Source organism: Silurus aristotelis (genome assembly GCF_946808225.1).
Source record: "Silurus aristotelis genome assembly, chromosome: 22".
Lineage (NCBI taxonomy): Eukaryota > Metazoa > Chordata > Actinopteri > Siluriformes > Siluridae > Silurus > Silurus aristotelis.
Window position 1 is genome coordinate 13,481,328 of NC_139595.1, and position 51,757 is coordinate 13,533,084.

Consider the following 51,757-nt stretch of genomic DNA (forward strand, 5'->3'; position numbering starts at 1 on the left):
TATCCATATCGACTTTCATTTATCTCAGGCATACAGATATAGGGTTAAGGGTCTTGCTCAGTGGCCCAGGAGTTTTCAGCTGGGTGTGGTTGGGATTTGAACTCACAACGTTCAGTTACAAAGTCTATTTCTATAACTACTAAGCTACCATCTCATCATATGATGCTCTCTCTTTTATTGTCCTCCAAATCCCTTCATTAGTGTCATATTTAAGTAAACAACACTGACCTCAAGTGTTGTAGTTTTTTAATGCATTTCCCAAAAATATGAATTCTTCAAAAAGCCATGCAGTGGTCCTGGGCTTAATAATCCCACTCACTGAATCCAACTGAAAAATGCAGTGTAATTGAGCAATTGTAACTCAACCCTATATGTGTAACTCATCCCTGCATGTGTATCTTCTGAATAGTTCTTAAGTCCTGAGGACTGAATACTGAAATTAACGTCTCACTTTGGCTTTAGTAAGCTCAGTGTTTCAAGAACAATACATTTTAACAAAAATGTAAAGCTATATAGCACAAACCATTTGCTGCTTTCTAGTGAAAAAGCTAAGAACATATAGAACCATAAACAGAAAAAAATACAAACTTTTTTTCCAGAACTACTGTAGGACATCAGAAAGTAAATCCTCCACAGTCAAAAGCATCGAAGTCTGAGTCGCCCTCAAAGTCAAAGCTGTTATAATGAGGCGAGTCGACGGTCTCGGTGCAGACGTGGTGGTAGGATGCCTCTCCTCCAACCTCTGGGAAACCAATTGAATGGGTGATCTCAGGTGCTTGAGCAGGAACATTTGAGGAGCCAGAACAGGAACTTAGGTAACCCAATGCTGATGAGGCAGCAGCCCCGCCCATCAGTAAACAGACTGCCCTGACAGCACGCACATCACTGCTGTTACCATGGCGCAGGCAGTTGTTGGAGTGATAGCGCAGAGACTGGGGGCTTTGGTCTTGGCGTTCACATATACTACCTTAAATATACAAGATGCAATTCTAAATGGTGTAAAATATAGAGCTGATGAAAGACAATACACAGTTATTTTTATAACTGGAACCCTACAAAAGAATTGTAACAAAAAATGTATATTCATAAGAGCATTTCTCTTTCTTAACACCATGTAATATGTGAAAATATAATTAACATTCAAAATAAAAAAATGACACTAAATACACAATAATTATTATTTTACTAATATTTTATTTGTTTTTCATTTAATGATACATTATTGAAACCCACCTCTGCTTCTGAAGGAGCTCTCTCTTGATTGGGTACGTGGAGAATTGATGGGTTTGTCGCTGAATGTGGGGGACTGAAGCTCTTTCTCGGTGGGGGTGTCTGGCAGAGAACCTCTGTCTGTGATACAGTGGGAGATGCTTTGTTGCCGCTTTAGCAATGATGATGATGCACTCTAAAACAGAAACAGGCACTGATTATGCTTCAATTACACAAAATACTGGTGGTCTATTGATTAAGATGCGGCGCTCTCACCGCTGCGGCCCGGGTTCGATCCCCGGTCAGGGAACCAACCCCAGCCTTTAGGGTTGCACAAGCCAGTGCACTCTTAGTGCCAATCCCAAGCCCGCATAAATGGGGAGGGTTGCGTGAGGAAGGGTATCCAGCGTAAAAACGTGCCAAATCAAACATGCGATCATGAATACGGATTATCCGCTGTGGCGACCCCTAATGGGAGAAGCCGAAATAAATTTTTACTGAACTTAAAAAGATGAGTTTTCTACTGTAAAGTTAGAGTCCCTCAATTGTAAGCCTTCCATACCAGATATTACATTTACACTGACACGGTGTACAGTAGGTGTAAAGATAAGTTGATGTTTCTAAACCAACAGTTACATTGAGGTGTGTGAAAACCTACATTTGCATGTGAAAGCTGACTTAACTGTAGTTCTAATAAACTTAACAAAAGACGGGCTGCAAGTAACAATAATTACAAAGTACACCTGTATGGCATCTCCTAAATTGAGCAGAAAATGTATGCACAAGGACAATTTACCTAATAAAATGACCACTGACAATCATTCAAATCAGTTTTTATTAATTAAAAGTACAATTACATTTTGTATTTTGTTGATTATATCTACTGTTACAAGTCACAAGTTTGTATTAAATTTAAAATTATATTACTCATTCACACATATCTAAATACAATGTTATTGTTATAGTGCTTTTAACAATGAACCAATGTCCTAAAGCAACTTTACAGAAATCAAATATAAATTTTCAATGTATAAATTAGTCTCAAATTGTATCCATAAGCTTTTCCCTAATGAGCAAGCCAGTGGTGGCAATGCCATGGAAAAAACTCTCTGAGATGGTATAAGGAAGAACCAGTGAGAGAAACCAAACTCAAAAAGGAGACATATCCTCATCTGGGTGTCACCGAACATCCATTCATCATAGTTCCATCATTGTTAAGGTTATTAACTGTTCACTGATGGAGACTCGAGTTTGAAACTGTTCATTGTGATTGTAGTCCTGAATCAGATTATTGTGCTACAATGCTTTAGATAAATATAATACTATAAATAAAAAACATCAGGTCAGAGGATTTGTGATTTGTTGCTTCTCTGCAGCAAACTGTGCAAGAAAATGTGAGAGTATTGATGTTTATAATTGATATAAATGCACATTATATAGACTTTACCCAAATTTATAGATATTTATTTCCATATATATTTGTGAGCATGAAAGATTTTGTATAAAAAGTAAATTTTTTATAATTATATCCAGATTGAAAGTCCTGGTCTGATATTGATCTTAAAAAATGGATTTGATTCACATAATAATGAAGATGTTTACAAACTGGAGGAGAATAGAGGTTTTTAAATGATTATAGAATTAAAGACTCACCTCTTTAACCTTCTTCATTAACTTCAGCCATTGGCTGTGGGAAAAAAATCAATAAATAATCAATCAAACGAGGCAGCTGATCAGATTGCAACACATTTTCTATAGTTTGGTTGAATGTAAATTTCTTAGACAATTTCTTATGCATTTTACTTGTGGAAATAAACATTAATAATCTTATCCAAGTCAGAATTAATTATATTTATTACTCATTAAAAAAAATTTCATATATAATTGTATAATTTTATAAACACACAATAAATAGTCTATTTTTATATTTTTGTTTCTGCTGAATACAATATTTAGCATTTAAGATCAGATTTTACAGTGAATATTACATACATTTATTATTATTTTTTTTTGCCTCATTTAGTTTTAAGGTTTTGTGCAACTTTATTTCCATACACAGTGTTAAAGTTTTTACAAAGAAACAATTTAAAAAAATCATTTTACATGCTCAGACTGACCTGCAGTCTTCAGGGTTATCAGAGAGCAGCAATATAAATTTGTTTTGGGGCAGGATGAGAGCAAAACAGCAGTCCCTACGCCCTCCTGGAGGCAAACGGGGCAGGTCCAAGATCTCTTTGCCTTCTACAATGGACTGACAGTTGCTCTGTAGCACCACCACCTGCTCTGGTGGAGAATCTGCATCTTTGCACAGCATCAGCCTGCCTTCTGCAGTCAACACCACATACTTCTCTTTCCACTGCTTGAACATGAAGCCACCTGGAATAAATATATGTTTATAAATACAGTATGTACATATGGGTATGAGAGATAATAAAATTCAATAGAGCTTGCTCTTATAGGAAAATAATCAAGGCAAAAATAACTCTTTCACCATGTAATACTGTCAACACACTAAAATCATTTTTATTGTTATGAAATCTCCATTCTCTTGAAATTAAAACAAATATTATAAAGAAACTAGAAATCCCTAAAAAAACACTCCCCCCTATTGAAAAAATTTATGATCTGATCATATTGATGATTATACACTTTATTCAATCAAAGTTATACAATACATGTGGCTGGAAATTGTTACTATACAAATGTTAACATATTAGTACACGCCTACTTATATAACACTTTCTGATGATCCAAATTGAGAATACAACATTTTTGTGGTATAAACTGGGATATTCTTTTTAAAATATTTCTACCCCCCTTTGGGATAAGCAGTGAAACAACTGCTGGGTGAGATAACCAACCATGTCAGTCAGGTTGCTCTTAGATAGGAGCTAGCCAAACTTCTAGCTAAAACACTTTCAAAGATATAGATTAACAGCAAAATGTTGATAGGTGAGAGTCTGCTCTGTTTTTTTAGGGATTATTGAGGTCCCAGCCAGGATTAGATATAGTCGAGGAGCCTACGTGACCTATGATTTATTACGACTTGAAAACACAACAAAAAAGATCCGTTAAGAAACGGATCACAACCTAAAAGGTTAAAAGTGTGAAACAAGAATAGTGGAAATGTGTTAAAGACATTTAATAGTTTATTATTAGCTGGAAAATGATTAGATTTGACTGAAATGACTGAAAAATGGTTTCAAACTATTTAAATTATATATAGGTGTGTTTTTAATTAAATATATGGATATATTGTAGATTTAAATATCAGAATTCGTCTTGAGAATTTTGTGTACATTTGTCTACTATTGCTGTTAGAGTACAAAAGAATTATTTGAAATGTTTAATACATCTTAGTGTCAAAGGATAAAGTGTCAGCTTACCATATTTCTTCAGGAAGCCTCGTTGCACTCCAGCTGTGGTCATATCTACACCCAGTCAATGATTTGCAATACAAACAGCCAAAATGTCTGGATTTTCTATCAAATTGTATGCGAGAGAGAGAGAGAGAGAGAGAGAGAGAGAGAGAGAGAGAGAGAGAGAGAGAGAGAGAGAGAGAGAGAGAGAGAGAGAGAGAAATAATCCCCACACATTTAGGGCAATCCAGAAATCAGTAAGCAATCCATGAAGCATGATGGGATTGCTGACCTCGCTTCTGAGAGCAGAGAAAAGCATTATTTATATAGTCTATAAAAATGATGATTATAATCATTACCCAGAGTGATTTCATCACACTTGCAGTAAGTAAACTCAACCAAATGTAAATTAATTTTCCATCTCTTTTCTCCATCTCTAATCAGCCCATCCAGGAACATGCTGACAGTGCCCAATGTCCACAAACTTTGCTTATATAAAAAAAAATGTACCTGTAATCTAATGATTATACACAGCATGAAGTTAAAATGTTAAAATGTGTCCTCTGTCAGTTTAAGATTACAGTGCTTGGGATTGATTTTCTGCTACTTTCATGAATTTGACTAGGTTCTGCTTATCAGAACCTAAAAGGGCGTACGTTATCCATTACTCCATAATATTAATTGTTTCATTGTCAAATGTCAGACAGAGACTGGCTTGGTGTAAAGGATTACTGCTTAATCAGTCTGCCTCCTAGTGCTGTTACATAACTCCTAATCTGGATGTCCACAAAGAGCTGGTGAGTTCTTCTGGAAAGATCTTTTATGGGAGCAACAGGTGTTTATTAAAATCAATGGGAAAACAGAGGATTTGTTGTAGAAACTAATATCTTAAGGATTTCTGTGCCTTAAGGATTTACTTTTTCACATCTATTCATTCATATACAAATCCACCTTTTCAAACATGTATCTACTGATCTACATACACATACACCACTCCAAACATCTATCCATCGGTCAATCTGTCCTTCTGTCCATCCATCCATCCATCCATCCATCCATCCATAGGTATGATTGTCAGGGTTTGCATGTACTGCTCATCTATCAATAGAAGCTTCCAGAACGTATACAACAAAATCTACTGCAGACCTATTTATCAAGTGTTCTTCCATGATTATATTGACAGTCCTTTATTGTGTACATGCAATACCCTGATGCAACAACTGATATTCATTGGCCATATTAGAAAAGGAAGCCATTTGTTGAGATCTTGTCAGTTTAAACAATTTAAAACAGTGCTCACCAACATCATCCTCAAAACACAACATGACATAAAAAAATACGAGTGTACATTATCTTGTCTTAATGAATACAGAACTTCCCCACTTCCTAAATCCTACATCTATCATTAACCTAAAGACCTTTATGTAAATGTAATGCACTGACAAACACTGTTGTGTAAAACCATTGCATTTCTTTTTGCAAGGATTTTTTGTTCAACATTATTAATTATTTAGCTAAAAAAGTGTTTTTCCATTTAAAAAAAATATGAACAGGGTGTATATGCTGTATATCTTTTATACAAGTACAACATATAATGCATAAAAAAAGAAACGCACAGCACACTGGGTGGCAAGCACATGACAAGAGCACTGTATGAAAATGTAAATGATCTGAAGAAGGTGATAATGGTTTAGAGGGGGAAGAGGGGACTATTTGACCACCTGGGGAATGAACCTGTGAGTGTCTGGTCTCAATGGCTGTACTTTTTGTGTTGTGCCAGACAGGAGCCCACATGAGGGGCAAAATGGGTTAACAATGATTGTGGCCTTATTATCTGTAATAGTCAGCCATTACTGAACCATTACTGAACCTAACCGGAGCCCATTTTCAGCTGTAGTTTTTGTTTTCTACCACAAGTGGGCAGTTGTTTGAACCAACAAGGGTGTCAGATTACCCATGACTCTTTCTGCTGCCTGCCTTTGTGTGTTTCACTATTAGTGTATTAAACTCTCTCACACACACACACACACACACACACACACACACATACACACACACACACACACACACACACACACACACACACACACACACACACACACACACACAGAGTCATGAATATGGAAGCTAAATTACTAAGTGACAGTGTGCAGGCATCAGCACTTCATCTAGTAAAATAATACACTATTAGACTTAAAGCTGCAACTGCAAACTAAAATAATCCAACTTTCACTATTTTTACAAGGAAAAATTATTGTAAATTATTATTTTACTCTATTAAATGGAAAAGCACAATGCAAATTGAACATACATTTGGAAAAAAGACCAGTAAAATTGTGTTTTTCTGTAATATTGTAATATGTATATGATTCAAAGTTCATCAATATTATAGGTGAATTCGCAAGCACTCATTTCAGGCCTCTTCTTAACACCTTTCCAGTGAATTTAGAATAACATGTCTGTGTCATTGCCAGTGGTGCGATCGAGGCCTGTTTAACCTGTTTTAGCTCTTTTATTTTTTCACGATCAACTCCCACGTCAGCGTTCTGCCTTCAAAAAAAAATGTCTCACATTCTCCTAATTGTATTTCTTTTCTCTTTCTGGGGACCCTCTCAGTTGTGCTCCCCCCTCATCTCTCTGTCTCTGCATGTATCTATGGTGGTGTCTGAGCTCGATTCCTTGAGCCCTATTGAAAACAACGGCACACAATGGGTTCTTTCTCAAATGGGATCTGTCTCCATTAAAGACCCTGGGAACACACTGCTGTCCCCCTACAACCTCCACTTAAATCGCTGGTATGCTGTACAACCAGGCAACCTATACCAACAGCGAACAATTTCCAGGAAATAAGCAAATCTTCAGCAAAATAAAATGAAATGCACGAAGGGCCCATGAAGTCATCCTCCAAACATCTGCCATAGCAGGCAACCCTCATTTACATCACCTGATCTCTTGCTCCTTTGCTCTGGTCTAAACAACGTCTGAATCAGCTGTACTTAGACATAGCAATGAGAAAACATCAAAACAATGCATGGCGAGGTCCACGTGTAAATACCAGCATCACAAGCATGGATATTATGTTTCTGTGTTTAAATGTACTACTGTCTCTTCATTTGTACTTCTGTGTATGATTGTCTGGCTGACTGACTTTAGTGGAATTTTAAAAAGAAATCAAGAAAATTGTTTAGATATTATATATTCGCATATAAAACCTAGAGGCTTTTGGAAGGTTTGGCTTCACTGACACAAATGTGGGTTTGTCTGTGTGGATGTTTTTCTGGTGGTTACTTAGAAATGTTTAAGATTGCAATCACTTTTGTTTTGTTCTGACACCTTTTTATTTAGCAATTTGTATTACAGTAACTCTTCTGTGGGATTGGACCAGACAGGCTAGCCTTTTGTTCTTATGGGGATCTCAATCTTGGACATCCATGATCATGATCAAAAGTTGTCTTTTCTTGGGTGATTTTTGGTAGGAACTAACCACTGCATTCTGGGAACAGCCCACAAACCTGCCTTTTTGTAAATGCACTGACCCAGTCTTTTACCTTTAATAAAAGTCCCTCAGATCCTTACACTACATCTTCAGCTTCTAACACGTCTACTACAAGAAATGAATGTTTACTTGCTGTCTAGTATATCCAGGTGAAACTGTAATGAATTTTAATAATCACGGTTATATTCAGAGATATTTATGTAATGGCTGATCAGTTTAATCAATAATAATTTATAATATTTTAGGATATAAAAGTAGTTTTAAGGTGGAGTAATGTGTTTTAAGAGTGCCACAGTGTCACACAAAGCATTGTTGCTGCCTTACTTCTTTAGGTGATGTGATCCTGAATTTTGCATATTCTCCTCATGACTGCATGACTTTCTTCTATGTTCCTTTCTCCCAACTTGCCAATAAAATGTCACACAAAACTGGTTATTATCAGAGGAATTGTTTCACGTGTTTGTAGATTCTGTATATGTATAAAATATGGAGGACGTGTCCATATATGCTTATATACATTTTAACTGGATGGTGGTTGAAGTGGTTATGTTTCAAATAAAGACATGTGTGTTTACCTGTGTTTTTCTTAGTAGTGATCTGGTGTTGAATTTTATTTAGAATTTTGGTATTGGGTTTGAGATTGGTTTTGAATGCTCTTGGCCACTTTTTGTGCATACTTGGCCACCCTGGTTGCAACTCATACATTTTGTTATAACTAACTGTGATCTACAAGATTTTGACATTAAAGTGTCTCTAAATAATTATTATTAGAGGAATTAGTTTGTGTTAGAGGATCCTGGGTATACACAAGATATATGATGGATATAAATGATTAATTATATTATTTTTGACATTAAAGTTCAATTAAAACTGGTTATTATAAGAGGAACTGATTCATGTATTGGAAGATCCCGGATCTCCATGGGATATAGGTATGTATATGCTCATATACATTTTAACCCGATGTTTCAGCTGTAATGTCTAACTTTTGGACAAGGAATCAAATATCGATGTGTTTTTAAATGGGTCTTTAAATCCAAGCTCACTAATGAAAGTGTTCAATTAGGCATTCTTTCTCAATTCAGTTCTTAATATTTCACTACCTATTATATTATCAGCAAATATAAACTCAGAAATATTATTTTATTCAGGGGTCTGGTGGTTTTTTGTGTATTTTGATATTGGGTTTGAGGTTGGTTTTGAATGCTCTTGCCTACTTTTCGTGTCTGCTTACACCCTGGTTGCGACTCATACAATTTTTTTACAGCTAAATGTAAATTACAATATATTTGACACTTCTTCTTCTTCTTCTTCTTCTTCTTCTTCTTCTTCTTTTTCCTTGCCACAGTCGCTCGCTCATCAGGGACAAACTTACACTTATAAAGAACATTTTTTTATCACCACATTATCTGTATGAAGCTGCTTTGAGTTAAAAGCACAATACAAATAAAAATGAATTGAATTGAATTAAATTAGGGGTCGCCACAGCGGATCATCCTTCTCAATTACCCCCCCCCCTACCTTTTCCTCAATATATACAATATATTTTACAAGTGTCAAAAAATGGTTATATTTAGAGGGATGTTCACCTGTGAGAAGTTTCAGGATGTAGATATGTATAGTTCAGTAGGAATCTTATGAATAAGGGATCAAATATAGATATGTGTTTCCATATGTTTTTCTTTCTGTTTTTCTGCTATCCAGGAGGAGAGTCAGAAATCAGATTGTGTTCGTCATGTTTTCCATGAATCATTTCGTGTTTTAAAAATAGCAGAGCTGTGATTTAATGCAGACTCGATGGGAACAAATCAGTAATTAAATAGCATGAGTGCGCATTGTGTCCCGGTAAATGAAGGATGAAGGATGAAGGAGGCCCCTCGGCTTTCTGCGTCCACTGTGGGAAAAGACTCGGTGACTCGGAGGGGAGGGATGAGAAGAAGAGAAAGAGAGGAGGAGGAGGACGGAAGGAGGAGTAGGGGGAGAAACAGAATGGAAAAAAGTTGTGTTGAGAAGTTTGGAGTTTTGTGCGCAGTGAAAGGATTTGGTGCTCTGATGGGAGTGTAGCTGGAGCCGGGAGTCTGGAGGAAAAAAAGAGAAAGAAATGTTTACTTTTTTTTTTCCTCCGAAAGTAAACTAAAATAAACTTTGCAAGAATTCTGATTGGATATTGCAAACTTGCAAATCTTAAACTCTTCGCTGTGATTTGAAGTCCTGATTTTTCATGGACACATGCAAAAGTTGTCCCACTTTCTTGTTTGTTGAAGTATTTTTTTTTGTTTTGTTTTTGTTTACGGATTTGATCGCAGACTGAATTGCTGACGCTGCTGCTGCACCGCATTTCGGAGGTTTTTGGGAAGCATTTTTTCCCCTTTTCGAAACCAGAAACGAAAACTTACAAGAGGAAAAACTGATCTAAATAAGAAAGCGGATTCAATCCAAGTAAAACACAGCGGGTCTCAGGTACATGTGTTTATGTTTTCACTGGACATGCGCGTGAAGATGCGCTGACTCTCATACAGAGACCCTGAACTGGACAAACAAACGAATCGAGTCGGAGGAAACAATGGATTTCTTTAAAATAAATCAGATTTTTTTACTTTTTGTGTCAGTTCTACACAGCCAACCTGGATCAGGTAAGCAAGAAATATCATTACCGGACAAACAAACAAACAAACAAATCGAATTTCTTGTTTGAACGCACCTGGTTTGGAATCGAAATGATAAAAATGATTTCTAAAAAATAACAAAAACCTTACAATTTCATCAAATGAAGGATGTGTATTAGTTGAAACAAGGTAAATATAAAACTATAGAAAGTTGTTTAAAAAGATAGATGAATCTGTCATTCGAGAAGTAAAGGATGTGAAAAGCTTGAATTTGATTGGTTGATTTATCTTTTATTCCTGGGAAGTTTATGTTACAGATAAGTGCCCATGGAAGTCCAACAGGTTTTACCTGCACAAGGTTTTAAGAGGTTTTAAACGTACACTACAGGTAAAAGATTCACACTACAGGTACGAAGAATATGCACTTGAGGATACCACCCCAATGACAACATCCGAAACACAAGCATTCAACCAAAACCAGTCAGCACCCTGGGGTACTCGAGTGCCTAATGGATAACGCTGGAGTAGACCGCAACGGGCTACAAGCCAATCCCTCTGAAGTTATGGCAAGATATCAGAGTTTGAAGTATTTCAAATCCAGTCTGATGCACAAATTACACAGAGTATCAGGTTCATGTCAGTATGATGTTGATACTCCGATGTTTGGGAATAGAGTGGATGAGTGTGGGAGTGGAGCACAGTGATCAAGCTGTTTGTCAGGACCCCCTGTTGATGCAACCTAATAAAAGATACATTGAGCTAGAAAGAAACGAAGAATGTGGAAGGCTTTAATAGAAATAATAGAAAGGCCAGTCACAAAGTGAGGAGAAAGGTAGAAATGAGGAGAGGGAATTCTACACTCTGTTGTCCTTGGCGCTCCACATTTCACTTTTATCAACAGAAGGGAGTGGAGATGACAGGAAAAAACAAATGAGGAGAGAAAGAGTGGGAAAGAGTGATGAGGCATGGTTATCGAGTGTATGTGTGAAGATCAAGCAGCATACCAGACTATGATATAGAAATGATCTGATATGTTTCTGCACTTAATTGTTGTTTGAACCGTAAGAAATCTCAGACATGTATAGCATATTTTGTTATGACACATATGTGGTTTGTTACAAGATGTTGAAAGCCTACTCTTTATTGAAGTGAAACTCAAGATTTTTTTTTTTATATGATTTACTCATTTAGCAGACTGGTTTAAAGTTTCTAATCCTTATGGCTAAATAGTGTAAAATACCAAAGATGGTTTGTTTAGTTTAAGGGTAAGTGTTTCTCAGAAATCAGAAAGACATAAAAGGAGAAGTACCAGAGGAGACCAGGCTTTTAGACAGTAATGGTCACACTAAAGCAGAGAGAACCCAGCTATAGCAGCAAAGTTTTGTGGGCCTCATACATTTCATCTTGGGAGTCATGTGTCTTGTTACCTACTGTAGATTTTCACTTTAGTCAAGTTTGGGCATAGTTAGTTTGGCTCTGACCTCTTTATGTGCTTAGTGATGATATCTCTTTTCACAGAGTTGTTAGGTGGGTTGGTGGTAGATGTCTCTGAACTTTTAGTTCTTCACATGAGCAAGGTCCCAGTTAAATACTGGGCAGAAACAAGCCTTGACTGGAAGCTAAGGGAGGTTTCTCATGCATTATTGCTGGGAGGGATGTCGATTGTCTCTCGACTGTCAATCACAGCTACACTAGCTAATTGTTTGGGTGTGTGAGCTCACGTATGCGGAAAATATTCTGAGTGTATCACATTTTCCAAAAGCAAGAAAAACACTTAAGGTGGCACCAAACAATCCATAGTTAATTAGTTTGCCCTCTTTGTTTACTCTGCTTGTTTTTAATTTTACAGCAATTAGATGTTATTTTTAAAGGTCTTCCCTATATGTATCTGTCTCTATTATGTTTCAGGTCTGCTTCTTAAATACTTTTGACAAGAGTCATCAATAACAAATGTTTACATGAATGTCGCCATTAACGTCATGAACACAGCGACCCTGGGGGACAAATGATCTATGGGAAAGAGGGCCAGAGTTCTTCACTCTAATGTCAAAGATTAAACTGTGTGACTAGCTTGAGGGGAGTGTTTAAATTTACCAATTCATCAAGACAGGTCAAATGTCTTTGGATTGAGCTCGAGATTAGTTCAATTGGAATGCAAATGAACTGGCATGCTGAATTAGACATGCACATGGTATCTTTCCGATTCAGTAACTGGGTGTTATCAGGTCCATGCCAGCAGAGGAATGTGAAACAGTCCTATGAGGAGACAGAAGACAAGGAGGAATCCAGTGATTCATGTTTGCTGTGATAGTGGTCTTCCAAACGTTTGATAGTGTGCAGCTTGCCAGGCCTCAGTCTGTTCAGCATCATATAAACCCATACTAGAATGGTTAAGGGATATTTTTGTAGATATGTTACCCTCGTATGGTTGTGTTTATATGCAGAGATTCTTGACACTCCTAACAAATTTATTGTTAGTTACAGATTCTAAAATGAACTCACTAACCAGGTGAAGATTTTATTTGATCATACTCTAATATCTCATATACATTCATGCCATATAAGAAGGAGCATTTAGTCCCACCAGGAAACTAATGCCAACAAATCACATTTCATTAATATAGTTTTACTGTTTCTTTTGGTTTGAGTGGATGAAAGTAATTGGGCAAATTTGAAGGAAAAAATTTTGAAGGCAAAAACCTTCTCAATGATCACCAATCCAATAATCATCCTTGTACAGGTTCTCTCAGGTTCTCTGTGGTCACTTGAGGATATGTAAATCCCACTGTTGACAGTACTTCAGAGCTGACATTTTTCTCCATGTTTCTTCTTAAGGTTTGCACTTCAAGCAAAGCCCAGGGGATATAATTTCATCACTGGGGAAGCCGGTGGAAATGCAGTGTGCCTTGCTGATGGATGCAAGCGGTAAAAGTGATGAGTCCCCTCCAGACATTCTGTGGTACAAAGAAGGGCAGCAGCTTGAGTACTCTAACACCAACCAAATTCAGATGCTCCCAGACGATTACACGTGGCTCGTCATCAGTACACTTCGGTACATTTAATGAAATGTGCATCGTGTATATTATATGTAATCCGTTATGTTTGGTGGTTAACATTTATGTCTATGATTATTTTTTTTCGTCAATTGAACATGTGTCAAAGGCACAGTCTGTATTTACATCAGTATCACCTTCTTAGTTGTTAGCTGCATTACATTTTAGCTCTTCTGTAGCCTTACAGAAGCAAATATTGGATATCAAACATTTTTTGACAAATTTTGCAATACAGTTGCAATATTACATTGTTTAATCAATTCTTTTACTTCTCATTTTATTGTTCACATCTTAACATTGGTTTTGAACCTTGTTCAATGCCGCTGACTGATTCACTGTCATGTAAAGATTATTTTCTGCAAAATCTTAGCCTGTTCTAATAATATGATCAATATTAGCTGTATTTAGCAAGTCACATGTAATTAGGTATCCATAGTCCAGTTATAAAATCATATTTACTTTTGTTCAACTCAAGCAGAAAATACAATATAATCTAAATAAAAGTTTTATTTGTGCACAGGATTGCAAATGTTAAGCTGTCAGACATGGGAGCCTACCGCTGTGCGGTGATGACTGGGAATAATGAGACAGTATCTTCTGAAGGACACCTGCAACTAGAAGGTAGATCTCAGTTCGTTGTACATGTGGTCAACTTGTGCGGTCTAAATAAGGGGAAGGAATGCAATCTATGAGCGTGGCATCAAATCTGACTCACTGACCCCATTGTTATTGTTAAGCAACAGTTTCACAAAGTAACCGGTTGAGTCAGATGCTTTAAAATGTGACATAATGCCAAATGCGTGAATGCATCCAATCAGAATTGTAAAGGTTTTCACTGAATAAGTGCAATGTGTGGGCTTTTGTCCACCCAGGAACCAGTTCTCATTTGAAAATAAGACATATCCTTTTATTATATCAATACTTAACATCCACAAGTGTGTAATTTAGCTTGGCAAAGAGAAATATTTACTGTTAATATAGACACCATCTAGACATCTTTAAGCTCTTGTATGTGGAACAGGGTAGATTTCCTCCACAGTGTATCTATAAAAATTATTTGATTTTGCACGTAATATGTTTAACCCTGTAGCCAGTTTCTGTTCCTGAAACATTTTTTATTATTTTTAATATAATCTGTGGCATAGAGTTTATCTTTGTGTAAAGGATAAAAACTAATCTCCCTACTTCTAATTTGTCATTTGTCAATATTAAGGTTAAAAATGACCTAAATGCATTGCATTAAATATATTAACTACATCTTTAATTTTCTTGTTTCTTTTCTAGGACTGCCACATTTCTCTGTTGAACCCCACCACATATCCATAGTGGCGAATGTGAGCCTGAGTCTGCAGTGTGTTGCTCATGGGCCCCCTGAACCCGTCCATATCATTTGGCTCCAGGATGGAATTCCTCTTAATACGCTAGATGATCTTATTGCACTGTCTCCATCCAACCTCAACCTCACAGGTACTTCTATTTTTGATATACATAAAATACTCTGTCACTCTAATAGGAACTCCGATACACCTGCTAATTTAGGCTGTTTCCCTTTAATTTATTAATTTATAATACTCATTAAACTGGACGGTTGAAAAATTCTTGTTCTTTTGCCAGTTTTTAACTGTCTAGTTTTAAGTCTGTGCTCCAGATTCTTGTTTTTGAACCATGAAAATCAATAATTATCAGAAAAATAAGGCATACAGCCATTCTGTCCTACCCACATAAGATTAAATCAGATGTGATTTAATAAAACAATCTACACAAGCCCTAAAATATTGAATAATTTTTATTTTTTAAGGAAATATGGGAAATAAAACGCCAGGAAATAATATGTTCCAGATTTTGCAGCCTGTCATGTTTGGAAATTCAGTTGACACTAATATAGCATTCAAAATGTATATTATATTTCATGTTTTTTCTTTGCATACTTTATTTTGATAATAAAAAATTAAAAAGTATATTAGAAAGTATGGAACGTTTCATTATTTTAAAATTCATGTGGAAGTCTTGAGTAACTTTTGGATTTCAGGGATCCTGATCTCTGTAAGAGAATTTAGATCTGGTTACTTAGATTATACTCTCCAAAGAAGGATAGTCCAGTGTTATATATTTGTAGAGATTTCTTTATTCAATTTTTTTTCAATGTTATTGTAGAATTGTACTGTAGAATCTTTGCTGTTTTTACCATGATTGCTGTTAATATAAGTAGGTATGTAATGTAAGTTAGTCCGTTTGTAAGTGAGTAAGTTAAAGAGTTAATCGTTCTATTCTTTTGGCCTAATTTGGGAGTTTCCTTAAAATGTTTTCTTGCAAAAAGGAACTCTGTAATTGTTTTTTCATTCTGCTGAATAGAAACAAACACTGACCATAATAGTTGAGAAATGACCCTAAAAAAAAAGTCACAACCAATTCCTTACATAACATTTAATTCAACAAACCTCTGTAGCTCTTTTGTAGCAAAACTCAGAAAGATTAGTTGTCTTTGTGAACAGGAACAAGAAACAGGGTGGTATAGAAATATATCTCTTGGGACACCAAGGTGGGTTATGTTTAGGAAAAAAGAAGAATTACCTATACTCATGTATCTGCATCAGAATTGGGCAACATACGTTATGGTTAATATGTAACTTTATTTTTATATAGTATTTGAAGTCTTTAAGGAATCAATAACTGGTTTCCTAAACACAACACAATAACCAACCAATGCAATTTCACAACCAACAACCCTCTCTCATGCCATACAAACATCCTTTTTACCTATTCATTCTTCTACCTAATCAATCACACACCTGACCTTTTGGCAAACACTTTGTCACTACAACTTCAGAAGAGTAGATTTTTCACACACAAAGATAGCAAAGAGAGACAGTAGTGTGCTAGTGTGAAGCTTAAATGGGTTTCTTCATGTTTGTCCTATATAATAGTATTCATTGTATGGGTTGGGAGAAGTACAAAGTGTATTAAAATGAAGAAATGCTGCGAATGTGAAACTTCACACTACTGTGTGAGCCTATTTTGCAGTGTGCTCAAGTACTGAGAACTAACCAACCGCAGATATATCTTGTCAGCAGATCAAGCACTTGATTTCATTCCATTTATTGACCAGTCTGTTACCATTTCTTGAGAATATGCGTCATTATGTAAGAAAGCAACAAGAGTAACAAGTCTCCAATGAATGTAACTTTTACTAGGTGTCTCACTGTTTTGGAACTTGACTCATAATATAATAGGAGGTAACTAGACAAGAGCTGTAGCGTTTAGAGTGGAGACAAGCATTAAGATTTAGGCATTTTTCTTTTGTTTATTACTGGTATGTTTGAGTGCCTTTTTTGCATGAAACACCAGAACACAGGAAAACGTGTAAATGTTCAACATCGAAAGTGGGAATATTATTGCCAGTCAATGCATTCTATACATGCACACGGACATGCGCACACACATTTCTGTTTTGGCTGCATGCCAGCCTGAATTCACTCAATAAGAATCTGCCTTTCGGTGGCTGCTCAAAAAGCCGCAGTGTGGCAAGAGATAAGAGGAAAGTTTGTCGGGGAAGAAAGAGAAGGAGAAAACGAGGGAATGCGCATTAAACAGTTGCTATGCCAGAATGACCGATGCGGCGTCTGTTGTAGTTCCAGCTTTACAGACTTGCAGCTCTAAGCACTGACTCACAAAGGCGAGAGAGGGAGATAGACAGACTGGCGGACAGAAATAGAGGGCTGCTGAAGGGGCTAGTGGCTCTGAATCATCATGAATGGTTGACCAGTGGTTACACTCACATCATTGGAATGGGGCGACTCATGCCAGCCACCACACACAAACACTCAAACAAACACATCTGTTGGCTTTTTACACAGACCACTGGCTCCTGGCACAAAACTTAACAGCTCTGTGTTTTACTATAAATGTAAAACAGGTATTTGCTGAAAATCAATGATACCATAAGTAACGAATAAACCTCTTTGGTATGTGCTGTTATATGAATGTAATTATTGAGGGTAATGTGAGGTGTTTTTAAATTTTCCTTATTCTACATAACAATCGATGAATGGCTCATAATTATTTTTTTTTTTATCAGTTAATACTTAGTGTTATTGTGAAATAAGTCATAATGTAGCTATGAATAATTGTTGCATCACCAGTTTTGTACTGGGAAACCTTCTGAGCCTTTCACGTCTTTCTATAACTGCCAAATCACATATTATTAAAAAGCGCACCTGATTGAGCATATGACAATTACGTCATTAAAGTTAAATAAATGATTAAAACCAGCATATTAATATAAACCATGCAGCCTGTAGTGTCCAAGCTGCTGTGATAGAGACTTGACTATCAAGAATTAAGAATACATCACTGTGGTATAAAACATAAAACTGGACTTGCATAAAGTAATAAAACCTTTTTGTTATTATTTCTTAATTACTTCTATATTCATATACATTTGTATATTTTTATGTATTAAGAGAGGCCAATACTTATACATTATGACATTATAACATTATGATAGGTGAAGTGAATAACACTGATTATCTCTTCAGCATGACACTTGTTAGTGGGTGGAATATATTAGGCAGCAAGTTAATATTTTGTCCTCAAAGATGACGTGTTAGAAGCAGGAAAAATGGGCAAGCATAAGGATTTGAACGAGTATGATAAGGGCCAAATTGTGATGAATAGAGGACTAGGTCAGAGCATCTCCAAAATTGCAGCTCTTTTGGGATGTTCCTGGTCTGCAGTGGTCAGTATCTATCAAAAGGCTTCTAAAAAACGAACAGCAGTGAACAGGCGACAGGGTCATGGAAGGCCAAGGCTTATTGTTGCACATGGGGAGCGAAAGCTGGCCTTTATGGTCCGATACAACAGACGAGCTACTGTAGATCAAATTGCTGAGGAAGTTAATCATGTTAATGCTCGACGGGTCAGGACTGTTTTGGCAGTAAAAGGGGGACCAACACAATATTTTTTAAACTCTTGCACAACTTGTAATCTGTCTTCTAGTTTGTCCTGTAGTGTCATATTTATTTGCTTTTAAAAATGACACATTTCAAATTGAAATGAATATAACAAAGTCTTGTCAAGGTTTTTTTTCTTGTTAGTCTTCCAGTTGTCCAAATACCACAATATCTTTTAGGAACCTTCAGTGCTCTTTAAGGCTACTGCAATAAGAACGTGTTAAATAATGTGTGAAAGTTTATGGAAAATGTCAAAGGACACTCACCTTGTTTATTACAGTAAACAAATCAACTGTTGAGGAAATGAGTTCACAGTGTTCCTGTAAACGACATTAAGTGAGATCTTAAACCTAATGAGCAATGAGCGAGTTTTGGGGATCGAACACAGAGTACACAAACTTACATGTACACACACATGTGCACATACATGTCAGGCAATATTCATCGAATCTTGTGACCCTCTGTCCCCCTGTTTGGCCCCAACACAATGGATGCACAGTGTTTCTTAATGACCCCTTAAACATCCGTTTCAAAGAATGTGCCAAGATTTCAGTGTATGTGTGTATATAAGTATGTGTATACGTGTATATGTGTATAATAGTCACCCTCTAAGACCGCCATTGTTTCACTGGATTTTGTGAATGTCAGCATGTGTTTGAGTGCATATCCTTGCATTTCTCAATAAGCGAGAAGCAGAAGTGACACATTCATGCTCAGCTCTTTTTTAAACCCTTGCATTTGATCATAAACCACTATTCTTTCTTCTTACACAGTGAATCACTCAACAACAATCTGTCATCAGGCCAGACTGAATAACAAGTCACCTGTTTGGTCATTCCGAATGGTCAAACAATAAGATAGATTACATTTTGAAATTATTATTTTTTAAATATTTTTTCTTTTTATATTTTACAGGACTGAACAAAACAAGCTCGTTCTCCTGCGAAGCTCATAATCGCAAAGGTGTAGCATCATCCAGCTCTGGAGTTATAACGGGTAAGTGTATGTTTTTCACCATGTGGTGACTGTGGAACTGAGCTCATCCTCTTTCACATCCTTCTTTAATTCTTTTTTTTGTAAACTTCTCCTCACTTTAGAAGTTCAGTTACAATGACCAGTAGTTACATCATTCATTTTTTTGTCTTTCCTCTTTCCCTATTTCTCTGTACAGTCCTCCCTGCCCCACCACACAATATTAAAGCTGTGGAGATCACTAATTCCAGCATTCGTCTGTCCTGGTCCCCGGGCTTTGGAGGAATGTACACCATTAATCTCTGCACAGTGCAGGTAAAAGGCATACATGTAGTTCTTTTTATAAAAAAAAAGCAAAACAATGATGCATTCTGCATGCACATGCAAGATTGTATGGAAGAAACACTTATTCCTCTGTAGAAAAGATAGAAAAGCAATGGTCTATAAATATGTCCGTTTTATATATACATTCTAAGTTTGAAAGTTCTGTATGAGTCCCATCTTGTTTTTTTGGATCAGGTTTCACTCTTCAAGGGGGCCCCTCTCTGTCCTGGTGGAACTCTTTCCATGTATGTGTGAATGAATATATGTGGGTCTACGTATCTAGATTCTCTGCAGTCCAGCACCACCCCAAAACATCTGGTTCTAATAAACGCACCCCGTTTTGTGCCCCTACAATCCTGAACCCTAAGAGGGAGCTAAAAGGGGCTCAGTATAGGAAGGGGAGAGAAAGAGAAACACATTTTAACAGTCCAACATGGTGGTGAACCTGAAGAACCTGAAAATGATACAGTACCTTTGGGAAATAGAAAAAACGATGCCACAAAGAAAGAATGTGAGCAGGTAAACATGAAAAAAAAGACAAGGCTTTATTATCATAGAACAAGGTGTATGGACACAGAAAAATGATTTGAATCTCTGCCAATGTGAGCCAGGCCAGAGGAATGCCCTACCATATATGACTCACAATCCACAAGTGCTTGTCACTTAAACTCTGCTGTTTTTTTTGTAAAGATTTTGAATCACTGAGCTGTGACTCACTGATGACTCCTCCTGCTGCCTCGTGTGTGCCTCAGAACTTTCAACTTTTGCCAGGCCAAGATTGTTCCTGTCTTCCAAACAATGACTTCTCGATTAACTGCAGAACTCATGATTCATATACCACTCCACTTATCCATTCATCCCCCTGTCCATGGCCACTCGTGCTTCATTTATCACCGCACTGTTATCACCATCTTGGGTTTCGCTTGACGCGTGACAAAGCGTGTGGTCAATCGTCTGCCATATTGGCAATGAGGTTTCATGCCTGGGTGTATTAATATCATCGAGTCACAGGCAAAGTGGGATTTATGGTTTCACATCTGTAGAACAGATATGGCTGAGATATGGCTTATAAATGAAAATGCAATAAACATTAGATGGGGCAAATGACCTAAAGTTAATATACAAGTAATACACATTTTTTTATATGAGGGTCCCCTATTGAATAACGACATCAGGGAAGACATGTCAAATAAAACAGATGACTGAGGATAGAGGATCATACTTCGAGGAATGGTGAAGTGATAGAGTCCTTTCTTTGGTTTTGAGCTTGATTTATAGTCTATTCAGAATTTCACGTTTACTTCATTTCAGCTCAGTTCCCAGTTTTCTTTCACCTCTCCAAAAATACCATATATATATATATATATATATATATATATATATATATATATATATATATATATATATATATATATATATATATATATATATGTGTGTATTGTACTGCCTGATACACTTTGTCCCTTTCAGGGTGTATTCTAGTCTTGGAATTAGCATTCTTGGGTTATGTTGTGGATCCTTAATGATCCTGACTAGGATAAAGTAGTTACTAAAGATGAATGAATGAATGAATGAATGAATGAATGAATGAATGAATGAATGAAGAAATGTTTGAGCTAATAAATATAGATGCTTTGCTACAGTTAATGCATTCAAATTTAAGGGACAGCTTAAAGAGTAAATAGAATTGAAATTTATAATTTAACTTGATAATTTGTCAATAACACGAGAGAAAGATTTCCCTCAATTCTTTGCCAATTAGGTTTAACACACTAAATCCAAATAACTAGTTAAAAAGAGACATTTGATCGATTCTATGCTACGTGTGCTCAAGTGTTTTTTACAGCCATAAAAACATAACCCTGGTTACATTTTATCCTCTTGCATATGACCTCTCATTCAAATGCCTACAGAGACATTATGAAGGAAAAGAAAGCACAAAAGGATGTAGCAGAGATGGTTGGTGCCTATGGTGAGTGTGTGGCTAGTACAGTTTAAATAGCTAATCTGACAGTAAAGCTAGTTTGAATGCTAGCTTTTAACATGTAAATAAATGAATAACAATTTCACACTGATTCGAGTGTTATTTAATCTTTTCTTTACTAGATAGTGACAACACTAGTGGTTATTAAACTACAAGCAATGGCAGTAATTTGTCAATTGCTAGTACAAATCTAACAATATTCCCATAGCTCCAGAACTGGAAGCCAGAGTATGCGAGTGAGAAGCTGCGAGAGCTCATGTCTTTCTGCAGAAGGCATCGGTATTGCATCCGCTACACAGACGAGGACAATTTGAAAGCTTTATGGCTGTTTTCATGTGGTTTAATAGCTGATTCAGGTAAAACTTTAGGCCAGCGCTCAGCTCTTTGATGGCGTTTATTGTGCAGGCTTTGCAGAGGCAGCACGTTTTTCCCTCCCTGCTGCTTTTTGCTGATCTGAAGGGATTTCATGTGCCCTGCCGAGCCTCAGAGTGTGTCTTGCGCTCCAGCCGAATGCTAATGAGTTCTATCAATAAGCGTACAGTTCATGAGTCCCGAAAGCAGCCAAGAACAGCAAGGCATTTTCTAAAGAGCAGACTGTTTGTGTGTATGGAGTTTAGATGACTAAAACCAATGATCAGATACACACTAACCAAAAACACACACACACCCAGACACTTACAGCCAGAAGGAAGGGGAATGATGGGGAAAAGGGAAGTGGAAGGGACTGCTTCTTGTTTGTAACAAAGTGAAAGAGAAAATCTAAAATGTTTTATTCAATTTAATTACATTTACTTTTATTTGTATAGCACTTTTAACAATGAACAATGAATGAATAAATGAACGAATGAAGAAATGAATGAAGAAATGGATGAACTAATAAATATAAGTTAGATGCTTTGCTACAGTTGATGCATTCAAATTTAAGGGACAGCTCAAAGAGTAAATAGAATTGAAATTTATAATTTAAATGGTAGTTCTTGTTAATTTGTCATTAACACGAGAGAAAGATTTTACAGAGATTCAAGTGGCTTTATCCACTTTATTCCCTATACAAACTGTACGCTTTTGTCCCTTGGAAATATATCAGTTATGATTAAAGAAAAAAGTGATGTACTTTACATTTTAAGTGAAGTCTCATCGTTCGGTCCTTTAGGTTAAGCCATCAGGAGAGGACTCCATCTTGAATCCAGATCACATGATCCACAACCAAAACATTAACATTCCACCTGCGAGTTACCTGATCTCTGACCTGAAACCTTTCACCCAATATGATGTCAGAGTCGCCTGCCGGAGCAGCCAAGGATTCTCTGATTGGACGCCATGGGTGAACTTTAGCACCAGTGAAGGAGGTTGGTTTTCAATAACGCAAATTTTTTAAATCAATAACACAGGTGTATTATACTGATTCTCCAGGATCACAAATGGGAGTCATTATAACCAGAGGCAACGGTATTTGACAGAACATCATCATTTCCGAGAACGAGCTATATTGTTTAAGTGAAATAATGCAGGGATACAAAAACAGTAGGAAGCAGCTTTTTTCCACATTTACAAAACTTGAAATTTTTTTATTTATTATTATAATCATTATTATTATAAAATGCACAAATTTACAATCCTGTTCCCGAATAGCTCATTTGAAACATTATCACATGATAGACAATAATGCCACAAGCAAGGAATAATTCTCAAATAACTTTGGATTATCCAACAAAATATCATGGTAATTTGCAAGCAAAGTTGTCATTGATTTTTTATTTAATGTTTTTTGCAGTGCAAAATTTGACTGAAAAGTTTTTGCTAGTTATTTTTCAGATGAGTCACAAGATTAATCATAGCCAAAGACAAAATACTGCGATAAGATTACATTTATTTGAAGAAAGAGAGAGTTTGCATATGTAAATAATCTGCCTCTGTCTCAGTCTAAATTCCACAACCGCTGTATGTTACAGTATGTAACAGCAATACCCAAGAACGCAAACTCACAAACTCGAAACTCGTAAATCAAAAACTTGAAACATGGAACAAAAACAGCTTAGTAATTAACAGAGATCTGAACATATTACTCCGCAATGACAACAAGGAAGCAAAGGGGTGTTTATTCACAGATAAATCAAACAAGGAAGTGAGAACAGCTATCCAGAAAAAGACATGTGAAGACATGAACCAATGATGAGACAGGGGTGGGGACATTACATAAATAAAAACAAGTTCGCATGTCCCTGAAAACAGGTATGAATGCAGAAATGTGAAGGGGGGGATTAATCTCTGACATTTTGACATCAGCTTTAACAATTGTGCTAGGGTTATATTAATGTACTTGTATTAATAATAATGTTATAATAATATATCTATATCTAAATAAGTGGATTCGGGTGTGTAGGTGGTCATCGTGTAATAATGTCTGCAAGAAGATCTTTATTAGAAAACCTTTTGAAGGAGCCTTCAGTGTCAGCGTTCTGCCACTGGAAAGTCTAGGTAACACAAAAAGCTGCTTTTTTTCTCTTATTAAGCTTAAGAGAGAGTTTTGTTCCTTCCTTAACTTCCCGGTTGTAGTACTCACAGTCCAGAAAAAAACACAGGATTTGTAAAAATCGTTGTAGATAACTGTCATGGCCTGAGTCAGATTGGAGAAATAACGAGTGCAGTGTTCAGTGCTTGGAAAGGTAGAAAAAGTTCTTTACAGTCGAACACACACTGCTATTTCTGTGGCCAAGGTAAACGAGCAATGTGATGTTTATAAACAGAAGGTGCAGAATGTCCATCCGTTTCTTCCTCCCACCATGAGACCCAGTTTCAAATGTAAACTCCTGGAGAAAAGTTCAAACCAAGCAGGGCGGGGTGAGAGGAAAAGGATTAACTAAGGGTATAAGTAAAGCTGTGTATGTGTGTGAAGATGGGAGTGCGGTTCTTTCAGAAATGTCCTGAATTGGCAAGTGTGGCTCCATGGTGTCTATGTGGCAGTACTGTGTCTAGGTTTGAGCCACAGCCGGGTTTTTCCACACAGCCTAATGGACGAAGAAGTGACTATGAAAAAAGAGAGATAGGGGGAGAAAAGAAAAGGGTGCGTTCTTTCAAATGCCACCAATAAAATGTTTAAAAAATAAAAAATAGAATAGTCCTAGAATGTAAGGTTATTTGTCAAATTAAGACATAGAAGATTTTAAGCATATTCATACCAGTTTTCAAACTCCAGTTTTTGATGTTTTCACCCTACCCATGATGTTCCTTCATGCACAATATTCCCTCTGTGATACTGAGATGGGAAAAAGGATTTCACTAGATGGATGAGTAAGCAAAGATCATTGTTTTACTTCGAAAGAGAAGTAAAATTAGAGAGACGGAATCTGTGTAGCAGTTGACTGAGTATTGAAATATACAAAAAAAGTTAAAGGGTAAAGGGTATAATGCATAGAGGGTGAGAGAGAATACGTTATAAATACCAGGAGTCTCATTATAAAATGTTTACGTTCTACTTTTGTCACACTGACCAGTGATATACTTAGGCAGCATCATTGTGTGTATGTGTGTGTTTTTGGCATGGCCTATGTGGATGGTTAATCTTTCCCCTGTTAGTATGTGTCATTTGTGTTTTGAACAACAGGGGTGTGTCACGTGTTCATTACACCATGTTAGTTGCTGCGGCGTGATCGGATTATGACCCTAATCTCGTTCTTTCCCCCTCCCCCATCGCACACTTTATCTGTGGTCTTCTCTCTCTCTCTCTCTCTCTCTCTCTCTCTCTCTCTCTCTCTCTCTCTCTCTCTCTCTCTCTCTCTCTCTCTTCGTTCATTGTGCCTGTTGGCCATCCGCAAATCCTTCAAATTCCAGTCAGGAATGCACTTCCTGCTTTCTCCAGCAAGCTGCCTGTGTCCTTTCTTTTGCTCCTTTCTTTCATCCCCAATGCTCCTGGGGTCCCTCTCTCCCGACCCTGGATGACCCTGATTTCTCTGCTCCCGTATAAGAAAAGGACGAAGCACAGGCATGATAGTGTGGGAAAAAAATTGGGAGAGATAGAGTAATGGTGGGAGCAGAAAAATGTGGAGGAGGGAGTAAAAACAACATGCTTTTTGCTTGTTTCCCAGAGCCAGCTTGGCCTTAGGGATGTGTGTGTGTGTGTGTGTGTGTGTGTGTGTGTGTGTGTGTGTGTGTGTGTGTGTGTGTGTGTGTGTGTGTGTGTGTGTGTGTGTGTGTATATGTGTGTGTGTGAGAGAGAGAAAGGGAGAGAGAGAGAGTGAGGGAGAGAAAGAGAGTGAGAAAGAAAGGCAAAGTGAGAAAGACAAATCATTCATCAGAAAATACACAAAAGCAGAAATGGAAAGAAAGAGGATTTACAGAAGTGAATAAAGAGGATTTAGAAAGTGCTTTCAAATCTTGTTTAATAAACATCAGACTTTTTATTTTTTTAATAAAAATGCTCATTCTTGTCATGTTGTATTTGTGTCATCAGTTTTATTGTCAGTACGCAAGAATGTAAAAAATATATATTTTTTGAAAGCATCAAATTATGATGCACTGCAAAATAATTATTTTGTAATTTTAAGAACCTGCATGAGGAAAACGTCGCTATTTTCTACTTCTTGTAGCATTTGTTGTCTTTCAAATAATCAGCCAACACACTGGAGGGAGATATCTGACATCTCTGCCTCAGTATGTCCCAGTCTTACAGCATTTTGTGATTATAGTCACGAAAATGTAATCTATTGATTCGTGTTCATAGACACGAATTTCCCTCTTTTACTGTGTCACTGAGGGGCGATTTTCTACGTATTTCAATAGAAAGTATTTGTGGTGCCTATGCCAAAGTTTTCTTTCTGCCACTGGATACCACAGACACTGTATTTTTTTTTTTTCATTTGTTATTGATTTTATAATCTTTAAGCACCATTAATCAACATTTAAGCAGAGATTTTATCCTTGTTTTATTACTTCATATTCGGTAAGCTACTCGCTATTATAAACCATAGACCTTCCAGTCAAATTACAGTAAATATATTCTCTCAGTTAGTTAAGGAGACAGCGTTAATTAGAGACACACACATTTATTACAGTATAACCGTAACACTATCCCTTATCCTAACCATATATTTTCAGCCCTAAAATATGGAATAAAAATGGAAAAAAAGATTACCTTTGGCATTTCTGTCAACATTACCCATGATGCTCTGTCTCTGTTGCTATGGATACGGAGCCAGACGGAGGCAGTAGTGCTGAGTGATATAAAAAAGAGGAAAATTCGTGTCTACGAACACGGATCAATAGATTGAAACTCGTGACTATATCATCGAATATCAACTGCAATGCTGCCTTCATGCTACCTTTTACTTCAGGTTTATTCTTGAGTTGGTTAGAAGGTGTTGGTCAATTAATATATTTCTATAATACAACAAAGAAAAATGAGCAGTCTTTCATATGGTGAAAATAAGTTTTCTATATTGAGGTGTTTTTAAAAGGAAGGAGTCTCCAGTTCAAGTGCTTTGTTACAGTCAGTACATTTTCCGCCATGGTAGAGTCTTCACAGCTTTTCATGGTAATGTATAAAGCTGTGCTTTTATGCTTGTTCGCTTGTGTAAATGTGGCTATAAATGGATAAAATATGACATTATGCTCATAAAATTAAATATACCCCTTCCCGTGGGCTCACCACCTGCAGGAGGGACCGTAAGGGACGGTGCTGTGAGGATTGGGCAGCAGTCGAAGGCGGGGGCCTGCTTAGACTTGCTTAGCCCCCGCGACCCGAATTACGGATAAGCGGGAGAAAATGAATGAATGAATGAATTAAATATACCTTGACCTATTTGTGTTTTGAAGAAGAGTAAAACACTCCAGGATGCGATTGTGCTGGAAGATGATCAGAGACTGAGTGTTGATGAAGACTCTATTTTATTTCTTAGTTATTCGCTAGTTTCCTTGCAACATCTCTATATTTGCGAATTGCCTAGCAATCAGCATTCTTTTAGCTCCAACCACTTGACCATAGGAATATTTAAAGCACATCTGCATGTGAGTCACTTAACCTGATCTCTCGCTTTTCTTACTGAAACGACTGCGGCTACAAACAGCAAACAGCACTGATTTGTGACTAATTGCAGGGAGGCTAAAAACAAGGTTCTGGCCTCGTAAAGTGCAAGGCGCTGGTGTGGTGCCGGGCTCACTGGGAAACGTTTGACTCATTTAAAGCCTCAGCCGTCTGTAACTGCTTAGCGGTGTGCACTAACGGTGAGCAGGAACATGCTTGAAGCCAGGTTTTTCAGTCTAGGATGGAAATCACAGATGGATGGCTGCTGTTAAAAAGCGTTTGTTTTGTTCTCAATCCTGACTAATATGGGCCGAGTACACACTGACGCTTCAGTTTAGCCGATTGCTTTTCCAATGAGGGTGCCATGGTTTTTTGCTCTTTTTTTGAAAATGGTTGGTGAGAGAAAATATGACTCACAAATCTCAGTGCGAGGTCTCACAGTAGTATAATATAAATCCTTCATATATTCTAAAAAAGATTGTAGCTTTTGTGATATATATATATATATATTCAAATGTCTTGCTTGTTTTTCCCATGTTTTCTTATACTCTTCTTATTAGTCTTGCTTATTTGGTGGTGGGGTGGCGGGGGTGGGGGTTTGTGTTGGGCTTGTGCTCAAAGACAGGAAGACTGGGTGTGTTCGGGTTGGCAAGAAAGAGCAAAGTGCGTGTTGTGAGAGTTAAACTGAAGGAATGAATGTTTAAGAGATTCTGGCTTAAAAACATTTCAGTTGTTTTGCTAGCGTTCAGCCAGATCCACATGTGGAAACAATCAGGCACGAAATGCTGCCTGATAGCATCATCAAAACCGTACCACGTCCAGAACGAGCCAGAGCACTGCGACATGGGAGAGTGTGTTCTCTAGGAGATGTGCGAAACAAGGAAACGAAACATGCTGTATGTTTTTAAGTGGGAAGAAGGAAAGAAAATGTTACTTAACTAAACCTCTTTGTATATACACTTTCACATATACAGTCACACACTTTGCTATGTGCTGGTCTGTTATTCAGGCAGGGTTTTTTATGTTGTTTTTTTTTACTTCTTGCCTGATCTTTGGTCTTTTATGGCTGCCAGCGTGAGTTTTTCTCCTTGTGCTGTGGAGCAAAGACTCAGGGAGTGGGAAAGAAAAGGGACAGGGTACAAAAGGGAAAAATAAAAAGAGGGACGGCAAAAAAAGGGGGGTTGACAGAAAGAGACAGAGCCTTGTGTGAGTCTGTGTGTGTGTGTGTGTGTGTGTGTGTGTGTGTGTGTGTGTGTGTGGGTGACTTTGCTCTCAATCAACCTAATGCCCTCTGTTAGACATTTTTTACTCTTTGCTCTCTTTACTCTTTACTCTACCAACGTACTGTTTTCTCCAATAAAGCTGTGTTCTCTGAATTCTCAGATACCACGTCCTCACAGCTGGAACAAACACGCAAACATCTGGAAAACACCTCTTGGGTGTGTGGAAATAACGCAGCAGCTTACTTAGTTAATATTTAATAAATGTTTAAATAACAGATCACAATCAAGACAAAACTATTCTGTACCCATGTTTTACATCTTAACTTTTGCCTAATGTCTAATCATTTTTTTTAACGTCATTTCTTATTGTTTTGGTATTTTCTAACCCTAACCAATTTTTTACTTTATTTTAATGAAGTTTCTTTGTATGCATGAGAAACACACACGTCTTCACATTTTGCATATTGTACAAACACTTGATAATTTTTTCTGCTCGAACTGTTATTTATAGCATATGAATCACAGTTGAGAAAATAACTGAATACGATGTGCAGTATAATGGCTGAACAGTACCAGTATTGTGAGCAAGTATTTATAAAGCTGTTGGAAATTAACAACAATATAAGAGAGCTTTAAATTAAACTATAAAATAATATACAGTACATATTGCATTTCCTGACGTAAATATCAAACTGTTTGATGAAGCAGAGCCTCATTATGGCTCGTACATGCATTTTGGCCAAATCTTTTATCTATCATTAATCTTTCATTAACATCACTGTTAACGAAAATGTTAGCAATGGCATGTTCATTATAGTCAATTAGACAAATTTGTTTTACCATGAGTTTTGTTTCACCATGGCACATAAACTGACATAACAACTTAATCAAAGCTTGGCACTGACTGTGTTAGACTTAATACACTTAGCTAGCAAGCTAGTACTAAAGCATCTGACCACATTTGCTAAACTGGCTTCATATTAGCATAGCACAATCTTTGAAGGTAGTTCAGGAAGTTGAAAACATGTTTTAGGCAAATGTGTGCTTGTTTCATAATGTTCTTAAGTCATAGTATGCTTTCAAGAAAAGAAACTCGAGTTTATTTTTTGTTAATTTTTTAAATGGGTTTGTTTAGACCATTAAATATGTAATATAATAAAGTTGATACACACAGTGCACCTATAATATCAGGAAGTTATAAGTGTATAAAAAATAAGTGTATAAAAATTAAGTGTAGCTACAAGGGAACGCTAATACAATTAATACGAGATTGTTTAAAAAGTAATATGGATTAATAACAAGTTATTTCAAAATGAGTTGTTGTTTGATTGAATATATCATTATTTCAAGATATTAGGTTGTTGTTTTGACTATTTTCTCCTTATTTTATCTTAATAACACCCCATAATCCATTACTAAGGCTAATGTATCGAATATAATAGCTTATAATTCTTATGTTGATTTCCAGGTAGTTAATATATCAGACTTATGACTGAACTTATGGTGTGTGTGTTTAGTTCCAGGCAGTGTACCGGTGAACATCACAGCTATGCTGAACGGGACAGATTTGCTCATCAGCTGGGCTGAACCTGATGGCGAAATTAATGGAGAGCTTAAGGGCTACATTATTGAATACAACACATCTAATAAGGAACAGGTGAACACACACATACACACACATGGGCATTCCTCAATGTAACTGTTAATAGATAAAATAGATAAAAGAACTGTTAAAAGTATAACAGGTCATTGTTTAATTAAACATTGTTGGCAAATTCAGGAATAAAACACATTAAGTGTAATATTAACTTTATTCTTTACTCCAGGCATTTGGTGTGTGTCATGTCTCATGTTTCATGTCCACTGGATTTTATACTTCACTTTGACATGGATAAGGAAAATTATTTTAACAACTCAGTCTGTAAAAATATTCCAGCATATGTTCCACATCTGCTTTGTTGCATGAGATCCATTTTTTTTTTACATTTAAAGTCGCATAAGAGAAGGTTTATTCTAGTATTATTCCATTGTATGCACTGAACCAGGCTTTAATGATGTCCTGAAGTTCTGCTGTCTCTCTTTCATTGTCCATCAGGTCCTGTTGGACACAGGTGTGGTAACAGAGCTGACTATCAACATGTCATTGCCTTTATCAAACATCACCTTCAGGGTGTGTGTCTACACGGGGGCGGGATACGGACCCTGGACCAAGATGCAGACATTGTCTTTTGTCCCTACAGGTATGAGGCATGGATTGAGAGTATTTAAAAAAAAAGGATGAACGCAGCATTTCCATTCTAATTCAGAGTAGTGAAAATTATATTTTATATGCTAAGTAATAATTTTCTTTGTTGTTTACAGACAGCAAACCAGTTTCAGCAGGTAAGTGGGCCCACACACACACACACACACACACACACTGACACCCCCACACACACACACCCCACACTACACGCACACACACACACACACACACACACACACACACACACACACACACACACACACACACACACACACACACACACACACACACACACACACACACACACACAGAGCTGGAGGTGATTTAGTGCACTTGCATGATCTTGGTGTTTTCCTAACTTTTTGTACTTTCTTCTCCTTTCTTGCTGGGTTTACTTTTGTGGGATGTTTCCTAAGTGCAAAGAGGAAGCAAGAGATGAGACAAGAACGGAACAAAAAATGCAAAGAAAGCGGGGGAGTATAGAAGGAGGTCAAGTCATAAATATTTAGCACTGTGTTACATCTCTATTAGCTTAGTTGAACACTGTCTATGTCATGAATGAAACAGATAATAGAGACTTAGACACAGAGGGAGGAATGAGAGAAAGGAAAAAAAGGGGAAAAAGAAAAGGGGGAGGTGGGAGGGGGTCAGGGTGGGACAAGGCTAGGAAAGGGGATAGTTTTGCAAGGAGAGAAAGTAAGAAAGGAGAAACAGTATGAGCTAAATGTATTAAATAGTGGGTACACACCCTGAATAGAGTATGACTGAGCTAATGTGTGAGATGCTATCAACCACAAGACACGCACACACACACACACACACACACACACACACACACACACACACACACACACACACACACACACACACACAAAGCTGAAGTCTTCATCCACTCTGTCTATTTTCATAAGGGTCCATTTAACAGTCTATGGCATATTGTGTGACATATTGGTGCTCCTGAAATTACGAGGTGTATCTCTGTTCTCACCTCATTAAGTAACTCAATTTAGTGGTTTCCATCTGCTGCCTCCAGCAACATAAGCGTTATCAAAAATACACTGGCTCAGTTTTCCAATTTTTCTCCAAATTCATTTAAACACAACAGATTAAAAGCAGCAGTATGGGATAAGAAACTTGCTACCAGGATCTGTTTCCAATTAAAAAAATTAAAAAAAAAGTTTGCTTTTAATTTACTTTTAATTATATTTAAATTCTCTGGACATAACATCTTAAATCCAAATTTGAATGAATTGAAATGAAAATTGACAGTAATAATTAATCATTTAATTTGCTCTTATTTAGCTTTACATTGTGTATATTTGAATCTCAGCTTGCAGCAGCATTTACTTATTAGATTAATTTTGTTATGTACATTAAAGTATACCTAACAAAAATTTACTTTGCATCCCACTTGCAAGGGATTTGATTTTAATCTTCAGTTTCTTCCCAACTGGAAGAAATGAGCTCTGTGAATATGGGAAACTGAATGATTGGCCTCCAACACAGCAGGGCTCTTTTTAAAAAAAAAGTAACAAACTGGTAATTAAATATCCATAGTAATTAAATCAAAGGCAAATTACATGTTACTGGTTGTATATAAAAAAAACTACACTACAGATGACCAAAGTGTGCGAAAGATGCAGTTCGTAAAATGGCTTTTTGTGTTCTATCAGTGCCACTTTTCTAAATCAGCCTGCTTTTATTTCTTCTCTCAGGCCACTTATCTGAGCCATTGCTTTCCTGGCACTGGTGGTATGTGGTCATGGCTGTGACAATAGCTATAAGTCTGGCACTACTCATGGCTATATACATGGCCAAACTGAGGCGGAAAGAAACACGGTTTGGGTGAGTATTTATGATGCAGTTGCACCCCCCATGGTTTTTAACTTGTTTTGTGATGTAGTTGTTTTGCCATTTAGGTCTAGCTCCAGAGATAGGAGGGTGTTGTAGATAATCGAATAATATAATCGTATAAAATCTTTATTTTTTTATAAATTATTTCACCACTTCAGATTAAATGATTAAGATATGCTGACTAATCCATATTTGAGTAAACTAGTCAATAGTTAAGGTCAAACCTGAACCCATCTGCATCACTATGTAAAAGTAACATAAACAAGCATATGTTGGACAACGTATATTGGAGCATATGGCATATATTTAAATATATTTTTATTTACCTTACATACAGTATTTTAACCAATATTACATTTTCATGCTGAATATTTTCAAGCTTAAAATTCTTAAATAGAATGGGTTTATTTAACAACCTGCTGCTGTGTTTCACTTGTATGTTCTTAGCGAGGCATTTGAACCCATGATGGAGAGTGGAGAGCTAGTTGTCCGTTATCGAGCTCGCCGCACCTACAGCCGCCGTACCAACGAAGCCACATGTGAGTCATATTCCATTCTACACTTTAGCCTGTATCTTGACACCAGTTTGCTTGACCAAATCCAAATCTGACCTCTAACTCATCCAACATCTGTAGTATGTTGTTGTTTTGCTTAAAAAGCAATGCAGTGAGATTGCAATCTTTCTGCATGTCCAAACATGACGGAAACTGAATCCACCGCATTGTGAGAGTCTTGACCCCTATATTTAAGGTGTATGGTTTCTGCCTAGCAGTATTATTTTGAAAACGTGAACCGTGGAATGCCGGAATGTTTCTGAAAGCTAGCAATAACCTCAAGCTCTGAGATAGATTGCTTGACAGATGTTCGCATATTGGTGCTGCAGTGATTTGGAGGTTTATGTTAAGTAAAAAAAAACTTTCATTTAATTGGATTAAACAGACCATCATAGTACATCATATATGATTAGATTTTTCATAGGTGACCCATATTTTTATTAAAGACTAACATGAAGGCATCTAGGGATGTCGAAAAAAAATGCTATTTTGAGTTCTAAGTAATTCTGAGTTCTCTTCACTTTCGAGGTAATGCAGCATATGTAGTTTGACGTAACTCCGGAATCAGTTGGCTGGAAATTTTTGCATGTTAATGTTTTTATTACAATTTCACTCACAAGCAGATGAATTTTCTAAACATTATAAACCAGCACCTTTTTTGCACTACGGAACAGTTTCCTGCAAGACACATTTTCCATGGACATATCATTCCTATTCTACATATTATATGAATTAATTATTAGATATATAATGAAAATGTAACTCAACTTACTATAAGGTAGTGGGAGCTTAATTATTTTATGAATACATACAAACATACTGTGACTGATACAATTGTGGGAAATTGGCATAAGAGTAAAATTAACATTAAAAAGTTTTTTCTGTGAGACTGGGTACCAAATGATCCATGGTCCAGTACCAGTCTGTGGCCTGGTGTTTGGGGTCCCCTGTTATAAACAATATCACAGTAGCTTTTAATAAGAGCACTTATTAGATATAAACTATTTCCTCAGTGTGAAGCTGTAAACTTATCATGGATATGCACCTGTATCCTCTCCAGAATGGACTCACACAAACTCACAGACGCACACACACAAGTCGGCATCACATTTCATAGTGTCAATGCATGCACTAGTTCAGACAGAGCCTTCTTTATATTAGTGTCCCTGCAGTATCTTGAGAACTAACTTGCCTTTGTGATAAAGTGGGTGAGAGGAAAAAGTTTGAATGTTGACAACATAAGAGCAAGAGTAGAAATTCAGCTTAAAAAAAAAAACGTTAAATGATCAAGACGAATGAAATAATACTGTACTCTCTAGATTTGTTGATAGCCACCTGCTCATGTGTGCAAGTGTACGTTCCCACAAGAACAAACAAGCACTTGCTCTCAGCATGTAGGAGCATGTGTAAGGACTGAGCACATACTTGCGCACATGCCTCTAGGTTTATGGTGAGCTCACAGCTGCAGGAAAACACTAGTGATCGCCACATGCACGCACACCCATACGCACGTACACACCAGATGTGGTCATTGACAGTTTCCTTGAAGATAGGATAAAATGCATTATGGGCCACAAGATCTTTTTATGTCAAATTACAGTGCTACTTTTTTCATGTAAAAAAAGTAGTTCTGTTCTACTGCATGGACCATCAAATAAAATTTTGATTGATAACTACCTAATAAATTAACAATAACAAAATTATAATTGACCTTTTCCCTTACAATCAAATAATTCATTCATCAGAACATGTAATTAAAAGATTACCGTATTTTCCGGACTTTAAGCTGCTACTTTTTTCCCACTCTTTGAACCCCGCAGCTTAAACAACGAAGCGGCTAATGTATGGATTTTTCCTGGGTTTTTCCCGGTTTCACAAGCTTCAAGACAAAAAACTAAACCCCATAACATTAGACCAATGAAATTGCAAAACGGGTTCAGGTGAACCAATGAAACTCTTTATATTAAATCAGATGCGCTCCCACAGTATCGGGCCGCACCACATCATAAATATGGATGATGTTCCTCTGACGTTTGACCTGCCGCTCACTCGGACTGTCAACAGGAAATTCGAATCATTCGTAACTCTGAAAACTACCGGGCATGAAAAACCGCACTTCACCTGTGTACTGAGCTGCACGGGAAACTCTGCAAACTCTTGAGAGAAATTGTTGTGAAAGGAAGGAGGAGGACAGTGAACAATGACTTTCTTGGTAGGCTACTGTTTAGATACAAGCCGTGTAACAGACACTGACTTTCTTTAAAGCCTGTGTAAAGTTCATTAGTTTCAATGTAGGTACCTGCGGGTTATAGACAGGTGCGGCGTATTTATGTTCAAAATAAAAATCTTTGTAAAATTCAGTGGGTGCGGCTTATATTTGGGTGCGCTTAATAGTCCGGAAATTACGGTAGCTTTTTTTAAATAATAGAATACTGCATGGGTCTTTAAAAAACTATCTGACTCATCTGGATAAACCCCCACTGCTTTAAATTGCTCTTTGAAAGTCCCTTCCTTCATTTAATATGAGGTATTTAGGTAACTTTTCATTAGCTAAATCAATCACTAAATAATGTACAGATGTAAACATATTTAACCAGCGATTCCTAAATAATGGTGAATATGACCTCATCAGAGACTAAATGTAAAATAAGATATAAAATATACAATTTCATATATACAACCACAATGAAACAGTGGCACTTCATAGTTTATGCAACGCACACTTGAAGGCAACATTTGTTTATTTTAGATGCCATGTTTCAGGGTTGGTATTGCAGAATTACGATTTATGGAAGAATGTTTTCCCATAAACTGGCTTGGTATTTAGTGGAATAGTATACACCTCTCAACAGGTCATGAACTGGGATAAAAATTACCATTGTTAAGGGTCAGCTAATTTTTGATTGCCTTTTAAAACTTTTTATATTCTTGAGATAAGATGTGAAAATTATGTGAAAATCCATACACTAGTACTGTATATAGTATTCTTTTGTCACTATTTCCACTGTCAGATTACATGACATTGAAGTCTCTTTTGTACCATTTGTTAAATTGTTGTTATTTACTTCAAACCGTTTTTTTTCAAAGAAGTTATCAAATTAAGACTTTATCTATACTCCTGCTGTTAAGCAAACCTACACAATACATAAACTGCTGCACTGTTGAATTCTTGGTTCTGATGCCTGTTTTAGCTGGTTAAAAACCACATCGTACATGTTAATAGTAATCGAGTCGTTGTAAAACATTTTACAATGGCAAACATCACGTGTACACGTGGACAAATGCTCCACATTCACAAATTTGAAGAATATGTACTGTATAATTGTAGATATGTGGGAAGTTTTTTATGAAAATGGGTATATTTAGAATTATAGAAGGATACGAGGACTGTTCGGTCCCAGGTGCTTTGCGGCAGATTATTCCAACACAAGAAAGTCTTTAGTGCTGCCGGGTGGCATGAAAGGCTGCATTTTTTCCTCTTATTAACCTTTAGAGAGAGGGAAACAAAGAGACTGGTGAGGGATTAATAACAGGACCAACGTTAATTTGTGGACATTCCATGGCATTAGATGTACAAACGAATAAATGTATCAAAGTATAATGTCTCATTCTGTGGAAGCAATACCTGTGGGTCAATACGTAAGGAATAAATAAAAAATGTAACACTTTAGTACATGCTGAAGTTGTAGCAGCTTCATGGCTGCACACCACCCTGTCATTATTATATTATTTTCCTTAGCAGCCATTTTGTTTTATTCCTTCCATATTTTCCACTTCTGACTTTCCTGAACATTTGACCCATGTAAGTAATTAAATTGGCTAAACCCAGTAGACTGGCTCGTGCCCTCTGACCTCACTTGTTTTTCGCCTGAAGTGTGAGGTTTAAGTGAAGTACAGTGTAACACTTTATCTGGAAACAAAAAAAAAAAACAGACAGAAATGAAATGAAATCATAGTTCTGTGTAAGATGAAGCACATGTTTTAGTTTTCTTGTTTCCAATGTGTAGGAGTGTGTGACAATCACATTCTGGCTCAATTCCCTGGCACTTACCTCCTTTTCACTGTTCTGTCTTGTGGGAATGTTTAAAGATTGAACAGATTTTTCCAGTTACATTAAGTCATGTCATGTTTGGGAGTGATTTTACAACTTTTAGTAAATGTATAAAGCGTAATGTGCCCTGCAGGATTTACTCCATCTGACCTGATTTGTTATTTGGTCTATTAATGAGTGTGAATATACACATATTGCCCAAAATATTGTCACCTAGTCATAATTATGGTACGTGATCTTTGAGCATTGCATTCCACATTTAGTCCCAATTTGCTCTTATAATTCCCTCCACTCTTCTGGGAAGATATTCCACTAGATAGAGTGTGTTTATGGTTAAATGTATTCATCAGCCACAAGGGTATTATGAAAGACATGTACTGATGTGGGGGAGGAGACCTGGGGTGCAGTCAGCATTCCAATTAATCTTAAAGGTGTTCAGTAGGGATGAGATCAGAGCTCTACAGCAGGCCACTGAAGATCTTCCTCTCCAAAGCATGTAAACCAGATCTTCAAGGAGCTCACTTTGTGCACAGGGGCATTGCCATGCTGGAACAGTTTCCAAGGTTTCCAAATTCAAGTGAATGCAAAATCTTGGTGCATCCAAAGGCACATCTAAAAACATCCTGTATAATTGAGTGCCTCCAGCTTTTTGGTAACAATTTGGAAAAGAATCATGCAGTTTCTTAGTTTCAGTTTTTCACCAAACAATCCGATGCATGCAACAAAAAAAAACCTGTAAATCGGGGCACATAAAATCTCATGAGTGCATTTGTTTAATTCTTGCTCAGTAACTGACCAATGATTTGTTGCTAAGATCATCAAGTTTAATATTTGTGGTTTTTGCCTTGACCCAGAGACTCATCAAATCTCATGTTGGCTAGTGAATCAAATCTTGATATAAAAAGGTCTTGGGATTATCTGGGATTAAAAAAGTGAGCTCAATTCTGTACAAAGCCTGTCAACACTGTGTGTTTCTCTCTGCAGTGAACTCGCTGGGCATCAGTGATGAACTCAAACAGAAGCTGCAAGATGTAATGGTGGACAGACACAAACTAACCCTGGGAAAAACGCTAGGAGAGGGTAAGCCTGGATTCCCATCCTACAATGGCTTTACATCATCATTTACACTCCGGGCATAAAAATAATATGAATGTGTTTATGTGTGCAGGTGAGTTCGGCTCTGTAATGGAAGGCTTGCTGACTCAAGAGGACTCAGTGCTTAAAGTAGCAGTCAAGACGATGAAAAGTGAGTTTTATTATAATGATAATTAGTGTAATTTATGATAATTAGCATGATCCTTATTAATGTAATTGTTTTACACTCTATTCACACACTTTTTAAAAAAATAATCTGGTCTCTTGTTTTTAGTTGCTATTTGTACACGAACTGAGATGGAGGACTTCCTGCGAGAAGCTGCGTGTATGAAAGAGTTTGACCATCAAAATGTTATGAGGCTACTGGGTAAGAAAAGCACAAGCAGATACACCATTTTCCTACAAACTAAAATAAATTTGAGACAAAAAACAAAAACAAATAACAATGCATGAAAATCCAAAACAACAATACATTTATATATATATATATATATATATATATATATATATATATATATATATATATATATATATATATATATATATATATATATATACACATAATTCTTCTTTCGGCTGCTTTCATTAGGGGTCGCCACAGCGGATCATCTGTCTTCATACTATTCTGTACGGTGGCCAAGAAGTGCAAAACACATTAACAAATCCGAAAACAAAATAACAAATGCAAAAACAAATGAACAAATCCAATAACACAATGACAATTCAGACAAACTGGAAAAGCTGGGTATAGTTTGTGAATGGAGAACTATTATTTTATTTATTAAAACTGTTATTTTCTTATATTTAAAGGTGGATTGATCGAAATTAAAAATAGTTTAAAGTAAATAGAGAACTTTACACATGTACAAGAAACAAAGTCATAAGATTTCATACTTTCTGTATCTCTTGAGTGACAGGTGTCTCATCCAATGACCGGTAGGTGTTCCATTCACAAACTATACCTACCGGTTTGTCTGAATTGTCGTTGTGTTTTCAGATTTGTTATTTTGTTTTTGCATTTGTTATTTTGTTTTCGGATTTGTTAGTGTTTTCTAATTTGTTAATTTGTTTTCTGATCTGTTAATGTGCAGTCCTCGGCCACTGTAATTCTGTCCTCTACATCTCCCTCTTTCAATCCAACCTGCATGTCTTCCCTCACCACATCCATAAATCTCCTCATTGGTCTGCCTCCTTTTCTTCTTACTGGTGGCTCCATCCCCAGCATTCTCCTATCGATTTACCCTATGTCCATCCTCTGCACATGACCAAACCATAGACGTCTAATGGCCGGGTTGCAAAAGCCAGTGCACTCCTAGTGCCGGTTTCAAACCTGGATAAATGGGGAGGGTTGCGTTAGGAAGGGTAAGCCACTTACATTAATCTCATTCGTACAACTGAGCAGGTGAGGGTTAAGGGCCTTGCTCAGGGGCCCAGGAGTAGTAGCTTAGTGTGGCTGGGGTTTGAATTCATGACCATCAATGTCCAATGTCCAAGTCCAATGCTTTTCCACTAAGCTACCACCTCCCCTGTAATGTCAGCAATTATACGTTCTTTTGTGTATATATATCAAGGTTAGAGAAATATATACCACACATAGATGAATTATGAGCCATTAGCAATGAGGAACAGTTTTGAGATGGTTTGGACATGTGCAGAGGAGGGACATGAGTTATATTTGTAGAAGAATGCTAAGTTTGGAGCCACCAGGAAGGAGGAAAAGAGGAAGGCGAAGGAGAAGTTTTATGGATGTGGTGAGGAAAGACATGCAGGTAGTTAGTGTGAAAGAGGCAGATGTAGAGGACAGGGGGGTATGGAGACTGATGATCCGCTGTGGCGACCCCTAATGGGAGCAGGCGAAAAAAGAAGAAGAAGCAATTAGGAACAGTTAAAAGTGAAAAATAGAATCATTTTACAAAGAGCCTTTTTTTATATAAATAATATTAAGAATAGTGCAAAGACTCTATAATGGTTTATAACATGACACTCTATGGGTAAAGCTAGTACCTAATACAATTGGACACTAATGTGTCATCAAATGTGTATATGTTTGTGTGTATGTCTGTATTGCAGGAGTATGTTTGCAGACTGTGGAGAGCGAAGGCTTTCCATCTCCTGTGGTGATTCTGCCCTACATGAAACATGGTGACCTGCACAGCTACCTCCTCTATTCAAGGCTTGGAGACTCACCTGTAGTAAGTGTCTGTTTTACTTTTCACACACACTCATATAGAGCCACACACATAAGAGTTCAAGAGTATACACAAAATCGACACCTAACTTTCTCAGCCAAATGTGGTTCTTAACCAAACTGTTACCACCCAAATTACCACCCAAATGTATAGGATGTCTTTGGATTCAGTACCATAAAAATTTCACCTCCCTTGAACTAGAAGACCCAAACATGTTCCAGCATGACAGTGCCCTTGTGCACAAAACCAGCTCCATGAAGATATGGTTTACATGGGTTGGAGTGGAAAATATTGATTGGCCTGATATGGAGATCTGATTTCAACCACATTGAACACTTTTGGCATGAAAATGTAGAAGGATCTTCCCAGAAGATTGGAGATTATTATAATAGCAAATGCAGACTAAATGTCAAATGGGATGTTTCAAAAAGCACATCAAATCTTATAGTCAGAAGTCTACAAACATTCGGCTTTATATACTCAGGTAAAAAAATTGCTAATCACATACATAAGACTATACACCATTAGCAAAAACAACGCAGATATATTTATCAAAAACCTGGACCATCTTAAGATTTTTAGAACCTAAAAAGAGCAATAAAAAAAAAAAAAAAAGCTCTATAGAAATAAATTGATCTAATCTTTTTATAAGTTCAATTATATAAGGCATGAACATAAAGACTTCCACTTTTTTCTTTATCAGATGTTTAAGTTGCATTTATGCATTAGACCATTTTTATTGTGTTTGGCTTGACATCTATACAACTTATTTGAACCAGTAATGTTGCTGTTATCACAGTCCAACAAATTCAATTTAAATGATTGTAGAATGTACTCTACCGCCCCCTAATGCAAAGTAAAGGATACATCGTCCCCTCTCAGTGTTTCCGTCAGTAAGATTTTAGTCACATTCTTGTTAAGATCATCCCTTATATTTTTATTTTTGCAGTATCTACCATCTCAGATGCTGGTGAAGTTTATGACAGATATCGCTCGAGGAATGGAGTACCTGAGCAGCAAGAACTTTATCCATAGAGACCTGGCTGCACGTAACTGCATGTTAAATGAGAACATGAACGTGTGCGTTGCTGACTTTGGTCTCTCTAAGAAGATTTACAATGGTGATTACTATAGACAGGGCCGAATCTCAAAAATGCCTGTCAAGTGGATTGCGATTGAAAGCCTGGCAGACAGAGTTTACACCACCAAGAGTGATGTGGTAAGGCTGCTTTTAGTAATTTTTATTTTTTTTAATCTATACTATTTGTATAGTTTTATAAATGTAAAAAAATATATATAACTTGTATATTTGCATTATACATTACACTGATTTTGATCATATATTATATATTTATATTTTTAATAATAATAATAATAATAATAATACATTCAATGGCATTTGATTGGCATTCATTTTACAAAAAATTTTTTTGCCAGTGGTCCTTTGGTGTGACAATGTGGGAAATTGCTACCCGAGGTCAGACTCCGTATCCCGGTGTGGAAAACAGTGAGATCTATGACTACCTAAGACAAGGTAACCGTCTGAAACAGCCTCCGGACTGCCTGGACAGCATGTAAGTGTGTTTTAAAAAATGTTTTAATAAAATGTTTTAATAGGAGTAACATACTTGTGTATATGTGCACATATTTATGTTATATTGTAACGTCTTTCCTTCAGATACTCCTTGATGTTCTCCTGCTGGTTGCTCAGCCCGAAGGACCGTCCGACTTTTGAGGTCTTGTGTGGCCAACTCGAGAAAGCCCTGGAGGAGCTTCCTGATCCGCAGGACCCTGAAGAGATCCTCTATGTCAACATGGAGGAGTCATCAGGAGAGCTGGGGGCCGTCGGGGGACGGGAGCCAAACCTAGCCGGTGGTATGTGCTCTCTGGGGCCATTAAAGGGCACAGAATCGGTGGCAACAGCAGAGATTCACCAACCAGGCCGCTATGTCATTTGCCCCCAACACGAGAACCAGCGTCTGCTCAATGCTGAATCGTTGGAAAGCCTGAATTTCAACAGCTCAACACCGACTTTATTACTCCAACCATCTGCCCGTGCAACTCCTGTACCAAACTCTGAGATGAACACTTCTGAGGACAGAGAGGGCCCGGGTGGAAAGAGAATAATGTGGTAGTAACACTTAAACTGAATAAGAGACAGTAGACACATGCAGGTACTGTACCTTCTAATCAGAAGGATCCAATTAGAGATTTGTCCTTTGTCCCATTGTCCATCACTTACACCTCTTCTCTTTGTGGAACCACACACTTTTCCTGAAATCCCTCAAACATTTATCGTAATTGTACTACATCCAATGTTTCTCCAAACGTGTCGTGCTTGGATTAAGATTGGATTGTAATTTCTTTTTTTGGCATTGAGCATTCTTATCGTTCTTCCCCCATTACACACCCCGTTCTCATGGTTCTAATTCTGGTTTTATTGAGGGATTTCTGAATCTAATTTAGTAACCAATTTATTCTGATCTGGGTCAAAGCAGATCCTAGAAACATTGGGAATGGGGCGTGAATACACCTTGGATGACCAGGCTCAATGCACACACACACACACACACACACACACACACACACACACACACACACGTGCACACAGTCAGTCACACCTGGTGTCAAGTCATTAGCCAATCCTTCTATTTATATATTCTAGGAGGTGTGAAGAAACCAGAGACCCTGGAGGAAACCCACACAGAGGTGGCATTGGGTTGAAAAGCCACACACACACCTGCAGAAAGTCAAAAGCTATTTAAAAAATGCGATTAAAAAGTGGAATTATCTAGAAGAAAGCAACTGATATCTAATAAGCGGGCATAAGACCAAGCTTAATTACCACATGTGACTTAAGTATTAGCAGGCTCTTCAGACATTTAATAATGATATGGATCGATATGATATGTCAATGAAAATGGGATTAGAGCAGCTTGCCAGCAGATCACTGCCAATCTGTACAAGGGAATCAAAAAACTTTGAGTCTGTTTTCAGACAGTTTTTGTTTACTGTATGCCTGTATTAGATTTCTTCAATCCAACATTTCCAAAGTAACACGAGCCAACTTGAAGCACTTCCTGCTATCAATACAAGCCATGGACAGAAAATATCAAGTACAAAGTAGAAGAAAGCAAATGGCTTATGTAATCTAAAATGGAGGAAATAGTCATTATGCACCAGCTATGTTTGTAACCTAGTCAAGAAATGTATATAGATATGTTCCAAGGTTCAACAAAACCAAATCCTCAGTACAACTTTGGACACCATTAGAAGTAATTATGTCACTCTACCTGTCTACCTACCTGGCAGTAGTTGATTGAAGTAGTACACACTTTGTTCAAAGGTACTGGGTTTTTTAACATGCCATCTCAGAGACCAGTTTTATGGTTTCTGTAACATGGGGTGTTTTAAATCAGCCCAAACAGGGCACTAGGTAGGTCATAGTTAAGACGTAAACACCGGGCCGGGTGCTGCCGTGGTTCACCACGGCCTCGACTCAAGCACAGTATTATTTGTGTTTGTTATTGTTGTTTTGTATATATGAAATTGTTGCACTAATCATTCCCAATTTATTTTTGTGTGTTCTTCTATTACGCTTATTGCATTCATTTGTTCCTTGTTTCAACATTCTTCATAGTGCAGAGTAGGTTTGTAATTTTATGTTTAAAATGAAATGGTATGAAAAATTGTCACTGATAGTGTTATAAATTCAAACACCAAATTCTTTTGATTGTTTTAAAAACTGTTGCTCAGAAAGCAGTTTTATTTGACATGAACTTTGTGGTACAGACTTTTCTCTGAGCTTCTTACAATGTCCCAACTATCATAGAGTTTTAAATCCATATTCAATTATGTAAATTCGTATAAAAACAGCTGAAAATTATATTCAAATTAGCCTTTGATTATTTTTTAGCGACACAGGCTAAGCCGTCCACGTGCCTTTTACTGTCATGATCCTGGTATTTGCATATATTTAGCACCTCTTTTCACAAATAAAATTGAAAAATAGCTTCTGCAATTGTTTGATCAGTTTTAATAAAAATAACACAATGTCAGTGACAGGGTTTTTTTTTTTTTACTCCTTGCATTGTAGGCTGTGCATACTTTGATACAAATATGTGTATTACATCCATCTCCACACTCACATGTGAGCTTCAGAGTGCCTTGAGAAAGCCAGTATTTTGTCTTAAGATTTGAATTGTAGCATTAGGCATGTATGTCAAGATAATATTACTGATGCTATTATGTTTTTGTACGTTTTTGATACGCTTTTATATGAAATAAATGCTATCTGCACAGTGCATACGCTTTTTGTTTTTGTTGATTTGGATGCCACAATGTTCTGTATTGAATATACTTTTTACAATTTGCTTACATAACATCTTAGGTTATTTATTAATAACAAAGGTCAAAAGTTGAATGTAAGCTTTCGTATTTTCAAGCTTCCTGTTAAGATTATATACTCCACCTTACAACACAGAAGCGAAATGGCCTGTTCTGCTCAGGTAAGCTATAGCAGCCTTTCGAATTTAAATCAGTTATTTACAATTTCTTTTGGATTTTTGTTTTAGTTTACTATTAATGTATTCATATAACTTCCTAAATTGATCACAACTTGTCTCAACATTGACCTCTGAATTTAGTCATAGCTGTTTTTTTTCTTATATTCTAACAGATACAGGATATTATTGCCTGTGGGAAGCTTGGAGACTTAATTGAATTCTCATATCCCATTGGTTTTTCACACTGGGGTGTATATGTGGGAACTGGTCGAGTGGTTCATTTTGCAGTTGCAGGTAACAAGCAATTGTTAACATGGGGCTGCACATCACTACTTCAGACTGGCATATATGGACTACCATTTACTAGTAGTGATGACATTGGTATTGTAGCCTGTAGTAGATTCCTGAGGTTCAGTTTAGTCTGAACTGACAAGCACTGCAGTCCTGTTTAAGATAGTGATTTAGCGGTATATCCCTCTACCTAAAACTTACACTTACACTTACTACACTTTGATATAGAGTAGACTACATCAGTAGACCCACAATCTTAGACAGGACTACACCACACTTTCAAAATGTACTCCACTCACACAACTAGAGCTACTACTGCTACTACTAAATATCCAGGTATAAGAAGTTCTTCAGGCTAGTCTATGCAACACTAGCCTGGACTACAGCACAGTACAATTCTACAGACTGGACTGCACCACTGTACTTTACTACTGACTAGACCATTCAATTGTATTTGTAAGACCCACAATCTCAGACAGGAGTACATCACACTACCCTACTTTATCCTCAGTAGATGTAGCATTGGTTCTATAGTGTGAGTGTGGTGAAGGTGGGTAGTGATATGAGATGCTCTTCAGACTAGTCTACACAACTGTACTATGCATCAGCCTGGACTACACCACTGTACGCTACTACCAACTGGACTATACCATTAGACTTGCGATCCCGGACTGGTCTACACCAGTGTAATCTTTAACAGACTAACCTACACTACACTACCCTACTTTACCCCACTCTCACAACTAAACCTACTACTAGCACTACTAGTGGACTAATTTATGAAACACCCCTAGACAAGTCTACACTAGTGTAAATTACTACTATTTGGATTACACCACTGTACTCTACTACAGTTTGAACTACACCACTAGAGCTCAGACAGGACTATAACATATATTGGATTACACACCTAAATTCACTACTTGAGTCTGGACTACATGGCTGTTGTCTTTGTTCAGACTTACTTCAGACTGGTCTATCAACACTGTATTGTACCTATGGCTGACCTGCAACACTGTATTACGAGACACACAAGGTCAGGTCCACTGGATCCTGGTTCATGCTAATTTCAATTTATTGTCTGAGTCTTGACATTTTCTCCCAACAACATACCTGTAGTTGGAGTGCTTGTGCTAAATTGCTATGGGGTGAATCAATGTGAATGTGTGAATTGTGCAATATGATGTGATTGGTGTCTCATTTTAGGTGTGGGTCCACTATCACAACCATTAATCAAAATAAAGTGAGGATGATTGAAAGAATTCAGCTAATTATTTTTATTTAACATTTATTATAATTATTAGTAGTATTTTTATTTAAAAAAATTTTTAATTATAAAAACAAAACAAAAAAAACAGTGAATAATGCAAGGGCCATGGTTAATTTGGTTTAATCTTTTAGATGAAAATGAACTGCAGAGGAGGTTTCGCGTGCACATATTAGAAAAAGTGTTCCCCTCGTGTGGGAGCATTCTCCTGGGACGAACTAAAATCCACCGCGAGCACCTGACTCTTGTCCCCGTGCCCAAAGGAGCACAGATCAAAATCAGCAATGGCTGCCATCACTATCCAGCATCCTCTATCACAGATATGAGATGGAGGCTGAATGCATTACTGGGCGAGGTGCTTGACTACAACCTGTTATCACAGAATTGTGAGCATTTTGCCACATTTGTCCGATATGGAGTGGCTGTGTGCAATCAGGTGGGCTCTTAATAACTAACTTTTTTTTGTGTGTGTGTCAAATATTTTGTATAATTTCCGAAAAATGTTTTGTTTTTGTGTTATTTTTAGATACCACTACATAAAGATAAGGAGCAAAAGGAAACAACACAGCTTTTCCAGGATATCATCACTCGGAAATCTCTAAGTGTGAAATTCTGAAACCACTGTACCAAGTATTTGCACCCTTTTCTAGATTTGCTTGTTTTGCAAAATAGAGCTGCAACTTTTACTTTCACTTTTAAAAAAAAAACAGATTCAAAAACACTCCAGTTTTACTAAATATGTGTAATATGATGATACTCAGATATAAAATAAAATAATAAATTCCACCAAAAAACATTTTGAATCAGTAAACACTTCCGGCAATTAAAACCGTCCGTGTGGAAACATAGCAAAAGTTCCGTTTGGTGTCCTGGTGTACTTGATTTACATCTTTCAAAACACCATAATTACTTATATTACTTACTTATTAATTACTTAAGTATATATTTTGCCTTCTTGTCTTTATGCTATATATTCGAGTATTGTTTGACTAATAATAAACAAACATTTGCATAAAGCATCCATATTTGTCCTTGGCCATGTTAATTAGAGTATAAAAAACTTGTAATGTATTAATTTAAGGTACATTTAGAACAGATAAAAATGTGTGATTAAGTTGTGATTAATTATGAGTTAACTCATGACAATCACGATTAAATATTTAAATCGATTGACAACACACGCACACGCACACGCACACACACACATACACACACACACACACACACACACACACACACACACACACACACACACACACACACACACATAAATATATGTACAGTGAGGAAAATAAGTATTTGAACACCCTGCTATTTTGCAAGTTCTCCCACTTAAAAACCATGGAGGGGTCTGAAATTGTCATCGTATGTGCATGTCCACTGTGAGAGACATAATCTAAAAAAAAAATCCAGAAATCACAATGTATGATTTTATAACTATTTATTTGTATGATACAGCTGCAAATAAGTATTTGAACACCTGAGAAAGTCAATGTTAATATTTGGTACAGTAGCCTTTGTTTGCAATTATAGAGGTCAAATGTTTCCTGTAGTTTTTCACCAGGTTTGCACACAATGCAAGAGGGATTTTGGCCCACTCCTCCACACAGATCTTCTTTAGATCAGTCCGGTTTCTGGCCTGTCGCTGAGAAACACGGAGAAAAGATTCTCTATTGGGTTTAGGTCTGGAGACTGGCTAGGCCACGCCAGAACCTTGATATGCTTCTTACAGAGCCATTCCTTGGTTATCCTGGCTGTGTGCTTCGGGTCATTGTCATGTTGGAAGACCCAGCATCGACCCATCTTTAATGCTCTAACTGAGGGAAGGAGGTTGCTCCCCAAAATCTCGCAATACAAGGCCCCGGTCATCCTCTCCTTAATACAGTGCAGTCGCCCTGTCCCATGTGCAGAAAAACACCCCCAAAGCATGATGCTACCACCCCCATGCTTCACAGTAGGGATGGTGTTCTTGGGATGGTACTCATCATTCTTCTTCCTTCAAAAACGTTTAGTGGAATTATGACCCAAAAGTTCTATTTTGGTCTCATCTGACCACATGACTTTCTCCCATGACTCCTCTGGATCATCCAAATGGTCATTGGCAAACTTAAGACGTGCCTGGACATGTGCTGGTTTAAGCAGGGGAACCTTCCGTGCCATGCATGATTTCAAACTATGACGTCTTAGTGTATTACCAACAGTAACCTTGGAAACGGTGGTCTCAGCTCTTTTCAGGTCATTGACCAGCTCCTTCCGTGTAGTTCTGGGCTGATTTCTCACCTTCCTTAGGATCATTGAGACCCCAGGAAGTAAGATCTTGCATGGAGCCCCAGTCCGAGGGAGATTGACAGTCATGTTTAGCTTCTTCCATTTTCTAATGATTGCTCCAACAGTGGAACTTTTTTCACCAAGTTGCTTGGCAATTTCCCTGTAGCCCTTTCCAGCCTTGTGGAGGTGTACATTTTTGTCTCTAGTGTCTTTGGACAGCTCTTTGGTCTTGGCCATGTTAGTAGTTGGATTCTTACTGATTGTATGGGGTGGACAGGTGTCTTTATGCAGCTAACGACCTCAAACAGGTGCATCTAATTTAGGATAATAAATGTAGTGGAGGTGGACATTTTAAAGAGAGACTTACAGGTCTTTGAGGGTCAGAATTCTAGCTGATAGACAGGTGTTCAAATACTTATTTGCAGCTGTATCATACAAATAAATAGTTTAAAAATCATATATTGTGATTTCTGGATTTTTTTTTTTAGATTATGTCTCTCACCATGGACATGCACCTACGATGACAATTTCAGACCCCTCCATGATTTCTAAGTGGGAGAACTTGCAAAATAGCAGGGTGTTCAAATACTTATTTTCCTCACTGTATATATACAGTACAGACCAAAAGTTTGGACACACCTTCTCATCAAGGGCTATTTGACCAAGAAGGAGAGTGATGGGGTGCTGCGCCAGATGACCTGGCCTCCACAGTCACCGGACCTGAACCCAATCGAGATGGTTTAGGGGTGAGCTGGACCGCAGAGTGAATGCAAAAGGGCCAACAAGTGCCAAGCATCTCTCGGGGAACTCCTTCAAGACTGTTGGAAGACCATTTCCGGTGACTACCTCTTGAAGCTCATCAAGAGAATGCCAAGAGTGTGCAAAGCAGTAATCAAAGCAAAAGGTGGCTACTTTGAAAAACCTAGAATATGACATTTTTCAGTTGTTTCACACTTTTTTGTTGTGTATATAATTCCATATATAATTAATTCATAGTTTTGATGCCTTCAGTGTGAATCTACAATTTTCATAGTCATGAAAATAAAGAAAACTCTTTGAATGAGAAGGTGTGTCCAAACTTTTGGTCTGTACTATATATATATATATATATATATATATATATATATATATATATATATATATATATATATATATATATATATATATATATATATATACATACATTATGGGCTAGATGCATGACATGTAATCCTAATTAAGTCCATTTCCAGTTTTGTTTTGTTTTTCTAATTGTAAAAAAATGTGGATAGCATTAGGAGGTTTGAAATCAAGGTTAAAATGAACCCAAACTGAAAAATATAAGATTTACAATGAAAAATATATTCTTTAGTTTATTAATTATTGAATTTTTTTTATTGGTAATGCAGTGATATAACACTACAGCTGCATGAATCCACATAGCACAAATAGTGTGTATAAATAGTCTATGCTCAAGTCTCTTTCTTGCTTTCAGTGAATAATCCTAACTGAAAACTTTGTTTGTACCCAATAACTCATTGTATAATCATAAAGACAGTCTCGTGCATATCCTAGGACAAACAAAATACTAAACATACTTTAAACACAGTTTATCTTTCAAATATGCGGTTGTAATAAAGTAATAATGTGTAACTGCATCTGGTTCACTCTTGAGCCTGATTCTTTTTTTTTTTTTTTTTTTTTGCTAATGTCAGCTCCAGCTTGTTAATTAGGGATTTCTGTAAATTGGCTACCTTTAAAAGCACTATACAAATAAAACTGAAGTGAATGTGAACAATTTGACTTAAACCTAAAATATAATCTTCTGGAATAAGTAGACTATGTATTTCTTCTTGCTATTTTCACTGTGAACACACTGACATACTGGGAGGACAATATGGGCAGACATTTACACACCAATCAGACATAACAATAGGACATTATAACATTATGACCGGTGATGTTAATAACACTGATTATCTATTCATCATGGCACCTGTAAGTGGGTGGGATACATAAGTAAACATTTTGTCCTCAAAGTAAATGTGTTCGAAGGAGGAAAAATTGGCAAACATAAGGATTTCAGTTTGATAACTGCCAAATTGAGATGACTTGACTACTTGTTAATGTGGGCTGTAGTTCCTAGTTTGCAGTGGTCAGTATCTATAAAAAGTGGTCCAAGGAAGAAACAGTGGTGAACCGGCGACCGGATCATGGGCGCCCAAGGATCATTGATGCACGTGATCCAATCCAACAGTAACTGTA

General features: G+C 37.0%; 3 protein-coding genes across 3 annotated transcripts; 2 read left to right on the forward strand and 1 right to left on the reverse strand.

The window, feature by feature from the left end:
- Positions 1-337: 337 nt before the first annotated feature.
- On the reverse strand, positions 338-4,638 carry LOC310717125 (uncharacterized protein; the record flags this gene model as incomplete). The annotated part of the gene is made up of 5 exons (XM_083524808.1): positions 338-967; positions 1,234-1,405; positions 2,863-2,896; positions 3,327-3,585; positions 4,596-4,638. The coding sequence occupies 5 exons, from the start codon at positions 4,636-4,638 to the stop codon at positions 615-617; spliced, it is 861 nt and encodes a 286-aa protein (XP_083380934.1). The 3' UTR covers positions 338-614.
- A 5,263-nt stretch (positions 4,639-9,901) lies between these two features.
- On the forward strand, positions 9,902-45,486 carry axl (AXL receptor tyrosine kinase). Its single transcript, XM_083525623.1, has 19 exons — positions 9,902-10,697; positions 13,506-13,722; positions 14,244-14,344; positions 15,008-15,190; positions 19,588-19,668; positions 19,844-19,959; positions 23,106-23,301; positions 30,712-30,851; positions 31,290-31,434; positions 31,556-31,576; positions 33,155-33,284; positions 33,741-33,832; positions 38,883-38,978; positions 39,067-39,144; positions 39,268-39,360; positions 41,064-41,185; positions 42,132-42,401; positions 42,620-42,756; positions 42,861-45,486. Exons 1-19 carry the CDS (start codon positions 10,628-10,630, stop codon positions 43,315-43,317), a joined length of 2,745 nt encoding a protein of 914 aa, XP_083381749.1. The 5' UTR covers positions 9,902-10,627; the 3' UTR covers positions 43,318-45,486.
- Positions 45,487-45,518: 32 nt separating this feature from the next.
- On the forward strand, positions 45,519-48,276 carry LOC310717742 (phospholipase A and acyltransferase 2-like). The gene is made up of 4 exons (XM_083526183.1): positions 45,519-45,690; positions 45,861-45,981; positions 47,380-47,681; positions 47,772-48,276. Exons 1-4 carry the CDS (start codon positions 45,673-45,675, stop codon positions 47,859-47,861), a joined length of 531 nt encoding a protein of 176 aa, XP_083382309.1. The 5' UTR covers positions 45,519-45,672; the 3' UTR covers positions 47,862-48,276.
- The last annotated feature ends 3,481 nt before the right edge of the window (positions 48,277-51,757 follow it).

What these genes read in the sequence shown, in the direction of transcription:
- axl (XM_083525623.1), top strand. Translation starts at nt 10,628, where the DNA reads ATGGATTTCTTTAAAATAAATCAGATTTTTTTACTTTTTGTGTCAGTT. An exon ending in ACACAGCCAACCTGGATCAG is followed by an intron (nt 10,698 to 13,505) that starts GTAAGCAAGAAA and finishes TTTCTTCTTAAG; the next exon opens with GTTTGCACTTCAAGCAAAGC. An exon ending in CAGCAAACCAGTTTCAGCAG is followed by an intron (nt 31,577 to 33,154) that starts GTAAGTGGGCCC and finishes TTCTTCTCTCAG; the next exon opens with GCCACTTATCTGAGCCATTG.
- LOC310717742 (XM_083526183.1), top strand. An exon ending in GGTTCATTTTGCAGTTGCAG is followed by an intron (nt 45,982 to 47,379) that starts GTAACAAGCAAT and finishes TTAATCTTTTAG; the next exon opens with ATGAAAATGAACTGCAGAGG. An exon ending in GAGTGGCTGTGTGCAATCAG is followed by an intron (nt 47,682 to 47,771) that starts GTGGGCTCTTAA and finishes TGTTATTTTTAG; the next exon opens with ATACCACTACATAAAGATAA.